Below are 64,676 nucleotides of genomic sequence, written 5' to 3'. Positions count from 1 at the left end.
AGGAAGGAAGGAAGGAAGGAAGGAAGGAAGGAAGGAAGGAAGGAAGGGGAAGGAAAGGAAGGGAGGGAAGGAGGGAAGGAGGGAAGAAAGGAAAGAAGGAAAGAAGGAAGGAAAGAAAGAAGGAAGGGGAACTTGGAGTCACTCTTTTTGCCATTAATAAAAATTAACTCAAGATGGATCATAGACCTTAATGTAAGAGCTAAAGCTATACAACTCTTAGAAGAAAACGTAGGAGTAAATATTCATGACCTTGTGTTGGTGATTGGTTTCTTAGATACAACACCAAAAGCATAGTCCATAAAAGAATAAGTGGATAAATTGGAACTTCATCAAAATTTAAAACTTTTGCTCTTCAAAATGCACTATTAAGAATATAAAAAAGACAAGCCACAGCTGAAAGAATACATTTGCAAAGTGTATGTCTGATAAAGGACTTCTGTCCAGAATACAGAAAGAATTCTTAAACTCAACAATAAGAAAAAAAAGAACCCAATTTTAAAGGGGGACAGGGACAAAATATTTGAACAGACACTTTGCCAAGAAGATGTAAGGTTGGCAAATAGGCACATGAAAAGATGCCCAACAGCATGAACCACTAGGGAAATTCAAATTAAAACCATAATGAGATACTACTACATATCATTTAGAATGGCTGAAATTAAGACTTACTATACCAAGCACTGGTGATTAGGCAGAGACAGTGATACTCTCATATGTTGTCGGTGAGAATGTAAAATAGTACAACCAGTTCAGAAAGCAGTTTGGCAGTTTCTTTAAACGTTGACATATGCCTTCCGTATTAACCAGTCATTTCTTTCCTGGGTGACTATTCAAGATAAAAGGAACTATATATCCATACAAATACTTGAACATGAATGTTCCTAGGAGCTTTATTTGTAATAGTAATGATTCTGGAAAAAAAGCCAAATGTCCATTAAAAGAGAAATGAGTAAGCAAATTGTGCTACATCCATGCAATGCCATACTACCTAGCAATAGAAAGCAGTGAACTATTGATACACACGACATGGATGACTCATCAAGGGAATTATGCTAAGTGAAAAAAAAAAGACAAAAAAAAGAGCCTACTGAATGATTCCACTTATATAAATGTTTCAATAAGGTAAACTAATCTATAAGAACAGAAAGATGATCAGCAATTGCCCGGGGATGGGGTAGGGGAGAGGGGTGGAAGGGAAGGACTGAAATGCTGAAATTAACAAACTGTTATATGTAGTTTATTATATGTCCATAACAGTAAATAAGACTTGTTGTGTTTTTTGTTTGTTTTTTGGGTTTTCTTTGTTTGTTTGTTTGTTTGAGACGGAGTTTCACTCTTGTTGCCCAGGCTGCAGTGCAATGGCATGATCTCAGCTCACTGCAAGCTCCGCCTCCTGGGTTCAAGCGATTCTCTCGCCTCAGCCTCCCGAGTAGCTGGGATTACAGGCATGTGGTACCATACCCGGCTAATCTCTACAGACGGGGTTTCGCCATGTTGGCCAGGCTGGTTTCAAACTCCTGACCTCAAGTGATCTGCCCGCCTGGGCCTCTCAAAGTGCTGTGATTACAGGCATGAGCCACCGTGCCCGGCCAAGACTGTTTTTTGTTTTGTTTTGTTTTTTGGAGACAAGTCTCGCTCTGTCGCCCAGGCTGGAGTGCAGTGTGGCACAATCTTAGCTCACTGCAAGCTCCACCTCCCGGGTTCACACCATTATCCTGCCTCAGCCTCCCTTGTAGCTGGGACTACAGGTGCCCGCCACCTCGCCTGGCTAATTTTTTTATTTTTAGTAGAGACGGGGTTTCACCGTGTTAGCCAGGATGGTCTCGATCTCCTAACCTCATGATCCGGCAACATTTTTAAAATACCCAAGAGTACACAAGGGGTCAGCGGGGAAGCCAGGGTCCTTACCAGATCTCCAGAGCTCAGGAGCACAAGCTCAGGTCACGGTCGTGGGCTGCCCCCCAGATGGCCAAAGTCTGTTGGCAGGGGCTGTGTGTGAAAACTATGGGTGGAATAGCTGGAATTCTTTACACAAATGCCAGGAAATCCAGGGGCTTCTGGGTACCATATGAAAATATAAGAAAGAATAAGAGGCTCATTTTGTGAGAAAAATGAAGGATACTTTACGGGGTCATGGAGCCATGGAAACGTCCCTGCCAGCCCTTCTTCTTGGTGCTTGTTGGGGCTGGGTGGGTGTTGGGAAGAGCAAACCCCAGTTGCCTGCCCTTTCCAGCCAGGGTCTCACACAGAAGCAATCCATGGTGCCCATTGAGGCTGGCAGGAGGGCAGCAGGGGAGAGGGGCCATCCATGGGCATCCAGGGAGGTGAGGCTCAGGCTGTGCAGAGGTGCAGCACAGCAGAAGCCCCAAGCTCAGAGACCTGGGACATTACACTGTTGAGCAGAGTCAGAGCAAGAGCACAGATGTACCCCTGAAGGAGGCTGGTGTCACTGCAGCTTTCCCTAGTGCCCCAGCTGAGGTGAGGGTGTTCCTCACAAGAGCAAGCTATTCTTGGCAGGTAAAGACACACTCATACCTTACACAGCTACCCTGGCTGTGGGCATGGTAACAAACTGACTGCTGGTTCTCCTAGCCAGTTCAAACTCTGTCAGCAGAGCTTGTTACTTTGAAACCAGGCCTGGACCATATTATCTATTCCTTCTTCCATTCAATGGATATTTATTGTGCCAGGCACTCTTGTAGTCTCAGGAAATCCTGGCACCTGGATCTTACATTCCAGCCAAGAGAACAGACCATATGCAAGACAAATAAGTGAACATACAATGTCTCAGGTGTTGGTAAAGTGTGGTGGAGAAAAATAGAGTTGGGACAGGAGACAAAGAGACAGGAAGTGGTATGGACAGAGCTGGGAGGGACAGGGAAGGAAGTTGCACAGAAGTTCTAGTGTGACCCTGCTCTTATTTTGTCTCCTATGATGGTTTTCCCCAATCTTGTAGGCAACAACAAAGAATCAGGGTGCACTTTGTTGTTCCCCTGGCAGCGGTATCCAAGCGCCCAGAGATGAGCTAATATCACCAGAACTGAGTACTTTCCTCATCTCTCTTCCAAAAGCCAGTCCTGCTAATCCTACCTCTTAACCTTAGAAAGGTCCTATCCAGAAGTCTGTCATTATTCTACCTTCTGTGTATTCAGGTCTGCTTCTCCACACATGATCACGCTTCAGAAATTCCCATGGCCCTGCCTCTTCTGCTGTGTTCCTCACTTATCATGCCCACCTCCTCTTCAAACACTTCATACTCAAAGGTGAAACTCTAACCCATCCATTTCCAGAATCCCTCCTTGCCCACATCAGCCCTGTGGACCTCTCTTCCTGATCTTTGATAGCACAGTATGTCTGAGCCCCATGATTGAGGCAGTGGTCTCCTGACTGTTGATTTTGTCCCTCCAGCCGTCCTGGTTGTGCTTTCTGTGTTTTTATCTCTTCTGTGTCCCTGAAATGCAAGTTTATGTGAGCATACAAAAGGTACACCACAGATATAGCTCATTTATCCCTTAGAAACAAGGCTTTGCTTTGTCTAAATGTTCTCCTCTCCATCTGAGAAATGGAAAACGTTTGGAAAATTCCAGCATGGGAGTGTTCAGCCTTATTTGAGTTGTGCAAGTGGGAAAAAATGTGCTTTTCCCAAAATTAAAAAAATTTCCCCAGCTTTTCCTCTGAAAGCAATTCACAAACCTCTGAGCCCAGTATGTAAGCTTGCCAGTTTCTTCACCTCTCTGAGGAATGAATTGTCCTCCCATTTTTATGTCATGAGCACGCATGCATTTGTGGGCAAAAGAGGAGGATGGAGTCAGAGTGGAAGTTAACCAATCTTGAAAATGAAGCATGTGACAAGTGGAAAAGGCAAGCTCTTTGATGCCCAAGTCCCCTGGCTTTGCAGTGTATGAAAGAACCCATTGCTCAACAGCAGTGACCCCTTCCTGCTTTTATTCTTCCTCTCCATCTATCCCAATGTTTCTTCCTTCTGATGAAGGTAGCTGCCATGTTGCAAGTTGCCCTATGGAGAAGCCCATGTGTCAAGAAACTGAGGGTGGGCTGGGCATGATGACTCACACCTATAATCCCAGCATTTTGAGAGACCATGGCAGGTGGATCACTTGAGGTGAGGAGTCCAAAACCAGCCAGGCCAACATGATAAAACCCTGTCTCTACTCAAAAAATACAAAAATTAGCTGGGTATGGTGGCGCATGCCTGTAATCCCAGCTACTCAGGAGGCTGAGGCATGAAAATCACTTGAACCTGGGTGACGGAGGTTGCAGTGAGCCAAGATTACACCACTGCACTCCAGTCTGGGTGACAGAGTGAGAATCCATCTGAAAAGAAAAGAAAAGGAAGAAAAGAAAAGAAAAGAAAGGAAAAGAAAAGAAAAGAAAAGGAAACAGAGGGTGACTTCTGGCCATTCAGGGAGGACGTGAGGCCCTCAGACTTCAGATCCATGGTAACTGTAAGTTAGTAAACATTGTTGTTATAAGCCACTAAGGTTTGGGATAATTTGTTATGAAGCAATAAATAACTCATATGCCAACTCTGTGCCAGGCACTATTCTTGGCTCTGGGGACAGAGCAGAGGACAAAACATACAGCGTCCAGTACTCATGTAGCCAATGTCTAATGAGTGAAGGCAGATGATAAAGCATGTTGACCACGTTAGTGTCCCCCAGAATTCACGTATTGGAAACTTAGTCTCCAATACAACAGTACAGGGAGTTGGGGGCTAATGGGAGGTGTGTAGTTCATGAGGGCTCCATACTCTTGAAAGAATTAATGCAGCTGCTGGTTTTTTTTTGTTTGTTTTTTGTTTTTAAAGGCTTGCAGGTCAGGCACAGGGGCTCATGCCAGTAATCCCAGCACTTTGGGAGGCTGAGGAGAGGGATCACGAGGTCAGGAGATGGAGACCGGAGACCATCCTGGCTAACATGGTGAAACCCCGTCTCTACTAAAAATACAAAACAATAGCCAGGCGTGGTGGTGGGCGCTTGTAGTCCCAGTTACTTGGGAGGCTGAGGCAAGAGAATTGCTTGAACCCAGGAGGCGGAGATTGCAGTGAGCAGAGATTGCGCCATTGTACTCCAGCCTGGATGACAGAATGAGACTTCGTCTCAAAAAAAAAAAAAAAAAAAAAAAAAGGCTTGCAGACATGGATTCACTCTCTCTTGCCCTTCTACCTTCCACCATATGAAGACACAGTAAGAAGGCCCACACCAGAAGCCAGAGCCTTGATCTTGGACATCCCAGACACCAGAACTGTGAGATAATAAATTTATGTTCTTTATAAATTACCTAGTCTAAGGTATTCTGTTACAGCCGCACAAATGGAGTAAGATAGCGACAGAGAAAAATAAAGCAGTGGAGGGACCTGGGGAATTGCCAGGGTTTAAGGGTGAATGGTGAGGTGGGGATGATAGTGGTTGTAGCTTTAAATAGGGTGAAGAGGAAAGACCTCTCCGAGAAGGCAGCATTGAGCAGAGACCTGCAAGTGAAGGAGTGAGCCATGAGCTATCTAGGGAAAGAGTGTTACAGACAGAAGGAACGGTCTAGAATGAGTTTTTGTTTTACTTAGCAAAACAAAATTTAGAGAAGGAAAGGCTCTTGCCTCCTCTGTTTAGCCTGTAGAAAAAAATAGCTAAGCACTAGCAGCTCACCAAAACTGCATTCTAACTTCGCTCCTGCCCACAGAGAGAGTCAGAGGTCAGAGAGAGACAAGTTGTGCTTCCGTTTTCTTTCTTTCCCACATCCTCAATATAGGCAGTTACACACCTTGGCAGGCGGGACCTCTGTGATTTTGAGGTGGGGAAACAAGCAGTCTAATGCCTTCTTGTCCTACCGTTTACCTTGGTGTGGTTTTCCCACTTGAGTTGGAGTAGAGAATGTAGGGATTGGGGAACTGGGGCCACAAGCTACAGGAATACCAGCTGGAGAAGCCTTGAATGGCCCAGCTCACTCTGGGATCCTTGGGTCCACCCGTCCACATTGGGCCAGACCCCGTTGGGGTCTAAGAAATCCAGCCAGGACCGCTGTAGCTGCCCAGAGATGGTCAGAGCCAGGGACACTGACGACCATTCACTTCTATCCAAACAGGCCTGAGGCTTATCTGAGGAATACAAGGAGAGAGCAGTTTCCAAATGAGTTGCGCTTTGAAAAACATAGGCCTTGGAAAGTTATTCTATTGTGTAGGTGAGAAGGCAGAGTTTGGGTTGGCCCGCTGATCCTCCTTCTCCACACCACCATGCTCAGAGTGAGGCTGGACAGTGAGATTCTGACACCACAGCTGCCTAGGGGAAAATCTGATTTGTAAGAGGAACAGCCAAGAGCAGCTCCCCTTTGGAAATTGGACCAGAGCCAGATCTGACTTTTTGGTCCAAGTCAGAATCAAATAGCTGCCTGTGACTTCGGCCAAACACTGGCTTGACTTGATGCCTCTCATGCCCAGGAAAAAAGGAATGTGAACTTTCCATCCAGTGCACATCCTCCAGCTCTTCACAGTGTCCTACCTTGGAACCCATGGTACTCTGGTTCTTTGCAAACAGCAGAGAAGGTTGCAATAAAGACCTTTTCCAGCCAACAAAAATGGGAAGCTTTTGTTACCATCTAGATATAGGAAACACTCACAGAGCAAAAGGGAAATGACCCCAAATGGAAGCACAGAGATGTAGGAAGGAATAGAAAGCAATAAAACGGGTCAATAGATGAGTAATTCCAAATGATTTACTCATTACAATATGTAAAAGAGTAGTAATAATATTTTGTGAGGTTTCAAATCTATATATAACTAGGCTGGGCACTGTGGCTTACACCTGTTATCCCAGCACTTTGGGAGACTAAGGCTGGCGGATCACTTGAGGTCAGGATTTCAAGGCCAGCCTGGCCAACATAGCGAAACTGCATCTCCACTAAAAATACAAAAATTAGCCAGGCATGGCAGCACACTTGTAATCCCAGCTACTTGGGAGGCTGAGGCAGAAGAATCGCTTGAACCTGGGAGGCAGAGCTTGCAGTGAGCCAAGATCATACCAGTGAAGTCCAGCCTGGGTAACATAGAGCAAAACTCGGTCTCAAAATAAAATAAAATATATATGGAATTAAAATACATGCCAAGAACAGAAAAGATGGGAGGGGAGTGAGTTAAAGTATTCTCAAGTCTTTACATTGCCCTGGAAGTGGCAAAATTATTAATTTATATTAGACTTTTTGTTACTGTTGAGACATGCTCTCTCTCTGCTGACCCAGCTGGAGTGAAGTGGTGCAGTCATGGCTCGCTGCAGCCTCCAAGTCCAGAGCTCAAGCAATCCTCCCATTTAGCCTCCTGGGTAAATGGGACTATAGGCATGCACCACCACACCCGGCTCATTTTTTAATTTTTTGTAGAGACGAGGTCTCCCTGTATTGCCCAAACTGGTCTCAAACTCCTGGGCTCAAGTAATCCTCCCTCTGTGGCCACTCAAAGTGCTGGGATTATAGGCTAAGACTTTCATAAGTCAACACTACATGTTATAATCATTAGAGTGACCATGGAAAAAAAATAGGAAAACTATAACTAATAATCTAAATGGGTAGGAATAATAAAAATACTTCATCCACAAGAAAGCAAGAAAGAAGGAAAACAAAATATGTAAAATCAATAAAAGACAAATGGTAAGATAGTGGATTTGAACCCTAATATATTAACAATTTCACTAAATATAAATGGGCTAAATGTCCCAATTAAAATCAAAGATTGCCAGACTGGGTCTTTTTTAAAGGAGACTAACTCAGGGCACCCTTTTGCCTGCTCTGCTTAATCTTGGCCCTCTTACTGCTTGAAGGCTGACTTGATAGCTGGAAGTGCAGTGGTTATCTTAACAACCATCAGGCTAAGTCTAGAAGCTGTGGGCAAAGAAAGGAGGAACAGAAAGATAAAAAGAGCCTGGGACACTAAAGATGCCGTGGAGCTGCCACACCAGTCCCAGAACCCACCTGCAGACTTCATGCATTATGGAAGAAAAATGAATCCCTAACTGAAGTTTAAGCCACTCTTAGCGTGGTGTCCAATACTCATGGCCAAACATGATTCCTAATATACAAGGCTCAGGACATTACATCTGCAAAACCCACTGATTGTTTGATACTAACCTCACCCCAGTTAAATCCACTGCGTTGCATTCCACCTGCAACTGCTAATAATCACAGTGTGACCATACTGCAAGATATGAGACCACTGGACCAATCAGACCACAGAAGAGTTTAGCAGACCGGGACCAGCCACATGCATATCCTGTGAGTGCCCACTTCTCAGACTCAGAGGGATATTGCTAGGGTACTAGCAATATAAGCACCTTAAATGAGTTGGGGGGGGGGGGGAAGTGGCTTCCTGTAGGCAGCCACCAAACAAAATGTTATATGGATCATCCCATGACAAAAACAAATGTCCAAGAGTTCATTTCACTCCTTCAGCAAATTTTTATAGAGCACTTACTATGTGTCAAACATTGTTCTAGCCATCGGGGACACAGACACAAACAAAACAGGCAAAACTCCCTGACTTTGTGCTGTTTACATTACAGTAGGGAAGACAAACAATAAAACAATAAATAAGTGAGATGAATAATAGGTAGAATGGTAGTAAGTCAGTGGAAGAAAAAAATGGGGAAAAAGGACAGTACTACAGTGTGTTATTATTTAAATAAGGTGATCAGGGAAGGTTGTGCTAAAGGATGATGTTGATGAAAGACCCAAGGGAGTGAATAATAGACAAAGACAGGGACAGAAAGCTTCAACCTTCTCATCCTAAAGCAAGAGAAGATATTCCCAGAGAACACGACTCATCCTCATGAACAGCTTTGGCAGAGAGTGCTGCTGGCTCAGAACTGCCGTTGAGTCTTAGTGAGGGAAACCTGGCACATGGGAGGTCCCACAGTGGTGAAGAGAGGTGAGAATTTAAAGAACTGCTCCATGAGAAGGTAATTATTGAGGATGTGCTGGAAACCATTAGATATACAACAATCTTATCTACGAGCTAAGTTCTGTTATGATGCTTATTTTGCACAAGATGAGAGTGAGGCTCATCTTTTTGTTCCAGGTGGAAAAGCCAGTAAGAGAGGAGAGAAGCTTTCCTGAGTTGTTCTCAGCACCTTACAATCCCCCACCCTAGACCCATCCCACCATTTCCAGTGACTGCTTATCAGACTAACATGCAGGCAATAGTAGGAATAGAAGAGAGTACCTTCAGCTCAGAAGTAAAAAGAAAGCACCCCTAAGAAGAGTTGGTTCCTCTTGGGAGCCCTGGGCTGAGCATTCCTCCTCCTCTGACTATGTCATTGAGAGGGGCTTTGGCGGCCCGGGGGTGGGTAGCAGCTGCAAGTGTAGGGGGAAATGAGCCAGCCAGGTCTCCAGCATTAAAGTCTTTGCAGTTGCAGGCACCAAGGGCTCTCTCCCCTTCCCCCATCCCATTCTACCCCCCCAACTCACTCTCCATCCCCGGACCTTCCTTCCTTAGCCATTGTTCCTCATGGAAATGAGGCAGCAGGGAAGATGCTGTCTTGGCAAGGCCTCCCAAAGGAGCAGGTCTGGAATGTGCCGGGGACATTAGATCTCCCAGGGAACCCCAGCTGGTGTCTGACTGCTCAGCCACTGCAGTCTGCTGGCTATAAACAGGATAGCCACCAGTAGAGGGTGGAGACTGGACCCCAGCATGTGTCAGGACATGAAGACATAGGACTAGGGCCGACCCTGGGTTTCAGATGCTCCCTAGGGCTTCAGTCCCCTGAAAGGCGGGGAGGGAGTGAGAGCAAACAAATGCCCCAGTAAGTGTGCAGGGAAGAGACTGTGTTCTCTCTCTCTTTCTCTTTCCCCACTAATCATGTGCTTTTTTAGTGCCAGGCACCAGGATAGTATTTACATATGTTATGTTGTTTCATCTTCATAACAGCCCTGTGAGGGAAAATCCATCTCATAAAGGAGGGGCTGAGGCACAGAGACTTGAGTGATCACACGCTCGAGATGACACACCACCAGGGCTGACTGGGGCAATGACCCTGGCTCTTAACCACTGTGGCAGTTAAGAGCCTCTCCCTCTATTTGCCCCTTCCTGATCTGTTATGCTTCCCTCCATCTTCTTCTTTTCTTCCCTTTCTTCTCTTCCTGCCTCCCTTTCTTCTTTGTATTCGTTGATCCAATAAATATTTATGTCAATGTTACATGCCTGGCACTGTGCCTGGCACTGGGAATAAAGCAAAGTCCCTCCTAATCAAGTTGACATTCAGTTGAGGGTAGATTGACCATAAAGAAACAATCCCTCACATAAATAATTAGTTACTGATGAAATGACTTGCTTCCATGCACACAACAGGAAGAGTGGTGTGCCAGAGAGTGCCCGAGGCTGGGGGTGTTTTAAGCTGGGTGGTCATGGGGGCCTCTCTGAAGAGGCGATGTGTGAGATCAGACAGGAAGGAAGAGAAGGCACCAACCATGAGAAGATGTGGAGCCAGAGTCCTAACGCTGGGAACTGCAGGTGCAAAAACCCTGGAGTGGGCAGGATCTTGGCAGGTTTGGGTCCAAAAGGCCAGTGTGACTGGAGCCCAGTGACCAGGCAAGAGAACTGTAGGAGAGGTGCAGAAAAGGGTGGATTCTGGATGTGATTCCAAGAGCCTTGGGAAGTTTTTAAGAAGAGGAGCAGTATAATCCAAGTCATGTTTCTGAAAGAGCACTCCAGCTACAATGCAAAGAACAGGCTGAAGTGTGGCAACAGTGGAAGCAAGGAAATGAGTGAGGACACTATTGCAGTGACCAGGAAGGAGAAAGTGGTGGCTTGGACCAGAGTGGGGACCGTAGGGGTGGAGAAAAATGAGTCTTTACTGACAGCTACTAAGTGCTGGGTGCCAAGAGATGAGAAAGGCCCAACCCCCTGTCTTTGCAAGACACGTAGTAAGAAGTTGGTCAAGGAAACAAGATCACTGAAGTCCTGTCCTGGGTGTGAAGACAGAGGTCTGCAAGGGCACAGGCGACCCAGTTGTGAAGGGTCAACTCCATTTCAGGAGGGAAGGGAGATTGTGGAGAGACCTTGGTCTCTTCTGAGCCTCCACCTACTGCAGATGCAGATGACATTCCTGCAGCTAGCTTCAGGGCCATGCTGGTGGATCATACCCATGAGACCAGCAGGGTCCTACAGAATGAAAGTTATTAGTTTGTGCCAAGGGCTCTGACATTTCCTAAGTCAACCTGAAAGCTGGCATTGAAGCTATTTAGGAACTCAGCAAATGGAATTACTCCCAATAGGCAGCTGGCTTTTCCAAAAGTTCAGTAGACTTCCTCCCAGTGAACACCAAGCTGAGACTTTAAGGATACACTGAGCTTCCCAGGCAAAGAAAGGGGCAACTCAGGGCATTCCCAAAAGATGCATGTTCAAAGAGGAGAAAGGACTAGGGCTTCAAGTCAACAGCCAGCAGCGCCAACTTGCTAGCAATGAGTAAGACACCTAGGAAGTGGGTCCTCTAACCTCAATGAATACTTCCGATAACTGCAGCTCCAACCAACACCTCAACTGCAACCCCCTGAAAGACCCCACGGCAGAACCCCCACCAGCCAAGCCACTCTCAAATTCCTGATCCAGAGAGTCTGCGAGCTATAACTGTTTATTGTTGTTTTAGCCACTAAGTTTTGGGATAGTTTGTTACACAGCAGTAGATAACTAATACAGAAAGAAAGTGAGTGTTGAGACAGTATAGAAGAGAAGTTAGAGAGGAAACCAAACCAAGAGCAAGTTACTAAGGGTATCCTTACCACTTTTGCAGGCTGTATGCCCAGGGGTCTCCCCTCTGTCCGTGGCCCCTGATCAGTCCAGGGGCACATTCTTTCCACCCACAGCCATCCCCATATGGCTGCTTCTTATGGCTGCTTACACACATAAGGACACTTGTAAAACTAGTTTATTAACATACAGAACCTGCTACATGCCAGCTCTAAGCTAAGGGCTCTCGCATGTAAGTTTTTGTTAAATTCTCACAACAAAACTTGGAGGTGAACATTATCATCCCCAGTGCCCAGGACAATATCTAGCACAGAGTAAATGCATGTATTAGCATGGAATAAGACCAGTAATAAACAGACCCCAAAATTTCAGGGCCTTAAAGACAAGAAATGTATTCCTTTTTCACCAAAATCCTAGGAGAATGTTGCCTGTAATGTGAAAACACAGTTAATATAAGCTTGGCCACTGTATTAATCAGGGTTCTCTGGAGAAAGAAAACCAATAAAATGAGGAGAGAGAGAGATTTCAAGGAACTGGCTCATGCAGTCGTCGAGATTGACTGGTCTGAAATCTGTAGGGCAGGCTGGCAATTATATATATGTATATATACACATATATATTTCATTTATTTATTGTTTGGACGAACGGAGGCAGGATGGTGCACTTCCGGGTTCTTCTTCACCACCAACTCTTCCCGTGTGTGCGAGAATGCAGCTGACGCCTGGGAAGGTGCAGATGAATCAGGCATGCACCAGGTGATGTCAATCCGAGGAGACCAAGATTTACCTGGTGGCACCTGCGGAGCACCCCCCCCTCCCCCGACATGCCCGTGCCCCGCCTATTGCCCTTCCATTCCTAGAAAAGTCGCTCCCAGCAGATGCGCCCAGGGCGGGCTTTCTCAGCCCCCACTCTTGTCGGGACTGTATTAGAAACTCCCCCCCCCCCCCCCAGCTCCGGTCCCTGAAGCTAGAATGGGTAAAATTTAAAAGGCTGACAATACCAAGTGTTGACAGATGAAGAGCAACTAAAACTCTCACACGTTATTGATGGGAATGTATAATAGCACAGCACTTTGGAAAATCATGTGGTATCTTACAAAGTTAAGCATACACTTTCCACATACCCAGCAATTCCATTCCAAACTATTCACAAAAATAAATGAAAATATAATCTGGGCCAGGCACAGTAGCTCATGCCTGTAATCCCACCACTTTGGGAGGCCGAGGTGGGCGGATTACTTGAGGTCAGGAGTTCGAGACCAGCCTGGTCAACATGGTGAAACCCTGTCTCTACTAAAAATACAAAAATTAGCTAGGCGCGGTGGTGGGCACCTGTAGTCTCAGCTACTCAGGAGGCTGAGGCAGGAGAATCGCTTGAACCTGGGAGGTAGGGCTGGAGGTCAAGGCAGGAGCTTGCCTGCAAGCGTAACAAGGAAACTTTTAAATAGATGGAGAAGCTGGGCGTGGTGGCTTACGCCTGTAATCCCAGCACCGTGGGAAATGGAGGCAGGTGGATCACTTGAGGTTAGGAGTTCAAGACCAGCTTGGCCAACATCGTGAAACCCCGTCTCTATTAAAAACACAAAAAAATCAGCCAGGTATGGTGATGCGCACCTGTAATCCCAGCTACTTGGGAGGCTGAGACAAGTGAATTGCTTGAACTTGGGAGATGGAGGTTGCAGCAGTGAGCCGAGATCACATCACTGCACTCCAGCCTGGGTGACAGAGTGAGACCGTGTCTCAAAAAATAAAAATAAATAAATAAATAGATGGAAATGATCTAAATCTTTATTATGGTTGTGGTTATACAATTGCATATAATTACCAAAATTTCTCAAACTATACACCCAAATGGTTGAATTTTATTATATCCTTTTATATTGTCATAGCTTACTAAAAATGCAGGTACAACACCATCTAAAAATATTAATAATTGTTGCCAGGTGCAGTGACTCTCGCCTGTAATCCCAGCACTTTGGGAGGCCAAGGCTGGTAGATCACGAGGTTAGGAGTTTGAGACCAGTTTGACCAACATGGTGAAACCCCATCTCTACTAAAAATACAAAAATTAACTGGGCATGGTGGCATGTGCCTGTAGCCCCAGCTACTCAGGAGGCTGAGGCAGGAGAATTGCTTGAATCCAGGAGGCAAAGGTTGCAGTGAGCCAAGATTGCGCCACTGCACTCCAGCCTGGGTGACAGAGTGAGACTCAGTCTCGAAAAGAAAAAAAAACACTCATAATTGCTCTGACTCCATGGTCCCTGTCTTTCCCATCTTCCTGTGCTCTCATCCCTGCCTAGCCTACGTATCTCTGATACTTCTCTCTGATTCCTAGCAAAAAACTCTCTGTGCCTCTCCAGGGCCAACCCCTTTGTACAAGTGCTGGATTCCATTTCTCCTCCTGTGCCAGTCACTTTGGATTTGTGCTGGGGTGAGCAAGATGTGTCCTGCCAAAAAGGTCTGAGAAAGCAAGCTGAGGAACCAGGAAACACCAGACCCCCAAAAGAGTTTAGCCAATGACTCTTAACTAAGACTGCACTATTCGTGGTCTTCAACACTGGAGCCATCTTATTCTCCACTAGGATGTTAGGCTCCATACTCCAGTTTGTCTCTTGCTTGATATCCTTTAAGATCATCTAATTTCTTTCAATCTGTCTTCACTTATGTGGGTGCCTTAAACAAAATATGTGGTTTCTTTCCTGCAGGAATTTTCAGCCTCTTCATAGAGATCGATGCCATTGTGAATCTCTAAGGAAGAACACTGATTATGGAATCTCCCTGGTATTTTAAACCAGTGCCCACACAACACACGATGAGGGGTTCTGCACAAAATAAGCAGACATTATCATATCTCCTAAGAGACACTCCAGCCCCAACCCTGCCAGGTCAAAGAGCAGAACTTTCCCAAAGGGGCTGAAGTGTAGCTGTGCCCTCAGAAGGCAGCAAAAGATGGGCATGGAGTAGGCAGAGCTCTCTCCCACCGCCTTCTCCTATGAATACGAAGAGGAACGGTTACCCAATTACACCCAAAGACAGCTCTGGGTCAGCCTTTTCCTGGATAAGCAGGTTTGGTGAAGACAAGGTGGTGTCTGAAGGGAACACCATGCTCCCCCTGGGGTCGTAGGATTAGCCCTGGGCCTCTGCAACCCAGGACCTCAAGTTTTTCTTTGGAAGGTCTTGGCTTTGGCCCTGGGGTGCTGAAGCACAGAGTCCTCGCACCATCCAGAGTACTGTCTTCACAGAAGCATCCCCACCCCTGGGTTTATCCTTGGCGGATGTATGGGAGCCCAGCCCGCAGCATGGAAAGCAAGCCCTGAAGTGGCAGAACCAGATGAACAGCCCTGAGCCTGCCAGCTTCCTGGCCCAAGTGCCCACACCAGTCCTGACAAGGCCTGGAATGAGCCACCTCAGTGGGAAAAAGAAAGAGGAAGCTAACCCGAGGAGTGAATATCTTCACCCCGGCTCCACCCCAAACTCCGCCTGCTGGAAGGCAAGAGATGAAAGAAAAAGCCAAATCCTTCGGCGAAAGAAGGCAGGAGAGGAGAAGCAGGAGAGGGATGTCAACAAAATTCTGAAAAGGGGAAAGCAGAAAAACGAGATTCTTTCCTTTCTCCCTGCTGAACATTTAGGGAAGAATCTCCAACAAGCTTAGGAGGCACCAGACACCTCTGTGAAGTGGGCCAGGGTGAGATCCAAAACAGGGCTGTGAGTAAGAAACTGAAGAAGTGGAGCACGCTGCAAGATCCTCTCCCTCACTTCATGAAGGGAAGATCAACCCCTCACTCCGTATCCCTCCTCGCTGCCAAATTGGAGAGTTATCATCTGGAAAGCCTAAAGGCAGGGATGGCAGTGGTGGGGTCCTGGTCACGCTTATTCCTTCCAACCCCCTTCATCGGCCCCTCCTCACTCTGCTTCATCTGCCAGCCTCCAGGCAGGAGGCTCGCAGAATTCTTCACTGGAAATCTTGCTGGCCCAAGGGAAATGACCTACATATTCTGCTACTTTGGGGTCCCCAATATTAGGGCCAGAAGCCTATCCCACCCTTTTTCTGTGAAACCCTCCAAGAATCCAGCTCTGCTCCCACACAGGGCTTCCATCAGCTGCTAACTGCCTCATTCTTAAATAGGATCAGACAGCCAAGAATCAAAATCATTTGATGAAAGCCTTAACTACATAAAAACAGAAACCAAAACAAACAAACAGAACAAAATGAACTTTAAGGAAACAGAGAAAATGTGAAGCTCGGAATAAGAAAATAATTTTCATTATAATTACTACCCCCAAAGGGATAAGAGAAGATAATTAACTCATGAAACAAGAAGATGATGTTATAAAAAAGAACCCTGGACATGAAACAGCTCTTGAAAATTAAAAATGACAGCAAAAAGATAGAAGGGTTAAAATTAAAAAGGGAAGAAATTTCCCAGAAAAGAAAAGATAATAGGAAAAAATTAAAAGTTGGAGAATCATTTGGGGAGGTCTAATATCCAAATAATTGAAGTTCCAAAAGAGAGAACAGATAAATTGGAGTAAAGTAACAACTAAATCATCTGAGAAAATTTCCCAGAGCTTAGGGACATGAGATGCCAGATTGAAGGGCTCACCAAAGACTCAGAATAATGGATAAAAACATATCAAGGCACATTACTGGGAAACTTCAGAATATCAGGCATGCAGAGAAAATCCTGTGAGCTTCCAGAGAAAGAGAAAACAGTTTATATCCAGAGATCATCAGTCAGAAGTACATTATTTTTCTCAATAGCAACACCAAAAGCAAGAAGACAATGAGGCAACTCTTTCAAAATACAGAGGGAGAATTCTTTGTCACCTAGAATTTTATACCCAGGCAACTATTAACAGTGTATGAGGGTAGAATAAAGCCACTTTGAGACACAAGTGGTTTTTTAAACATTTGCCTCTTGCAGATCCATTCTCAGGAAGCGACTAGACAAGTAAACCCAGAAAGAGGGAGAAAAAGAACCCAGGAAATGTGGGACCACACAGAAGAGAATTGAGAGGAAGGGCCACAGTGAAGATGGAGGGCGATCTGAGGATGAAAGCTGTTTGGTAGGACCAGAGAGTGTATCATCCCAATTCTCCAGGTGGGATGCCACAAGAGATAGGCCTGATACAATACCAGTGGGTCTACGTTCATTGAGGGAAACTTAGAGTTATGTGTGTCGATTTTGGCGCAACTTCATGCTAAATATGTAGAACGCCAAGCAGATGAAAAATGAGGCCAAGTTTAACTTCAATCAAGACAAAACTTGTATAAGAAAGAAAATTTAATCACAGCACAGTATATGATTCTGTTCTTAACAATGTTTACATAGTCACAATAATATAAACATTGGATAGTAATTTAACCAAAAATGCTGTGTAGCCATGTCAAGAGGATGAAGGAAAGATGTGTGTGTGGTGTACAATCCTAATCTTCTATAGTAGGAATGAGGTAGATAGCACCTAAAGCAGAAACGTACTAAGAGAAGAAAAATAAGAATATTCTATAGAAATTCAAATGTAAACATAGAACATCTTAAAAAGTTTAGGCCAGGGCATGGTGTCTCACACCTGTAATCCCAGCTCTTTGGTAGGTCGAGGTGGGCAGATCACCTGACGTCAGGAGTTCGAGACCAGCCTGGCCAACATGGCAAAACCCCCATCTCTACCAAAAATACAAGAATATGCCAGGTGCGGTGGTAGGCACCTGTAATCCCAGCTACTTGGGAGGCTGAGGCAGGAGAATCGCTTGAACCCGGGAGGCAGAGATTGCAGTGAGCTGAGATCGCGCCATTACACTCCAGCTTGGGTAACAGAGCGAGACTCCATCTCAAAAAATAATAATAATAAAAATAAAATTAAAAAAATGTTTAAAGCAATTGTCTCTTTGGAATGGAATTTGGTGGGGGGGGGGAGAATAAAACAGGGGATTGCTTTCTTACATTGAAGAACTATTTGATTTGTTCCCCTTTTTCTTTTGAGGTATACTTAATATATAATAAACTCACCTATTTAAAATGCACAGTTTGGTAAGTTTTGTCATATGTACACCACAGTCAAGAGAGTAAACATATCCAGCACCCTCCACTCAAGTTTCCATGTGCCTTTGTAGTCCTCCTTCCCTCCAGGATTACTCCTAGGGAGGGACATATGGATGACTGGAGATCAATGGCCATCCAAGAATGGTTCAACAGTTCCTGCCACTGTTTTAGTGAACCAGGGGGTCTGTGCTTCTAGTGCATGTTCTCCAGATGCCAGCCTGGGGAAAACACCTCACTGTTCAACTTGGCCTTCAGCACTCAGCTTGAGAAATACCCCCTCCAGGAAGCCCATCATGACTACCTCCCTGTGCCCATGCTCCCTTCCTACAAGGTGTAACTCTCCACTTTGTGGTGTACTTGTTTCTTTTTCCCCTGCACCCAGTGGGCATTCCCAGCCCTGCAAGAATAAAAGCCCCCTTTGACTCATAGGGGCTGGCTCAGAGCAGGTGCGCAGGGAATATTTGTTGATTGAAGGTATAAAATACATGATGGAATAGATATATGGAAGGGTGAACGGGTGAGTGAATGCAAGGTGTTTTCCCACGTCAATGATATGAGGCTGTTTACATTAAAGACGGTATCTCTTTAAAGACCACGTGAAAGCCCAGCAGAGGCTGAAATGGGAGGAAAGTGCCGAAACACAACTGGAGCCATGAGTCCATTCTTGGAGAGGTCTGAGAGACACTTGTCCCAGGATGAAATCCTGTCCCAAACATCCCTTCCCCTCCCCCTACCCTCACCCCCAACCTCAGACCCAAGACCCATCTTAGGGAGCCCTGGGCTGAGCTGACCCCAGCAACTGGAGATGTGACTCACTAGGGGGCACTCTTCCACCACACTGGCCCTGCCCAGCAGGCACAAACCCTGCCCTAGGCCCTTTCCTGCAAACTCAGGGGCCTCTTCACATTCTCTGCTGCCTCTTGCCAAGAGCAGAGGATCTTTCCAGGCAGCAATGGCACATGCACAATATCAGTATTCACTCAGTATAAGGTAGCTTTGCAGAAAAGGCAGGTGTCTGGGGTTACACTGATATTTCAAAATGGTCTTTCTTTATTCACCCGCCAGAATGTGCCCATTCTTAGATTCTCACCCCTTTCCTTCCCAGTCTGATGGCTACCCACACAAAAATAAACTCAAGTGTGTGCTCCTGCATTTCATCCAAGTATTTGCCAATATCCAGACAAGTCTTCCATGCAGGACTGGAAATTGTGAAGGCTCTAGGCAGTTACACACCCTGGAAAAAGGGGAGGAAATGGGAGCATGGTTCAGAGCTCCCTGCCCATTGTGTAACCTCGCCATTCACAGGAATCCTCTTAGCCCTGGGCCGGCAGGGGTACCAGAAAGAAGCGAAGGGCCACAGAGGAAAGCCAGGAGCTCAAGGAATGTGTGCAGTTTGGAGAGGCAGGACTTCTTCTTCCTTTTTTTTTTTGAAATCGAGTCTTGCCTGTCACCCAGGCAGGAGTGCAATGGCGCTATCTGAACTCACTGCAACCTCTGCCTCATGGGTTCAAGCTATTCTCCTGCCTCAGCCTCCCGAGCTGGGATTATAGGCATCCACCACCACGCCTGGCTAATTTTTGTATTTTTAGTAGAAACAGGGTTTTGCCATGTCAGCCAGGCTGGTTTCGAACTCCTGACCTCAGGTGAGCCATCCGCCTTGGCCTCCCAAAGTGCTGTGGTTACAGGCGTGAGCCACTGTGCCTGGCCGCTTCTTCATTTTTTAGGACAACATTCTCTTACCTAAACCATTGTGGGGCCTAAATTCATAAATGCTCCAACTCTGGAGGATTTAACCCCTAAAGACACAGACTCCGTGAGGCCCTTTGTGCTTAATGAAGATTCCAGACCTGAAGTGTGAGAGTGAAAGAGAGAGGGGGCAGCAGTGGAAGGAGAAGACTTGGGGGAGAAAACCTAGAGGGAGTGATGAAGGGAGGGGTGGAGAAGGGAGTGAAGGGGAGACAGGGGTTTGCAGGAGGACAAAGAGAAGAAAGCCTCCCACTTGGGTCTTCTGCTTTTGGAACTGGAGCACTAGAACTTCCATCCTAATGTTCAGATTCTTCCTATGAATTTGCTTCATGCTCCAGTTAGGCTTTGTGCTCCAGTAGGCTTCTTGTTCCCATAACCTGTCAGAGGGAGTGTCCAAAGGAAGCTGGAAAAGTGAATTTCACAACTAACAGTCATCCTTTGATCTTGCCACCTGCACCCTGGAGCTCTCCTCCACTAAGCAACCATTTGGGAAGTAATGGGAACATTTCCTTCCCAGCTGTATGAGAGGAGGCCACTAGGGACTAGGGTCCCACCAAGAGCTCACTTTCATAGTCTGGTTGGGTGCAGTGGGATGCAGCTGCAGGGCCAGACTGAGGCCATAAACCAGGCACAGACCCAGACCCGGGCTAAGGAGAGGCGATGGTGTGGGTGCCTGAATTCCTTGCTAAGCCCTGTACACACCTATGATATAGCCACACCCCAAAGAGCTACACTTCCCAGAGCAAAGGCCTCCAGCCTGGCTTACTCTGAGAATTAGGTCACCTCCGCATCTTTCCTGGGTAGGATTCCTGACCCAGTCAGCCACATTGTCATCTGGGAAGAATCATAACCTGCAGGAGGAAGAGAGGAGGTAAAGGAGAAAGGGACAAAGTAGACTGAGACAAAAGTGGAAGAAGAAAGCACTGGCTCACTAACAGAGCCTCTCTCCCCTCTGCTGTAAGCGAAGATTCGTAGGCAAGCAGGCTGGCCCGCCCAGTGTCCCCTGTGCATACCTGCCTCTGGCACATCTCAACAGTGGTCACCTTCTCAACCAACCACCCTGCAGAGCCGGGATGGCCACCAGCTTAGGCAGGTTCCACGGAGCCTCCCAGCAGCCTGTGCCTGAGAGATCGTGCCCTCCGTTCTTTCTGCAGAGAGAAAGCGAAAGGAAAAATAAAAGTACATGTACATTTCTCATTTAGGTTTTGGGATCCCTCTCCCGCTTCTGTCCCTTTGGGGACAGAAATTAGCAATCATGGGTGCCTGTGTGGCTCCGCAGCAGGCTCGTCGGCTCCAAGGTGTACCTCCTTCACTCTAGCTGCCTTGAACTGATGCCTTTCTGCAATCATCTCAAGAATATTTGTCAAACATTTTGTCAGGCATCCTCCCAAATGCCTGAAAGACAGGACTGTACCATGCCGTCTTTCCCCTGATTTTACAGCCCCAGAGTGCACATGTCCACAACCACTCCCCTGCCTCCACCAGTTATACTGTCCATAACGTAAGGCCACTCAGAGACCTCTTTCCTTTCACTTCTAAAATTCCTACCTACAGTGGTATACTGATCACAGCTTCTCTTTGTAAGGGGATCCTTGGAAAGCCAAATATCCCTTAGCTTGGCACAAATGATCCATTTGCTCAATCATCTCAGATTCAATCACTATTTGAAACACAGTATTTAGCTTCCAAGTAAAACACAAACACGCACACACACACACACTTTTTGTGAGTTTTTTATTAAAAATTAACAATGTCCCTGGCAATTAAGCTTGCAGAGTTTCCTTGTCCTTGGTTCCCTCCAGTGAATTTGGGACTTGCAAACTCCATGTTGAGGGGAGGACCTAGCCAGGGGTAGAAATCAGCCCTGACTCTCCCGGTGGACAGGGGCCCGACTGCCCCCACCTCACCCCAACTGACTTGTAGAGAGGTCTTGTGTGGTGGGGAACGGGGAGAGAGTGTCAGAGAAGGCTTTCTGAAGAAGGGGTTTCCACCCAGCAGAGGAAGTGTCCTGGGGGCAGAGGATTTCACGCAGCAGCCACCAAAGTGGGTACGAGGGAAACCCCCTGGCTGGCAGGGGTGTAGGGGGAGGTAAAAAAGAGACTAAGACAAGGACAGGGCAGGTGAATAGAGGAGGGCTCCCAGCGTCTGCCCTGTCCATCTAGGGAGCCTGGATTCTGATAGCCAGGGAGGGGTTCTGAGAATAAGAAACCAAGCACCCCGTGGCTGATTACCTGGTTCTCGCTGTGTGTGACTCTGGACACGCTGCTTAAGCTCTCTGAGCCCTGGTGCCCTCATTTATAACACAGGAATGATAACAGAACTCCGTTGGAGGGTGCTTGGCAGGGCTGAATCGGATGACTGGGCGAAAAGCCAGCGGTGGCACACCTTGCGCCCTGCGTAAAGGGGCGCCTATTATCACCTTGGGGAAGAATTGGACAGAGCGCCTGACGACGGGTGATTCAGTTGGGTAGGTGGGTCAAATTGACCGGATTTTCCAACCCAGATTCACACTTCCTGTGAATCGTAAAAGAGCTGGCAAAGGTGTTTGTAAACAAAAGTGCAATTCAAAGGTTGCCGCTGGGGGTGAAAGCAGCGGGGGTTAGGGGAAAGAGGCTGGGTGGCTGGAAGCATTCACTTCGCCCGGGGCACTGTCCCAGCCCAGAGGATATGGATGTCTTTGCAGTCCCTCCTCCTTTCCCCCCTCTCCCGGTACACACACACACACACACACACATACACACACACACACACACAGCCGGAGCCCCCTCCCGCAGCAACCTCGGGACACGCGTGGTACAGCCCTTGCTGTCGTCCCGTCGATAGGTTTAGGGATGAAGAGTGAGAGCGGGTCGGCGACTGGGAGTGGAGGCGATAATGAGCAGAGTTGGATTAAATTGTCTCCAGCAACTCCCAAGGCAAAACCGGGGGGCAGGGGCGGACACAGCGCGGCCTGGAGGGCGCTGGGCGAGGAGGAACGGAGCTCAGCGGCCGGCCCGGCGCTCAGCCAGCAGCGCCGCCTCCCCGGAGGAAGGCGGGGGCCGGGAGGAGGGAGCGGGAGGAGGCGGAGGGCGGAGGAGGGCGGCGCGCTGAGAGGTTATTTGTGGTTCGCTTTGATCCCGAGGGGGAACCTGAAACTCTCACATTCCTGGCATAGCAGCCGCCTCCGGCGCGGGCCGACCCTGGGGCTGCGCGCTGGGGCGCGAACAGCCAGAGCGTCGGCGCCACGGCCGAGAACACATCTCCGCCGCCGAGCTGAGCTGGGCCGACCCGGATTTTGTGGTGTCTGACTGCGCCGGGCACCCTCGGGCCGCAGCGGTAAGGAAGGCTGCTCCGCGCTAGGGAGAGCGCGCGAGGCCACAGAAACGTGCCCCAGCCAAAGCTGTAGTCTCGGTGCAACCCGGCCTTTTCCGGGAGTCGGAGCCCCGAAGATCGAGCGTCCTCGGGGCGCAGTGCGCCCTTTCGAGGCAGCCGCAGTGCTGGGCAAGGGCCGTTCCACCCCGGGAGCCCAGCGCCCTGGGCTTTGCGGGGCTCTAGAAGCGCGCGGGTCCCTTGGGGCTGGGGGAGAGGGGAGAGGGCCGACTCCGGAGAGAACAGCGACGGTGTTTCGGGTTGCGGGTCGGCTGGGGTGGGGGTGGCGGGGGACAGGGATGGAGGCGCCGCTTGGAGCTCAAGTTGCAGGGTCCTGCGGGCTGATTCGGTTAGGTGGGGGTTACAGGTGCCTTTGCCCCCAACTAGTCCAAGAATTCCTCTTTGTCTTCCTTGGAAAATCCTCTCTGGAGCCACGAATTGGCTCTCACTTAGAAAGAATGCAGCTTGCTGTCCAGCCCGGTGACGTCAGCGTTAGAGTATTTGGAAAACAAAGAGGGCTCGAGAGGGAGGGAGGCGGACCCGCGATGCTTAAAGACCTCTCCGGGCCTCGGGCTACCCTCACTGGCTCGCCCCAGGCGTACCAGCGACCATCGGTGCTCCAGGTCCGCCCGGGGTCGTGGTGGGGCGGGAGCCCTGGCTGGGGTGCGAGAGTCTCCTAGCTTGGAGACTGTCACTTTGGTTCCTTAGGCGAGCGGGATCCCAGGCCAAGGCTGGAGACGCGCGCTGGCTTAGAAAGGCGGCCTTCAGAGAGTGCCGCGGGCGAGCGCAGCAGAGGGGCGCGGCCAGGGGTGCGGAAGAAGGTTTTAGCAAAGGCTCAGGCGTTTGGTGTCTGAAAGGACGTGAATATGAGGGGCTTGGCCGGGGCAAATTCACGATGAGAGGCCTTGGAGGTGTTCCTTGCTCCCAGTCCGGGCACACTATGGAGCGCCTGGAATCTGTCGGGAAGGCTCCGCATTCCTTCCTGCCGCTCCCCTGCCTCTGTGGGAGTCGGCCCAGAGAGTGATTATCTTAGGAAATGCCCGCAGATAAAACTCCAGGGCGAACTGAATCCCATGCGAATTGAATCCCATTTGCTTGCTTTGCCTCAGGTAGCTCCGGAGTCTTGCACATCTACCCCTCGTTGTGTGTGGGGGCGGGAGGGGGGGCGGTGCATGACTGGGTGCCCTCCAGACTCATCCCCCACTCCCCACCCCCGGGCAGCTGTAGTCCTGGGGTGGGGAGAAGGGAAGGATTGGGAATGACTGCTCTGCTAACATGCCATAGCCCAAACTGAAGCAGGACACTAGGGCTAGTTTAGTGGCAGAGGAGGGGCCACATTCCTCCCACCCACCCCCCAATCGCTGCCCATACACACAGGACCTGTGGCAGTGTGGATTCTGTTTAGTTTTCCCTGGAACCCAGTTTGGAGATTTGTGTTGGAGGAGGCGGTGGAAAGGAAGCTGGGTGAGAGAGGCAGGCAGCTTTCCAGTCCATGAGCCACTGGGAGCCCAGACTTAGAAGGGAAATCCTTTCTCTGATATTTTCTCCGAGCACTTTAGGCTCACAATCCCCTCTCCTCTGCCCCAGGTCTCTCAACCAACAATCTCCCCTTACTTCTCCAGTTGGCCCAAGTCAAGATGGGCTTCCTTGACACTGATGTCAAGAAAGATGCTGAGTGTCTGTCCCCTATGTGCTTAGAGGACCAGTGGGGGCTTCTCCAATAGCAAGTGTGTGTGTGTGTGTGTGTGTGTGTGTGTGTGTGTGTGTGTTGGGGAGGATAATATAAAATCAAAGACATCATGCCATCCTTTCTTTTTCCTGGAGCTCTCTTGCAGTTACTGTCAGCACAAAGACTGACCCACTAACCTTAATGGGTGGCACCCTTTTGCCTCATCTCACAATACCATTGTCCTCTTGGAGCATTTTTATTCATCCCTTATTCACCAATTCAGGTGCAATTCCTCCTTCCTCCTGTTAACCTTGCGGAGTGACTGCCAAGGTCATCCCATGACAGGGAGCCCCAGATTCATTCTGTCAGCAGCCCTTGATGAAGCAGAGCCCAGGCCCACCCTCCAGGAGCTCTCTGATTCAGGGAGAGTAAAAAAAGTGGGCAGGGGTTCAGCGGGCTAGAGGGTGGTAGGTTGACTGTGCCAAGGCTGGGCTCTGGCATGCCTCAGTGTAGAGGGTCCTGGGGGCCTTTTGCCTAGGGCTTCTATTGGACTGCATGCATTCTTTATCACCTGCCAATAAACTGGGGCCCCATCCACCCCTAGAGTGAGTAGCTAAGTGGTTAGATCTGAACTAGGCCTGCCTTGGAATTGCCCATCAGGCTGTTTGATGTGTAGCTGGCTGTACGGGCGGTGGTTCCTGGTGGGTTATCTTCTGGTTTCCTGTTGTCTCTCTCCAGGAATAGTAAGTCACCATGAATGTTATCATAGTCATTGTTTACCAGGATTTTCACTGTACCAGGAGCTCACAGGCCACTGCCTGTTTTTATTCTCATCTCCATGAGTCAAGCAGAATTCTTTGCATTTTTCTGGTGGAGAAACTGAGGCTCAGAGGTTAGATAACTCATCTTAATCAGTAGATAGCAGCACTGGTACTTGAATCCAAGCTTATGTGACCCACCCCACCCCTGCTCTTCACTTTTATGCTTTCCACCAGAGTAATAATGGAAATCCTGGAAAACCTTATCCTTTCCCATGGACTCCCACTGATTGCTTTTCTCTCTGTCTGTCTCTCTCTCTCCCCCCCCTCCTCTAGGTGCTCTGGGGCCAGGTGCCACCGGCCATTGTCCAGGCAGCTGTGTGCAAGCCAAAGAAGCATGAGGACACTGGAAGACTCCTCGGGGACAGTCCTGCACCGCCTCATCCAGGAGCAGCTGCGCTATGGCAACCTGACTGAGACACGCACGCTGCTAGCCATCCAGCAGCAGGCCCTGAGGGGTGGGGCTGGAACTGGGGGCACAGGGAGCCCCCAGGCCTCCCTGGAGATCCTGGCACCAGAGGACAGTCAGGTGCTGCAGCAAGCCACCAGGCAGGAGCCCCAGGGCCAGGAGCACCAGGGCGGTGAGAACCACCTGGCAGAGAACACCCTCTACCGGCTGTGCCCACAGCCCAGCAAGGGAGAGGAGCTGCCCACCTATGAGGAGGCCAAAGCCCACTCGCAGTACTATGCGGCCCAGCAGGTGGGGCCCCGGCCACATGCGGGGGACCGAGATCCCCGTGGGGCCCCCGGAGGCAGTCAGAGGCAGGATGAGGCCCTGCGGGAGCTGAGGCACGGGCACGTGCGCTCGCTGAGCGAACGGCTCCTGCAGTTGTCCCTGGAGAGGAACGGCGCCCGGGCCCCCAGCCACATGAGCTCCTCCCACAGCTTCCCACAGCTGGCCCGCAGCCAGCAGGGTCCCCCAATGAGGGGCCCCCCTGCTGAGGGCCCAGAGTCCCGAGGACCCCCACCTCAGTACCCTCACGTTGTACTAGCTCATGAGACCACCACCGCTGTCACTGACCCTCGGTACCGTGCCCGCGGCAGCCCGCACTTCCAGCACGCTGAAGTCAGGTAACTCTCCCCACCCCGGGCTTTCCCATTCCTGGGTTTCCTCCAGCACAGGCTCTCAGGGAGGAGAGCCTCAAGATCACAGCTTGTGTCAGAGCTGGCCAGATCCCCACCCCACCTCCAACCTTCCTGAGAAGGGACAGCTATTGCCTGGCAGAGAAGAGAGACGTAACTGAGGTCCCCTAAGAAGTTAGTGGCGTCCCTTGCCTTAGTTCAGAGATAGGCACCATTGTCTGCTGAGCTTTAGCATTCCAGTAACTACCGTCCCCAGAGGACACAAATCGCAACAGGCGGTTAAAGGTTAGATTTCAGAAATAACTTCCTAAAGGCAAGGTTGGGAATCATTGCCAAACTGTTTCCAAGTTAAGTAGGAAGAAGATGGGACCTCCTTCTCTGGAGGTTTTTTAAGAAAATGTGAGCAACTTGCCTTCTATGATTATTGGGAGGCATTCCTAAATAGAGGCTGGAAAGGCCCGGTGGCCTCATTAGAGATGTCTCTGCATCTTACACCAGGGCAGGAGCTTCCCTGTCTCTCCTCTCCATTTCCTGCCATATGCTCCCTGCATCTGCAGCCTGCAGTGGGACAGGATTCTGGGTCCAGGTGGGCCTCTTTCTGGGGAGGCTCAGAAGAGGCTGCTGGGTCAGGGCAGGGACTTAGAGTTTGAGACTGAGTATGCTGGGAGGCCCTTGGGGGATGTGATTTGGTTTTCCTTTTCTAAGTGCTCTTTCTGGCTACCATGCAGAGCATGGTTTGTGAGGGGCCAAAATGGAAGCAGGAAGACTTGGAGGCAAGAAGTCTAGAGAGTTTGGAGAAATGAGTGTTCCCAGAAACAAGGCCCCACCTCAGTCTTCTCATCTGGCCCAGCATCTTTTCAGAGAAGCAGACAGAGCCATCACTGCTGCATCTCCCGCTGTGGGAGTCCAAGAAACCCCACCAAGGGACCCCAGGGATTTCAGACTCGTCCTCTGGTGGCCCGAGATCAAAGTCTGGTTCTCTTCATGCCTGCTGAGTTTTCCTTTAGTCACCCACTTTCCCACTGTCCGGCCTTTCCTTGCTCTCGAGAAATGTGTGACATGATGGGGTTGGTATGGCGGAACCAGAGGATGGAGCCTCTTGGTTTTTCTCCAGCCTCCACCCCCTCCAGACTCGCACCTTATCGCCCTTCTCAGGGCTCGGTCAGGAAGAGTTTCGGAAGCTGAGTGGTGGTTTCTTCTTTTGGACCAGCCTTATTGAACTGTGTCAGGAAAAGATAGTAATCGTGGCAAGGAAGTAGACTGTTTGCAGGAGAACAAAAAGCGGGGGAGGGAGAGGACGAGGAGAAAGGAAAGCAAGTGTGAAGGGAAAGGAGTTGCTATTCTTTCTCAGAGCTAAGTCATCCCCAAAGAATGCCAGTTGTGTCTGCCTGGCCCAGTGCAGGGGGGAGCAAGTTCTTGAAGCAACCTTGAGAATGGCCATTTTAGCAATGGAGAGTTTGAGCACTCCAGTGGGGACCAGCTCTTACTGGAAGCCCCACCTTAGGTAGTAAGAGAAATACATCTGCCCAATAGCCCCTTTCGGATGATCCGATGAAGACTATTTTTTAGGAACTTGGGGCTAGACTCCTAGCCTAGGGTCCTGAGAAGAGCAGGGGGGCCATAGGCTGTATGGAGGCAGGAGGCAGGGGCAGGCTGGGTGTGCATGAGTGCTGACATGATGCACCCAGAAGAGGAATTTGGGTTTTGCGGGGCTTCTGGGACTTGGAAGAATCTTTGTGAAACTGAGGCAGTTGTGACACTGGCAATCACAAGGTCCCAGAAAGGCTCTTGGACTCCCCATGCCTCTTGGCCTTTGCTGCTTCCCTCAATACAGAGCCCTAGGGCTGTTACACTGTTACACCAGTGTCAGAGGCCAATACAACACTGTCCCCTGAACTCAGCAACTGCAGTAGTCTAGCGGCAGCCCTTGCTCCCAAGGAAACCCAGAGTTTGGGCCACATTTATTCTCTAAACTGAGGGTAAACCGAGGTTCCTACTAGAAGAGATGGAGGATGGGCCACCACTACAGGAGCGCCTGCCACCCACCCAGCACCGGCCCCGCACTCTGCCAGGCCTTACATAGCATCATCCTCACAAACCCTGACGAGGCTGGAGACCCTCATGATGCAACAGAGCAATGCCCAGTCTGTGGGGCTGAGGCACTTGCCCAAGGTTAAACAGCTGGAGCAGGGATTTAAACCCCTATTTGTCAGACTCTAGAACTCAGACTCTTACCCTGACATCTGTCTCACTGTTCTAACCTTAACTGGAGTCTTCTAAAAATGATTCTGGGTGGGTGGGGGCTGCGGGGTGGCAGGACTTGAAATAGAAAGGAGAAAATGAGTGCTGCTTTGGCAGTCTTGAAACTGGCCACTCGTGTAATAGACATAAGGTTGCTGCTGGGGCCCAGCCACCAAGTTGTCCTGGGGCCTGGAAGGTTATATGCTCAGTCACGATTGACATGGCCTCCAGCCCCAAAAAGAACCTTCCATTGACTAGAAGTGTCAGGGTGCATTTTTCAAGATGACATTTTTAAGCATTAGTTGCTTAGGAGGCCCAGGAGTGCTCAGGCTGATCCCCAAGGCCCCAGCCACTGTGAGGCGGGTATGAAACAAGCATCCTGACATTAATCCCCTCTAGCTCTGCTGTCTGACTCTTGAGAGCCTCAGGCAGAAACATTTGGAAAAGGCCTTCCCCACTGGTCCCTGCCTACCACTGGAGGGTTGAATAATTGCAGCAATTTTAATAATATATTAGTTATGAATAATAACCATCTTCCCTGTATGCCTAGGAATGGGGCAACTCCGGGCTGCTCTGGGTGGGAGCCATAAGGGTCTGCGCTGTCTCTGAGCACCGTCTCTTCTGTTCCCCAGGATCCTGCAGGCCCAGGTGCCGCCTGTGTTCCTGCAACAGCAGCAACAGTACCAGTACCTGCAGCAACCCCAGGAGCACCCCCCTCCCCCACATCCAGCTGCTCTTGGCCATGGCCCCCTGAGCTCCCTCAACCCACCTGCTGTGGAGGGGCCAGTGAGTGCCCAGGCCTCCTCAGCCACCTCGGGCAGTGCCCACCTGGCCCAGATGGAGGCCATGCTGAGGGAGAATGCCAGGCTGCAGAGGGACAATGAGCGGCTGCAGAGGGAGCTGGAGAGCTCTGCAGAGAAGGCCGGCCGTATTGAGAAGGTAAGCCCTGCCGGGGCTTCAGAAGGGCAGACCAGAAAGAGACCCCAAGGGGCTACCTGGGGAGAGTCCAAGGAGAGGCAGAGGAGCCTGAAAACTGTTTGGCTTGATTTCCCCCATCCCTCTGTTCTCCACCTCCCTCACCCCTCATGCACCCTCCTGAGCTGACTCCAGACAGCTGGGGAACAGCCGAGAGGCCGGCAGAGCAGGCCTGGAGCATGAGCAGTTGCTGGCCAGTGGTGATTAGAAAGAGCCCATTCACCAGCTCCTTGCACACTCGCACCCTTGCCCTGCACACACCCCCTCTCATGGACACCTCCCACAGAGAGCCCTTTGTGTCCCCCACACAACAGCAAGTCTGTTCCAGGCCAGCCCTGGCGAAAAAGAAAACTTCTCCTCTTGGAAAGACTTGTTGGAATCACAGGCCAGCTAAGAGCACGTGCAGAACCTGCCAGCAGCCAAGTGGGAGGAGCAGCCGGGGCCCAGCTGGCCCTCTGGGTGGACGGTGATGCCTGGGGGACCAGGCAGAGGTGGCTCAGGCTTAGACCTGGTGCCTGCCTCTTTAGTGAAGGGTTACCAATTTTCTGCTGAGGCTCAGTTTTAGCAGATGGCCTCAGGCCTCCCTTGACTGTCCTGTGGTGTCCAAGTTAGGTCAAACCACCCCAACATGGCTGGAGTCTTTTGGTGCCCACTTCTGGCCAACCATACTCAGTTTCTTCGTGGAAGTCAGCCAAAAGTAGAATGTTTCTTTCTGGACATTGGGCACAGGGAAGCTGTGTTTAGTCACCCTGCAGGCAGCTACTTCCAAAGTACCTGGCCCTAGGTTCACTCAGCATCTGGTCCTTGGGGCAGCTGATGGACCGTTGCTTGCTGGTCCCAGCAGTCCAGTCTACTTTTGGAGGCTACAAGCTTCTGATCATCCCACCATAGTCATCCCACCAAAACCTGGAGGGTTTGCTCCTGCTTGGTGTCCTCTCGTCTGTCACCTTTTCTGATGGAGAGTAGTGGGTCAGCCTGGAATCACTCCCTAGGAGCCCTCACCTTCCTTCAGCTCTGCTGTCTGCCTCTTGCAGCTGGAAAGCGAAATCCAGCGGCTCTCTGAGGCCCATGAGAGCCTGACCAGAGCCTCCTCCAAGCGTGAGGCCCTGGAGAAGACCATGAGGAACAAGATGGACAGTGAAATGAGGAGGCTGCAAGACTTCAACCGGGATCTTAGAGGTGAGAGCCAGTCACACAGGTGGAGGTTGGAGAGCCTCTGCAGAGGGCTTACTTCCTCTGTTCTAGAGAAAAATCAGGAATCTATTACCTGCTAAAAGTGCAGATGAACTCAGAGAGCCAGGCTGAGACTCCCCGGGAGCCGCCCTGTTAGAGAGACGCTTGTCTCTACGTACTGCGTCTCGGATCCCCTCAGGGAGCTCCCATCGTGTGGCCCAGATGATGGCTTCTGACAGAGGAGGCTGCCTCCCATCGGGCCCTGAGCTGAGCCGGGGTTTCCTTATGGCCCATCCCCAATGTGGAGGATGCAGCCCTGTCTTGATAGGATGTCAGGAAAAATCCCAAGCTGGCAGCTTCACCTGACACTAAAACATCTTTCCTTCCCTTGAAACAGAGAGATTGGAATCTGCAAACCGCCGCCTGGCAAGCAAGACACAAGAGGCCCAGGCCGGCAGTCAGGACATGGTGGCCAAGCTGCTTGCTCAGAGTGAGTAGGGGCCTCACTAAGAATCCTGGCCTGTGTGCAGGCAATGGGACTGCTGCACACCCTCTGCACCAGGAAGATTGGCCTTCCCCCTTGCAAAGCAGTACTTTAGGAGCAGGTTTACTGCCTACTGTGTGCCCAACACTAGACTGGATCTGGGGACAGTGGGGAGAAGTGGCTTCCAAAGAAGAATAGGATCTAGATGTGTATCTATTAAAAAGATCAGTTGACACTAGAGGGAAAGCCAGGGAGCAGTGATTTGCTGAGCTTCGGTGCTGACCATCAGTGCAGTGCATCGGGCAGTGCGGGAGGCAAGGTAACGCTGAACACAGGTGAGGTGAAGGAGAAGGAAAGGTCGTCTGAGAGCTTCCCAGGGAGTTCCAGGCAACAGAAAGGTCAGGAGTGTGCAACGGGAATGTGAGAGGCAGGGGGCATGATGGAACTGGGCCATAGCAAGCCAAGTGGAGGCACTTGAGACAGCCAAAAATGGGATCCTAGTCCTTAACCAACAGATGCATTCTAAAAGGGGCGGTCTAAGCATCTTTGAAGAATGGGCAAGTTCATTCACTAGTCCATTCATTAATTAGCAGATGTGTTTTGAGCATCTGGCAGATGTTCAGGAGAGAATGGGAGCAGGCCCAGGAAGGTACCATGCATGGCAGGGAGGTCAGGAGAGAAGTGGTGAGCTTAAGAAAGAAGCAGGTTCCCACAGATTCAAAAGAACAAGGGGGGTGGTCCTAGAAACTGGTGATTAGGAGCCCCAGTGGCCTGAGAGAGAGGCCCCGTGGGGATGGCAGGGGTGGAGAGCCAGCCAGAGGTGAAGGAGTTATTGGCGGTTCAAGAGATACATGGGGTGGGTGGCAAAGGGAGCCCTGAGCTCAGCAGCAGGAGGCTCTAGCAATCAGAAGAGACTAACAACAGTTATTTATTGAGCTCCTGCTAGGACCTTTACTGCCCTTCAGGGTGTTTGCAGAGAAGTGGAATGGGAGTGGTTGGTAGCTGGGTAAACGTGGCTTTGAGGCTTCACAGGAACTCTACTGTGAATGGCAAAAACAGTAGTGTGGGGTGCAGAAATGGAGGAGCAGCTTGAGGACTTAGCTCTGGCTGGCAGCACCCCTATCTTCCTTCAAAGAGGGTTCAAAGACTAGGGCAGGGAATGGGGGAACACAGCACTGAAGGAATTGACAGGGTGGGGCAGGAGGTAGGCTGGTCTCTACTGGCTGGGTGGGGTGAGGTGGCAGCGGCTTAAGGTCTCTGGGAAGGAGTCAAAGGGAATGAGGGAGAAAGGGGATGGGGCAGCCCTGGGGTTTCCCTGAGGAGTCTGGGGAGGAGAAGCTGCAAGGGCAAGGCAGATTAGGGTGCCTGCGGAGGAAGGCGGACTTTTGGGGCCTGGCTCTGCCAAAGAAAGGAAGCCATGGGGCGGGTTTCTGGGAGCTTGCTAGGGGGTGAGAAGAGGGGGGCCGGCCGGGAGGCGTTTCCGCTCCCCGGGGAGCGAGTGAGCGCCGGGGCTGTTCTTGGCTCCTCGCTGGAGCCATTAATCTCGCAGCCGCGGGTGACCTGGATGCCTGGCATTCCAGAGCCGCGAGCTGTTCCGCTCCCGGCCCGCCCCCCGCCGCTCCCTCCCGTGCGCGCTGCCTGGCGCCCTTCGCCCGGCTTTGGGAGGAGGGAGGGTGAGCACAAAGGGAGCCTGGAACGTGGAGGTGGGGGCTCGCTCGCTGCCCAAGGCGCATCCCGGTCCCCTCGGCGCCTCGCCTGCCTTCCTGCCCGCCTCCGCTGGCCTCCGGGCGTCCTCTTCCCACCGGCACCCGGGCCACTTATTTCTTACTGAGGGGCTCACCTTCCCGAGATCCCGCAGGCCCAGGGCTTTATCAGGGTCCTGTTGGCAGGGGATGGCCAGAGCCCAAAGCCTCCCAGCCCCCACCAGGGCCTTAGAGGTTGGACAAAGCTGCAGGAAGCCTCTGGAAGCAGAAGGCTGGGTCCGCTGGCCCCTCCTCCCCTAGGGTTGAGGAAACCCAAGCAGCTCTTCCTTGCTCCGTAGTAGCTATTGCAAAGGCAGAAAAGATGTGTCTGATTGACCTCTCTTTTATCTGGGGTCAGTCAACACTAGGAAAGTGTGGCCATTGTCATCAATGTCATCTGCATTTCCTCCTAGGCAAGACACGCAGTCCCCCAGCACTGCCTTTCTGGCCCCTCTAGGGCAGTCGTTCCCCCTGTGGATCTGGCCTTGAGGCCTGAAGCCGGCCTGTTAGCTCCACCCCCTTGAGAATGTTTCTCCTCTCCCTGCGCCTCAGATTCTCCAGCTGTAAGATGAGACAGAGTCCTTCCCCATAGAGTCATGCTAAGGCTGAAATGAGCTGCAGGCCCTGGGCAAATTGTGAATGCACAGGTGGAGTAGGGGAGGGTCCTCCCTGCCTGAGTCCAACCCTGGCTGCTTCTCCACCCCACTCAATGGATGTCAAGCCAGCGAAGTATGAACATATACGTTTCAATATTATTGGACTTCCCCTTATTTTCCTCCATGCCACAGAATGATACCGTCCTGGGCTCAGCCTTCAAAAATCCAAAATGAGCCAAGCGCTAACCTGAGTTGCCTCTGTGTCCTCCTTGCCCTGCCCCAGGGCCCTGAGTAAATGAATCCTCCCTTCCACATGCCAAGGTCTCAAGCCTTCACTCTTCTGTTCCAGAACTTGTACTGTACTATATGATAGGTACTTAGCTACATGTGGCCCAAGAATTGAAGTTAATGAAAATAAATAAAATTTAAAATTCCGTTCTTCCATCTTACTGGCCACACTTGCAGTCCTCAGTAGCACGTGTGTCTAGTAGCCACTGCACTGGAGGGTGCAGTATAGAACAGTTCCACTCTGGCAGAAAATTCCACTGAATCAGAATGCTGTTCTAGAGACAGTGCCTTTAGGTTCATTAGCAGGGGCCCACAGCCCTGCCTGCCTCCTGCTCTCCAGCAAGGAAGGCAGCTGATCCACTCCTCAGGGGGCAGCCTGGGACTCTCAAGGGGCAGGTGCCTGGGAGGTGGATTTAAGGCTGGAGCATGAGATGGAGGGCTCTGTGGTCTGGTTTGGGCCTTTCCTAGCCATGCTGAGAGGGCCTCTGAGCAGAGTTTCTTTGGGTAATTAACAAAATGATACAAAAGTCAGGATAGCTGGACCTTTACACACTAATCTTTGGGCCATAATCATTTTCATTGTGCTGCAGACTTTGCATTTCTTCCTGAGCCTGGTTGCTCACATCTCAGTGGTCTTTTCAGACCATGGAGGGAAATGTAGCCCTCAACGGACCTCTCAGCCTGGGTCTGCAGAAGGAGCCCCAGAGCTCTGGGTGGCCTATAAGTACAAACGCCTCACCACGTAGCCAGAGGCAGCCTGGGCCTTTGTAGTGTGGCCAGCTGGGGTTTCCATTTGGCAGCACCATTCACCTCCTATGTTCCTCCCCTGTAAGTTGGGGATCCCAAATCCTACCTGGAGGGGCTGGAGGATTCATGGAATAAGATGTGTAAGTGCCTGGTGTGTGGACAGCAGATGGTGGTTCTGTTCCCTCTTCCTTCATTCTCCCACTTGAAGGAGGACCATGTCACCTGAGCCACTGTTTTCTCATCTGTACATAGGCATCACAGTTCCTCCCTCAGCAGTCTCTAGCCGTCACAAGGTTCAAGGAATATTGTGGATGTGTTTTAGACATGGTGGCCCCTGGCACAAGTGGATGGTGTTTGAGGCTGTCCCATGGCAGTATGTCCCAGTAGAAAGGCAGGGTAGCCCAGTTGTTTACTTCTGACTTAAACCTGAGCCTCGGTTTCTTCTTCCATGAAACAGGCTTAATAGTGGTACCTTATTCGTGTTACTGTTGAGAGAATGAGAAGCAACTGTGCTCATCCAGTGGTCAGCACAGAGCCCAGGAGGCAATGGGGCCAGCCAGTGTGGTCACTGTCACTGATCAAGCCTCTCTCTCCCTACAGGCTACGAGCAGCAGCAGGAGCAAGAGAAGCTGGAGCGAGAGATGGCACTGCTGCGCGGTGCCATCGAGGACCAGCGGCGGCGTGCCGAGCTGCTGGAGCAGGCTCTGGGCAACGCGCAGGGCCGGGCGGCTCGAGCCGAAGAGGAACTGCGCAAGAAGCAGGCCTATGTGGAGAAAGTGGAGCGGCTGCAGCAGGCACTCGGGCAGCTGCAGGCAGCCTGTGAGAAGCGGGAGCAGCTGGAGCTGCGTCTGAGGACTCGTCTGGAGCAGGAACTCAAGGCCCTGCGTGCACAGCAGGTGAGCTGAGAAAACCTGTGCAGGTGTCCAGGCTAGGGCAGCATCTGAGGATGTCAGCTTCCCTTCCTCCTCGGGGACTGTAGGTTTGGAGGCCAGGGTCGAGGCCCCAGGAGCCCCTCTTAGATCTAGGCTGCAGGCCCCTTGCAGGGCGGCAAGGATGATTGCTCTCTGCTCCACCTTTGCTGTGTGCTCCCTTCCACTCGTCGTCTTAGCAGAGGCCCTGCCACCTGGCCCACATCCAGCCTCAGGGGACTCCTGTCCTCAGCAGCAGCAGGGTATATTGTCCTTGACCTCTAGAGAAAGTAAGTTAGGAACCTGGATACAGAAGGCCCTCAAGGTTTTTTTTTTTTTTTTTTTTTTTTTTTTTTGAGATGGAGTCTCACTCTGTTGCCCAGGCTGGAGTGCAGTGGCACAATCTCCGCTCACTGCAACCTCCGCCTCCCAGGTTCAAGCGATTCTTCTGCCTCAGCCTCCTGAGTAGCTGGGACTGCAGGCACGTGCCACCAAGCCCAGCTAATTTTTGTATTTTTAGTAGAAATGGGGTTTCACCATTATTGGCCAGACTGGTCTCAAACCCCTGACCTCATATCATCCACCAGCCTTGGCCTCCCAAAGTGCTGGGATTACAGGCATGAGCCACTGCGCCCAGCCACAGCCAGCTTTTATATGCCTCCCCGAGACTGGGAGGAAAGATGGTTGCCCTGATCCACAGTGCTCAACCTCACTTTGGATTTCTGTGTAAACAACTCTTGGTGTTTACAAACCAAATAGTTATTTCTCTACTCCCAAACCTACCCTTGCGACAGAGTTAGCATGACTGAACCCCCAGTTTGCCCAGTTCTGTTCTAATTTACACCAATTTTCCCAGTATAACTATTGATAGCACCCCCTTTGCCAGTTTGGAGGATTATTTGTTTGGTCTCTATGCCCTTGGCCATAGGATTCAGGGCAGGGGTATGGGGACCTGTGCTGTACCCCCACTTCAGTAGAGGGAGGAAGGGGAAATGTATGCTGTGTATGGCTGAACACACATATGTACGAGTGACAGTCCTTGTGTGGTGGCGAAGACCAGTGGCTGCCGCACCCCAACCTCCACCCTTGACCACGGTCTCCACTCCTTGCTCTGCAGAGACAGGCAGGCGCCCCAGGTGGTGGCAGTGGCAGTGGTGGGTCCCCAGAGCTCAGCGCCCTGCGGCTATCAGAACAACTGCGAGAGAAGGAGGAGCAGATCCTGGCACTGGAGGCCGACATGACCAAGTGGGAACAGAAGTATTTGGAGGAACGTGCCATGAGGCAGTTTGCCATGGATGCGGCTGCCACGGCTGCTGCCCAACGTGACACCACTCTCATCCGACACTCCCCGCAGCCCTCGCCCAGCAGCAGCTTCAATGAGGGTCTGCTCACTGGTGGCCACAGGCACCAGGAGATGGAAAGCAGGTTCGGCATTGCAGGCCAGGCACCTGAGGTTTGGGAGGCGGGTGGCAATGTCCAGTCACTGCCCTGCCCTTGATCCCTGATAAACAAGCCGCTTTCCCCACACAGCTCAGCAGTCCCTCCTGCTTCTGAGCTGAACCTGCATGCTTGGCACACCAGGCACTGTAAACTTGCATTTGCCTAGAAATACCGAGTCCTTGGTCTACCCAGGAGACTCTTACTGTGGAGGTGTTGGGTGCCGTTTAGGGCTTGGGCCCTGCCTCGCCTCTCAGGAGTGCTGCCCTCCAGGATGAGGGCTGTGCCGCCGCTATCATCTGATGACTCTGGAACCCACCCTTGATGGCCTGCCTTTCCTGGTGTGGGAAAACCACCAGTGGTTTTCAGAGCCTGGGCTCTAAGAGCATCAAATGCCAGAGTTGTGGTACTATTTTCAAGCCCCCTCTAGGTCCCTGCTACAAGCACAGAAGGATCCAGCCTAGCAGGGTTAGGGGAGTGGGGGTGCTTTTCCTCTAACTCCTGTGAGGCGGGAAGGGTGGAGGCTGCTGGATCTATGGGTCTGACAGTGTGGGCATGGCCTCTCACCCCTCAGGTTAAAGGTGCTCCATGCCCAGATCCTAGAGAAGGATGCAGTGATCAAGGTCCTTCAGCAGCGCTCCAGGAGAGACCCTGGCAAGGCCACCCAGGGCTCCCTACGGCCTGCCAAGTCGGTGCCGTCTGTCTTCGTGGCTGCGGCAGCAGGAACCCAGGGCTGGCAAGGGCTCTCTTCTAATGAGCGACAAGCAGCAGACGCCCCTGCTCGGCTGACTACAGGTAAGAGGAGGCTGCTGCTGGGATAGATCGAGAGGTAGTTTCTCCCGGGCCTGAACACAGATTGCCAGACCTTTCCTCCCAGAACTGAGGCTCACAGGAGCCAGGGCTTCCTGATTGTCTCCCAGGGGAGCTGGCTTATTCTCTGCGTCTAGTGACTCTACAGCCCATGGCTCTCCTGCCAGTGTGAAGAGGGGTACTTAGTCCCCATCGCCATAAATTCTATCATGCTTCAGCCCCAGCCACTGAACTGAGAAAAACAGAGCTTCCTGTGCAGATGCACCTTCTATGCAAGCCCCCTCCACTCTTCCTTCTAAGCAGATGCCACAGAAACTCTAGAAGATGTAATCTACAAAGAAAGGTCCCACCACCCGAAACATTTGGAAGCCAATCCAATCTGGTAGTTATTCCCATTTCAAAATAGGAGCATTTTTAGTCTTAAAGTTCTTGCAGATCAAGAGCAGCTCACTCCACCTTGAATCCCCAGCACAGACAGTTAACTTACAGTGTCCTTCACCAGGGCCACATCTTACAGGCATGGCAATAACCATCCACCTACCTTCCCAGCAGACAGGGCACCCACAGAGGAGCCAGTGGTCACAACTCCCCCTGCTGCCCATGCCAAACACGGGAGCAGAGATGGGAGCACCCAGACTGACGGCCCCCCAGACAGCACCTCCACCTGCCTGCCACCGGAGCCTGACAGCCTTCTGGGGTGCAGCAGTAGCCAGAGAGCAGCCTCTCTGGGTAAGTCCTCCTGACCCCACTTCTGTGCTAGGCAGGGCCAGGGGAGCACTGGGGTGTGAACTGGAACACCAAAGCCTTATCTTCCCAGCCCCCTCCGGGTCATTGCTTGCACTCCATGGGGAGCCCTGCATAGCCAGAGGTGAGCAGCGTGCCTGGCCCACCTCACTGTGAACATGAGGGGTGGCTGGTTGCATGAATAGGGAAATTGGAAACCCTGATTAGAGGCAGATCTAGAATTCAGAAAGAAAGCAACCAGATGGGAGGCACTTTAGCTCCTCTTTCATGGTCTTCCCTACATAGTTAATTTCCAATGTGATTATCCAAGAGAATGAAGCTTGCAAGTCATGCCGATGGCACTCTGGAAGCCTATTGAGAGTCCGGGAAAGAGAAATCTGAGAAGATGCCATTTCTTTTTCCACTCCCCTTTCACATTGGCCTTTGCATATTTGCCTGTGCCTCATGATCTCAGAAAACCACAGGCATGAAAAGAATGCTGCAGCCTCCCTCCCTCAGGGCTCTCCATTGCTCTAAGCCCTCCAGCCAGTTCAAAGTTAGAAACAAATGCATCTTACACATCGGAGGTTGGTGGGCTGGGCTGAGCACTGAGAGGGTGCAGAGCAATGTGCTTGTTTGGCCAAGTTCTGGGAACCTGGGCAGCAGAGGTGGGAAAAGTTGGTGAAGAAAGAGCATTGTATTTAAAATGTGCCAGGATTTTAAAAGCAATCTAGTAACACTCATTGGCATGTGGCCGTGTTCTTGTCTCTCTCCAGACTCTGTAGCTACATCCAGAGTCCAGGACTTGTCAGACATGGTGGAGATACTGATCTGAAGGAGGTGGTGCTTCAGGACTCTGAGCCATTCTCTCCCCTCCTCTGCCCTGTGCCACTCTCAGCCATTTCAGCAGCCTGTCAGCAGCTGCTCTGCCCCTTTCCCCAGCCAGACGCTCACTCCCATTGACCGTCTGGTCCCAGGAGCTCAGGAGGAGGACCCCAGGGGAGAGGAGAGCTGTGAGAGCACCAGCGCCCGCAGAAGACTCTGCTTCTTAGCCCACATTCCTCCCGGCCTTATGGAGAATGAGGATTCAGCCTTGACTTGTTGCCCAAGGCCTGCTACTGGGGTAGCAACTGACAGCTCAGAAAGGAGCTGAGCTCCCTCTGCCCTGCCAGTTGTCAGTCAGGCAGGGAGGGTGGGGCTGTGTTGGTTTGGGGGACTAATTTCCAAGGACGGCTGCCCGTGGACACCAGGCGGACTGGTTCACTAATCAAGTCAGCCATATTGTTCTCTGGCTAAGTTTGGTTCCAGCCAACCTCATCTGCTCTTCAGTTCCTCACTGCCTTCCTGGGATACTAAGACTTGAATCTTTTGGGGACTATTAAGGGTGTTAGTCTTGGAGAAGCCACAGCCTCACCTTCTCACTTGCTGTGGGTTAGGGACCATTAAGTGGACTGGGAGACAGTGTGCAGTTTGTATATAATTCCCTTTCTTATGGAACAGAAGACTGAGGCCTGCAGGTTCTGATGTGTCTCCATGGGCTGTGCTCCCCTCTTCCTACTGTCACAGTTCCTGAAACTTCTGACTGGCCTCCCAGTTATGCCTCCTCCTCAAGTTCCTGGCCCGTGGATGTTAAAGCTGCTTGATTCCCAGGATCTCGGCTGCCTTTTCCTCCATCTTGAGCCCTATAAATGCCCACGGGACCCCCACCACCAGCCTCTTGAAGTGGCTCCACAGCTCCTGTCCCTGGGACACCCTGTCAGTTTGGTCATAAACCCTGAGCCAGATGAAATGAGCCACCTTGAACAGACATCTGCCATGCCCCCAGGTGGGCTTCAGTGGCCCTCCCCAGTACCAGTTCTCTCTGAGAAACTGGAGATGTTGTCTTGTTCGCATAAGTGTCTTTGTTCCCACCTGGAGGGTTTGGAAGAGGAGCAAAGCGGTTGAAAACTAGTTAATGAGCTACCAGAATCAAATAGTCATCTGAATGGAGCCCCTATCACAAAACAGTGCCCAGGAGGCTGGCTCCTCAAGCTACCCATGCCCAGTGCCCTGAAGCAGGACCAGATGCTTTGGAATTGGGGTGCAACACCCACATGGCAGCCTGCTGGCAGCAGTGACTCCGATTTCTGGTCCTAGAGAGTCCCTCACTTCAGCCCCAGGAGCTATTGGTGGGTTTTAGCAGTTTTGTCTTTACCGTTTTTAGTTCTCCTTGATTCTTTGTGTTCTTCCTTTATCGTTTTTAGGTTTGGTATGTGTTGTTTTATTTCCATGGTTCCTCAAGTTTCCTTTTTAAACATTTGCATTTGCTGGACAATTGCATATTTTTTTAAAATTCCCCTACCCCCGTTTAAAGCTGAAAAATACATTTGGTTCATGTGCATTGTTTACAAAGCAAAAAGAAAAAAGAGAAAAAAAGGCAAAAAATATCGTGAAAGAAAAAAAAAAGACTTAATATATTTTGGATTAATATTTGGTATTTCTTTTAAAGTATTTTTTGTGCTGTGAACGTTTTCTGCCAAAGACCATGATGTGTGTCTGTATGTTTAAGTTATCGTAAATATTTAAAATGTAAACATGGCTGTTTTGTTATGCCACCCTGTACCAGGATTGCTGCCGCATTCCACTGGGTATAACAGTATTTTAATTAAAAAAAATAATTAAAAGTGATGTCTTTGCACAGGTGAGACTTTGCACTGAGGGAAGGGAAAGGGTGAGGATTTTGGGGGGCCACCCAAGTCATAGTCCAGTCTCTTCAAGGACCCAAAATAGAATCTAGGAATTTTGTGAAGCTGCATTAAGGACACAGTTGGAATGAGGATGTGGTTGGCATTTTTCCCCTTTCATAGGTAACATTTCTTGAAGACTGGGAGGGGAAGGAGGGCCTGGCAGATGGCAGCCTCCCCAAGTAGCTCTGTTCTAATCAGCTTTGTTTGGCCACATGCTGTGGTTATCCACAGTGGGAGTGGGTGTCCAAAGATGGCTTTATCCTTCCCCCACTCCTTTTCCCACTCCCACTTAGCATATAAAGTCTTGTCCGAAACCGTCCAGAAGGCCGGGCATCATGCAGAGGACATTCAAGGACGTGGCTTGTTCTTAGCCACTGCCTCCCTCCTTTGCTGTGACATCACCACTCTTTCCTGATGCTCAGGAAAGCATATTGTTCCAATTCAAAAAAAGAGAAAACCATTCTCAGTCTTGCTTGTTCTTGTATCAGAAACAAAATACCTGCCTTGTGCTTCCAGAAGTGTGGCAGGACACTGAGGTTCCCCGTCAGCATGTGGCCGTTAGTCAGCTGGCCATGAGGCAGCAGCAGGCTACCAGACAGCCTGCATGTCGAACGGTTCCCCACCATGGCCGTGAACGAAGTGTCTTCAGGGCCAGTGTGGGAACTCAGGAGCCATGTTGATGAGTAACTAAGTTGAGATCCTAGAGAAGGTGTCTTCCCGAGCCAGCTTACCAGCCACAAGTATGGAGACAAGCAGGTGGAAGAATTGGAAACATCCAAAAACTTTTCCAGCAACTTTGCAGATGGTGATAGGCCCCACTGGATGAGGAGCTCTCCATGCAGAGGCATCCAACCCACCCCATGGCCACACCTCCACCCAACCCTCCAGCCTGCCTCCTGCCACTGAGGCAGTATCTATGCCGGCCTTCCTCCCATTGAGCCCTGAACTGGAGTCAGGTTACTCATGCAGGCCTGGTCCGTGGAGGCAGCCTGAACAATAGGGCTCCTCACCCTCCCACCACTGCCCCTCCCTGGGCCACACCAGCCCATGGCTACATCTTCTGAGACTTGCTGTCCAAAATGAAATGTCAGTGCCTGTGGCACGGAGCTCCAAAGGACAGCTTGGTAACTCAGACCTGTGAACAATAAGCCCTGACAACAGTGCCATCTCACCCCAGTACCTTTGGCCAGGGGCTTCCAAAGCACTGCACCTTCTGTGAGATACAGTCTGTGGAAAGTCACATTAATGTTTCCTTGGCACAGACCAAGGAGAATAGGAAATCAGTCCCAGTTTACCCAGCACGTGTACGTGCATGTGCATTTGTGTGCATGTGTGCACATGCGTGCCTCACCATGTGTCCCAGAGGCAGGTGTGAGGGGCACCGATATCTTCTGGCTAGTGTCCCTGCAGGGCATGGGTGCTCTCCAGCCACATGGTCACCAGTGCATTTGAGTGACATTTCCTCTCAGGAAAGGGGATGAGTGAGCTGCTCGGTGCCCTGTGAAATGCAGTCTAATGAAGTTCCGGAACTAGTGAAGCTGCAGGCTGTGGCAGGGATGGTGAGGCCCTGTGGAGGGAGGTGTTTGCCCTCTGTGTCTAACACCTGTGAAGGGGTGGAGCCTGGGCCAGAAACCAGGTGGCTCAGCGGGGCCCTTTGGAGCCCAAGTTCCTCTTTGAGGGGCAGCCCTAACCTGCCTGCCCCACCTCCACCCAGTGCCTCCACCAATAGGGCTGGGGATGTGGCTCGGGGGCAGCCCATGGCTCCAAGGGTAGGAGGGCAGCCTATGAGTAGCTGCCCCAGCCTCTCTCACTTCTCTCACCTCCTGGTTAATTGTTAACTCTTTCCCTGGCATAAGTATGTGCCAGGCTCAGCAAGCTTGGTGAAAATATGCCACGACAAGGGCAGAAAAATGGGGCCGTCACCCAGAGATAGCCAAAGCCACTTTACAGCCCCCGAAGAATTCCAGCTAGACAGGAAAGTTTGCAGTACCACTCTGCCATCTCCTGGCACAAGTAAGGGGCTGGCCAGGATGAAGTCGTCCCTGAGCAGGCCTTGCTGGGAGTGCCTGACCCTTCTGGAGGTGGTCCGGAAACCCCCGCAACCAGCCGTGCATTCCTGGATCTAACACGTGGGAGAAGTGCCACAGCAATTGAACGCTCAGCATCTTTTTTTTTTTTCCGAACAAGATAGATTTCACATACCATAAAATTCACCCTTTTGAAGTGCACCATTCAGTGGTGTTTTGTATCACAGCATCTACTTTAAGCCAGTGGTCAACCACAGGTCATCACCAAATGCGCCACCAGTGGGCCATATGGACACAATTAGAAGTGTTATTGGATCTGCTGCCTTCACACTTGTCGGCTCCTCTTTCCTAGGCTGACACTTTGAACTTTCTATTGCAGACAGTCCCCTTTCACCCATCCCGGGCCCAGCAACCCCAGAGCACCTCTGCTGGACTGCAGCCAGGACACTATCTGCTCTGAGCTGGAGCCTCCCACATCTCATTCCCTAGGCTGCCAGGGTGGAGGTCCTGAGGTTTGGAAAGGAGGCCCGTCAGCCCTGAGGCGCCCATGTCTGCTAAGGTTTTCCGGAGTCAAGGAGCATTGGCAGGGGTGGGTCCAATTTTGTGAGGTCTGAAGCTTATATAATTTGGAGGACCTTCTTTAAGAAAAAGAATGCAAAGTGGTGAATACAAAATTAGGTCTAGAGTTTTCGCAGGGGCCTGTTCAAGTGAGCACCCGAGTTACAAGTTTCATTAGCTTCACAGTAAATCTTTGCCTGCCTGGGCATTGGGCATTGTGTTTCCCTGATGGGAATGGAGCTCTGGGAAGTGCCCAGGACTTCGGTTCATCCTTGTCTCTCCCAGGTGAGGCTTGGATCTGGAAGTCAATGAAGTTGGTTTTTCTTCTGCAGATGAAGTGGCTGGTTCTGGATATCCACTAAAAACAGCCCGTTCTGTAGGGCGGAGGTACCCATAAAGGGAGCCTGGGGTCCAGGCGCATGGTGGGGGTATCACCGCAGAGCCTGGACGAAAGGGCTGACCAGTTCGCTGAGGACCAAACTGTAATTGACTCTCATGTGCACCCTGCTGTCACCCACCAGCCAAACCTCCAGCCCCCAGCGGGAGTGGGAGTGGGGCATATCTGACAGTGGGCTCTCGGAGTGCCCTGGAGAGCCATGCCACTTGCACTTGATTGCAACAGGGACGCATTCTACTCTAGTCTGTGGGCCCGTCAGCTTTTGATTCTGAGCCAGCCCGGTGTCATGATCTGTCCTGAGATAAATGCCTCTTGCAAGTCCAAAGGCTCCTACCTGGGGGCACATTCCACTTGTGTTGGGCAATAATTTGGTTATTTCCCTGCACAGGTTTGTCTCTTCTTGCATCAAGTTGGCCTTCTTTTCAAGCTTCAGGAGCCTTGAAAAGAGCCCTGCCCAGTCTCTCTTCCGAAGCCTTTGCTTGCTCAACACAGTGTACTATGGAAATCTTCAGAGCATGTTGCATTATGGCAAAAATACCAAAATATCAACCATAGAGTGACTAACTACAAAAACCACAGCTAGGTTTGCCTTGAAAATTATAACAATCTTTTTTAACTTAAAAAGAAAAACAGGCACCCCTCTCTTTCTTTCTCCACCATCGTAGCGTGTGTGTGGCTCCGCCTCTCGCCATGTCTTCTCACAAGACTTTCAAGATTAAGCAATTCCTGGCCAAGAAACAAAAGCAAAATCGTCCCATTCCCCAGTGGATTCGGATGAAAACAGGTAATAAAATCAGATAAAAACTGGTAATAAAATCTCCAACTCCAAAAGGAGACATTGGAGAAGAACCAAGCTGGGTCTGTAAGGAATTGCACATGAGATGGCACACGTATTTATGCTGTCCGAAGGTCACAATCGCATTATCATGTCAAACTGAAAATGTCACCACTATCTGGACAGTTGGACGTGTTTTTTTGGGAGTATACTTTTTCTCTCTGAATCTGTTAGGAACATGCTGGTTGACTGGGTTCCGTAATAAACACGTGAGACCTTTCATTTCAAAAAAGAAAAATAGGCCTCCTTCCCAGGGGCTCCGGATTTCACCAGCCTTCTGTGCACGCCCAGCCATACAACCCGCACAGGGGTGGCTCCAAGTGCACTGTGGCCTCTTTGAACTGTAGGCCTTTGCACATCACAATCCTTTTCCTCGCATGCCTTTCTCATCTCTTTTCTCCTCCAACTTGAACATCACTTCCTCCTGTCAGTCGCCCCTCTGCAGCTTCCTTTCTGCTCCCACAGGACCATGATGGGGAGGAGAGCTGGGGCGTGCAGGATGGAGGAGCTCTTGCTAGCAGACATTAGTCTGCGGCTCCTCTTGGGTGAGAAGGAGCCACAGGTGAAAAGACATAATCGAGCTTTTCAATGATACAGGCGTTTACTCTTGTCCTTGCGCTGGTGTCACAGGTGGCCCTGCTTGAACAGTAGCCCTGTAGCATATTCTGACCAAAGGTCTCAAGCCCTTCCTCCTTGGCCAGGCACCCGTGCCCCTTCGCCATTCACTGAAAGTGGGAGAGGTGGGAGAAGGTAAAAGGGACTCTGTGGGTGGAGTCTTCAGGTCAGAGAAGGAGAAGCTGAGCCCGAGGGCTTGGGGAGCGGAGTGGATGAGCAGGTGGAGGTGGAGGTGGGTGTGTGAGCCCAGAACTGGCCCTGCCAGATGGCTGGTCCCTGAGTCAGGCCCAGGCGCTGACTGCCACGTGGGCAGTAGCCAGCCCCAGTCATGGGAACGGCAGGCGGAATCAGAACTCTCTCCACCCCTAGGAGGGCCGCACCTGCCTGGAGCTTCTCCTGCCTGGCCCTGACAGCCCTGGGCTCCCTGTAGGAAAGGATAGGGGCGGGGCAGCGGCAAGGGTAGGGTGGGTGGAACACTTGTTATCGGGGCAGCAGTTCCCAGCCATGCCTTGTAGTGTTTGGGTCCCTAGAATAACTCACAAGGGTTGTCGATCAAGGCCACGGAGATCTGAGCCAGGCAAGGTCCAGGGAAAGGCTTTCCCAGAGCCTCCATGCCATCCCCAGGTGCCAACCTCCCTCCCCTTCCTCCCTGGAAGCCAGAGCACCACAATAAAGGGAGGGGGAGAGGTTGGTGATGCCTTCTGGGGAATGGAAGCATTTGTCTCCCAGTCCCTGCCCCTTCTGTTCCCAAGTTCATGGGAAAGGAGGACCTGTCCTGTGCCACAAGAAAGACTCTGGCCCTCACACCTGTCAGTGTACCTCTACTTGGGGCAGCATTTTCAAAGGCCTGTGCTCCAGGCCTGCGCCTCTTTCCTGCAGCCCCCAAGCTGGACCATCAAGGCCTGGTCCTGGGAGCAGTGTGGTCAGTTCAGGGGCCTGTGGTTGAACTTTTGCTGCCATCCCATCCCATGTCCAGTGAAAGATATTCACCTTTCAGACCTTCCCTTGCACATGTACTCACTCAACTAATAGCCATTAAGGACCCAGCATATGCCACATCCATTCTACATACTGGGGGGAGTCAGTGGGGAATAAAGCAGAAAAAATCCCTGTCCCATGGAACTTTATTCTAGTAGGAGTGGGGTGGGGGAAGACAAACAGGAAACTAAGCTTTACAGAGTATGGGAGAACAATAATTCTTAAACTCTCTGTGGTGAAAAACCAGTTGATTTTTTTTTCCATCTGCATTTGAATTTCTGAGCAATGTCAAATTTAGAGATCCTATAGCTAGAGATGATATGGCATAGAAGTTTCCAAATGCATCCCCTCAATTTCTGTATGTGTGTCCTCTTGCAGTGCTGGTCCACACTGTGTGCCAAGGTAATAAGAGCTTTGGGGGAAAACAGGGAAGGATGAGAGGGATGAGAAGTTTGAAGCAAGGTGGTAGGGCTGCAGGAGAGTTGCAGTTTTAAAGAGGAGTTATTAAGAAGGTGACATTTGAGCAAATATTTGAAGGAGGTAAGGGAGCGAGTCATGTGTGTAACTGAGAAAGGCGCATTCCAGATAGAAGTTTTAATAAAAGGAAAGAGAATTTATAAACTTAAACTTTGACTGGTTGAAGCCCTCCGAGGGGTGAGGGGCAGGGGCAGGAAGCAAAAGAGCATTGTAGGAGGGACACGTGTGAAGGAAAGGCCCCCCAAATCACCCCAGGCCCACCAGCATCCTGAGTGGGGCTACAGTTACATTCTACCTGGTCTCCCCTCTCCTTTCAGAACCTTCTTTCTTTACAAACCAGCTCTCAACACCTGATATGTGGGTCACTCACAACACAGGCTGTTCTTTTAATAAAATGACATTGTTTGCTGTGCTCAGCGCATCTACCTCCAGCTTTGAACACGAGAGGTGCTTTAACCCAGGAGCTGGTCTGAGTCCTGCTTCTGCATCTATAGGCACAGGGCCATGACTGTGAAGAAGATTCCATCCATCTGACTTGCTTCTGCATCTGAGCCCAGGTTATATGGCACAGGAGACATGGCAGGATGAAGATTCCTTCCTCCATTGAATGCACTTCCACACCTGCTCATGCACACCACATGCATACAAACACTTTCACACCAAACACACAGGCATGGCATACACTCATGGGCTTGTCCACATGCACACCTGCCACAAAAACTCAGCATAAGCCTCCAGGTACACAATATGGGCATGAGCACTTATACACACACGTGCACACACATACACATTTTTGGAGGCTTGAATGCACACCCATGCCCAACACACACCCCTCAGGCAGGCACTCATGTGTTGCCTGAACATGGACTCACTCTTCCTACAGGAGAGTTTCTATTCTGAGCAAACACCCAGCATCTGCAGTCAATGGCAAACAGGTGAATGGGACAAAATTCACTCATGTGTCCCGGTGACCCCACCAATACAGCCCTGAAGGAACAGGCAGCAGGCTTGTTCCCTCACCACCAGGCCCATCAGAAGTGCAAGACCAGGGTGGGGATCAGGTCTGGGTAGGAGTATATTCAGAACTTCTGGGTACTGACACAAGGTCAGGAGCCAACAGCCTTGTGCGTTCCTGACAAGTAGGTCACCATGACGAGGAGCCCTGGCTCACATGCTGGGACCTAAGGTTGACTGGAAAAGACTTGGGAAAATCCAGCTGTTGTGAGACAGCCAGTGTTAGTAGGTGTTGCTTTCCCATGCCAGTGAGTTAGGTTGGATCTGTGCAGCACCAGAGCTATGGAGTGTGTGTCAGTGGCAAGGGCTCTTGCTCAGCACAGCAAAGACTAGAAGAGGGCAGTGGCTTAGGAGGGATTGTAGCGCTGGGAAGGATGGGTGAGGCAGGGGACACATGAACAGTGTTATTTTTTTAGCACACCGGTGTGTTAGGCACTGTGCTAGGTGTTTTTCATGTATTATCTTGCAAGATACAGCCCTGCAAGTTAGATTTTATTGCCTCCATTTTACAGATGAGGAGACTGAGACTCAGAGGGCTTAAATAAATTACTCTAGGTCCTCAGCTAATAAGGGCAGAGCTGGGATATGAGTCAGGGCTTGTCTGACTGCAGATCTCAGACTTTCTCAACACCATCATGTTGAAGCTAAAACTTGCATTTTAAACTGTCAAAAGCAAGAAAGACCTAAGGAGACATGGCAAGTAAAGGTACAGTGGTATCCTAGATGTCATCCTGGAACAGAAAAAAAAAAAAACAACATGAACTTTAGTTAATGACAATTAGCTGTGATACATGTACAATTAATTGTGTTACAAGTACTTTACTAATGTAAAAGTGTTAATAATAGAGGAAACTGGGTGCAGGGTATACAGAAACTATTTATACTATCTTAATAATGATTCTGCAAATCTAAAACTGTCCTAAAATAAAAGACTTATTTTTTATTTTTTTATTTTTTTTATTTTTTTTTTTTTTGAGACGGAGTCTCGCTCTGTCGCCCAGGCTGGAGTGCAGTGGCCGGATCTCAGCTCACTGCAAGCTCCGCCTCCTGGGTTCACGCCATTCTCCTGCCTCAGCCTCCCGAGTAGCTGGGACTACAGGCGCCCGCTAACACGCCCGGCTAATTTTTTGTATTTTAGTAGAGACGGGGTTTCACCGTGTTAGCCAGGATGGTCTCGATCTCCTGACCTTGTGATCCGCCCGTCTCGGCCTCCCAAAGTGCTGGGATTACAGGCTTGAGCCACCGCGCCCGGCCAAGACTTATTTTTTAAACCTTGCATTTTTGCCAGCAACAGGAAGTAGTAGATAACCAACATTCCAAGGTGCAGCCTGTATATAAGGCCTGAAGAGGCCACGATCCCTGGAAAGTTTCTCAAAATAAGAGACCATTCTGGACTTTGTACCACTGAGTTCCCATCACCTAATAACCTAAAATAGAGACATTAATTGCAGGGCTGTGATCACAGCCAAGGCCACCTTCCTAAATGGGGCAAAAGGGCACTGAAGTCAGGCAGAGCAGCTGCAAACTGGCATGAATTCCCAAGGCTGTGGCAGAGAATTCTTGCTGGGTGTGCCTGTACCTCCCTGACAATGTGGCCTGGCCAGGCTGATGTCCCTCCATTTTCTCAACTGTTGCCACTAGAATGTAGTGGGAAAAATGTATAAGTCTTACACTTCTTTCGTTAATTTATTCTTAAATATCTTATTCTTAGTAATACTACTATAAATGTAATTGTTTTCTTGATTTCATTTTCTCATATTTTATTTCTAGTACATGAAATAAAATTCATTTTTGCATATTGATCTCATGTTTTGTCACCTTGCTGAACTTGCTTAGTCTTAGTAGTTTTTTAGTGGATTCCTTAGGATTTTCTATATACTGCAAGATTATGGCATCTACAAATAGAGATACTTTAAGTTCTTTCTTTCTAATCTTGATGCTTTTTATTTCATTTTCTTGCCTAAGTACTCTAGCCACAAGTTTCAGTACAATGTTGAATAGAATTGGTGGGAACAAATATCCTTGCCTTGTTCCTGATCTTAGGGGTAAAGCATTCAATTTTTCACCATTAAATACAACGTTAAGCTGTGGTATTTTTAAAACAAAAAGAAAATAGTTGCCCTTTATCAGACTGAGGAAATTCCTTTCTATTCCTGGTTTGTTGAATGTTTCCATCCTGAAAGAGTGTTAAATGTTTTTAAATGCTTTTTTGGCATCTATTGAAATTATCATGTGGTTTAGTCATTAATTCTATTAATACAATACATTACATTGATGTCCAGATGTTAAACCAACCTTGCATTCCTGGGATAAATCTCATTGAGTCATAGGGTATACTCTTTCATATATGTTACTATTTCATTGAGTATTTTTCCCACAAGAATGTGATCCAGGAAAGCAGGGCCACATCTGCCCCTGCTCACCACATTGTCCTCATTCCCTCTAGCAATGCCAGGCACAGAGAGTGCTCAGTGAACCTCAACAAATGAATGAAAAAGTCAGTCTATAAAACACAGGATCTCACGGCCCTCCAAAGAGTTCACACTAGGAATAGTCACATAGTGTGATTATTCATATATATAATAGGAATAGTATGATAATAGTTCACACTAGGACCATCATATTATCACAAATGTCTAAGTATGCATAATCCACATAAACTGTAGAGTCAAGGGAGGTTATAAAAAACCCAAACTTAGAATGAAGTGCTTTCTGAGTGAGGGGGCATTGGGTGGCTTGCTCCACTACAGTCAAGGGTGTCTCACTTTAGCTTCCAGACTGAGAGGCAGAAGCTTATGGGGACTTGGGGCCCTCTCTCCACATGCAGGTCCCCCCAGCCTAAGGAAACATGCCAAGGTCTCAGGTGGTGACATATGATCTAGGATTGCTGTGAGCAAACATAAGACAGATGAGTGGGTATGTTGTGGAAAGCAGGGTCTTGTCTGCTGTGGTCTGGGGATCTGTGGACCCTGTGGCAGTCAAGCTTGTCCCTGTTGACAGGTATGATCCTAATACAACTTCTAAGCAGGTTTCTTAAGCTCATCCTGAGATCACAGCTATTAATCTAAACTCTGGGGGCTGGCATGAGGATTAAATGAGATAATAAATGAAGACCCTTAGAATGATGCCCAACATAGACTAAGTGTTCAGTAAATGGGGACATTTTTGTTTCATGCTAAGTTTTATTATTGTTTTATGCTTTTATTATTTTTACAATTATTTTAGAAGGAAGTCCACTGACAGTCAGACTCTGTTGTAGCTTCATTTTATTCATAACTTCAAAAACCTGGCAGTCTCTTCCAGTAGGTACCACTTGAGTCAATCCAAGACCCAAAGAGCACAAGGTGCTCCCCAGGAGCAACTGGCTGGGCACCACCCTCACCTGCTACCTGGACACAGATGAGGGGTGCTTCAAGACAAAGAGGAAAGAAAGCTTTTCTTTCTCCCTGAATAAAAGCCTTGAGGGCAAGGGAAGTTGCCCTCCCTCTCACCCTCTGTCCCTCTACCACATTTCAGGCTGGCTGTTGATACCCACAGTAAGGACAGTCCAGTCACAACACAAAGGCCATGGCACAAGAGGGCACCATAGGAAGAGAGCTGAGCACAGCCAGAGAGCTGGGTGCCCTGCCTACCAGCTCTAAGAGGATCCCTGGTTCTTCTCTCCTGTATGGTGGGAACTCCTCTCTGGATTCTGGCACCAGACTTCTAGCTCCTCATCTCCTCCATACCTGCCTTATAAGAGCAAGGCAGAATATACCAAGAATGTATTTGCTGGTCTTTTAGCAACCAGTGTGCTTGCTGAGCCAGCCTCAGGCCCTTCCTTTCCAGGAAGCAGAGCAGCAGAGCCAGCCAGGCCAGGGTTTTGGCTTGAAATGCCCCCAAGACCAACCAGCTGTGCTCTCAGCCCAGGTGAACTTCTGTGGGACCACAGCCCAGATCACCTCATAGACCCCTTACTAATGATATGGATTCCATTGCAGCCATAGGTGGAGTTGACTAAGACATTGAAGAAAATTGAAAAGAACAGTTAGAAGGCCGGGCGCAGTGGCTCAAGCCTGTAATCCCAGCACTTTGGGAGGCCAAGACAGGTGGATCACGAGGTCAGGAGATCGAGACCATCCTGGCTAACACGGTGAAACCCCGTCTCTACTAAAAAAAAAAAAATGCAAAGGGCTAGCCGGGCGTGGTGGCGGCTGCCTGTAGTCCCAGCTACTCAGGAGGCTGAGGCAGGAGAATGGCGTGAACCTGGGAGGCGGAGCTTGCAGTGAGATTTGATCTGGCCACTGCACTCCAGCCTGGGCAATAGAGCGAGACTCCGTCTCAGAAAAAAAAAAAAAAAAAAAAAGAACAGTTAGAAAAGTAGAAGGAGAACTGGGGCACCAATGGGATGTGAAGGCCCGTAGGGGAGGAAGGGGGAAGGAGCACGGGGCCTGAAGAGGCCACAGGGTCTGGCAGTTGTGAAGCCACAAGTGGCTATCTGGTGCAAACTTTCATAGTTAGAGAAGGTGTTGAAGCTGTCTGTCCAAGGATGTTCATTACAGAATTGTTTATAACAAGGAACCATTGAAAATAACTTCAAGGTCCAGCCCCAGGAGACAAATAAATAAATTGTGGTTCAGCCATGCAGAGGTAAAAAAAAAAAAATTAGCTCACAGGTTTTGTTTGGCTATGAAGAAGGGGATTGTTTGCGAACATTAAAAAGACTGAGAAGTTTTATGGGAAAAAATCCAGATGTCCAGCTTCGCTTGAACACCAAAAACTCTGGCAACACTAGACCCTCATTTCCACTTGACATGACTCTGGCTGCAGCAAGAAGCAGCTGCGTCCTTCAGATGAGGAAGTCCCTCCAGGTGGCCAAGGTTTCTACCCACCCAGTCTCTCATGCAGTTTCACGTCAGTATCTATCAGCTATGGTTAGAGATCTTGTGCACATTCTTCCCCGAGGCTGGAACATTCTCCTCTTCACCCCCAACCCTGTGCCCTGATAAGTCATTTTGATTCTTCAAAAAATAGCATTAACGTCACCTCTTCAGGGAAAATTTCCCTAACTACCACATAGTGAGTTGGGTCATCCTGTTTCGGGTTCTTCTTGCATCCTTGTAAAACTCTTCACTACTCTCACTAAAGAAGTGTCTGTGACAGCTCTCTGTTACAGAGGAAGTCCACTCAGTGAATACAGAAAGAAATACAAAGTCACCATTAGAATACCAGATGCCCCTGAAGGCAAGATCCACCCATGGATATTAAACTCAGTGCGTGAAAGTTTAAGAAATATGATATTTACACAGTCTCAAAATATTTTCCCCAAAACAAAAGTCATTAATTACAAAGAGGAAAATAGTAACTTGAGAGTGAAGAAACCTAGCAGATTTCACTGTAACCAAGTGACCAAGGTTAACATCACCAGTAATAAGTTGCGTTGACATCCTGCACCCCTTGATAGGATGCACTGAGAAAAGCACGTCACTTCTGTGGTATCCGTCCCAATAAGGCATAACTGCAGTCTAATCATGAGAAAGCATCAGACAAACCCAAACTGAGGGGCATTCGACAAAACAACTGCCCAGTACGCAGAAAAGCCTTAAGGTCATGAAAGACAAGGAAAGACTGAGGAACTGACACAGATTGGAGGAGATTAAGGAAACATGACAACCAAATTCAAAGTGAGACACAGGATCAGATCCCAGGACAGGAAAAAAAAAAGTAGAAAAGAAAGTCTGTACTGAATGGCATTATGCCAATATTAATTTCTTAGTTTTCATAATGGTCGTACTGTATAGTTGTGTAAGATGTTAATCTCTGGGGAAGCTGGGTGAAGGGTATGTGGAAGCTCTCTGTATCATTTTTGCATCTCCTCTGTAAGTCTGAAATGATCTCAAAATTGAAAAAAATCAAAAAGGTATGTGTGTAATTATTTGTTAGATGCCTGTGCCCCCTCCTGGGAGCCTATAAACTTCATGAGGATGTGGACAGGGACTGTGAATGCACTATCTCTATTCATCATTGCATCCTGACATTGTGGAAAGTGCTTTACACATAGTGGGTATTCAATTAATATGCACTGAATAAACAGATTCATAGTTGTTGACACAGAGAAATGTCCTTGGCATATGATTAAGTAAAAAAACTAGGATACAAAACAGCACAGTGGGATCAACAGTTCGATCCCATTTTTTGCTTTGAAAAATCATATACCAATATTTGTATAAATGAAAAGACTATAACGATTTTATTTATTTATTTATTTATTTTGTATTTTTTAGTAGAGATGGGGTTTCACCGTGTTAGCCAGGATGGTCTCGATCTCCTGACCTCGTGATCCGCCCGTCTCGGCCTCCCAAAGTGATGGGATTACAGGCTTGAGCCACCGCGCCCGGCCAACGATTTTAAAATGAAATGTTGACAGTGGTTATCACTGGAAGATAAAGTTATGGGTATTTTTTTCTTCTTTTTACTTTGCTATATATGTATATATCTTGAGACAGAGTCTTGCTCTATTGCCCAGACTGGAGTACAGTGGCGTGATCTCAGCTCACCGCAACCTCCGCCTCCCGGGTTCAAGTGATTCTTGCCTCAGTCTCCCAAGTAGCTGTGATTACAGGTGCCCGCCACAATGCCCAGCTAATTTTTGTACTTTTAGTAGAGATGGGGTTTTGACATGTTGGCCAGGCTGGTCTTGAACTCCTGGCCTCAAGTAATCTACCCGCCTCAGTCTCCCAAAGTGCTGGGATTACAGGCGTGAGCCACCATGCCCGGCCTACTTTGCTGTATTTTCTAAGCTTATTTAGATTTTCACAAACTATTTTTTATGTGGAGAAAAGAAAGTGTGTATATACACATACATAAAGAATGCCCTGAGCACTGTGCCCAGGTTCCTGTGTGTGTGCAGACCTGGAGCCAGACCCCCGAGGGCTGGGCAGAAGATGCAGGTGTCTGAGCCCTGGGAGATGGTGACCCAGCAGCATGGTGACTGAAGTCAATGGAGGGGCGAGGTGCCAAAAGGGCAAGTTAATTATCCTCCACTTCTCAGCTTCTCCATTCAGCCAGCTGGCACTTCCTACCTAAGCAAAATTCTGAACTCGTATTAATTTCCTCGAGCTGCCATAACAAATGGTCACGAACTGGGTGACAACGCAGGAATGTATTCTCACAGTTCTGGAGGCTAGCAGTCTGAAATCAAGGTGTTCACAGGGCCATGCTCCCTCTGAAGATGCTAAGGGGGAATTCTTCCTGGCTTCTGATGGCTCCTGGCAGTCCTTGGTATTCCTTGGCTTATAGCCGAGTCACTTCACTCCCTACCTTTGTCATTATATGGCCTTCTTCCCTGTGTCTCCTCTGTGTCTCTGTATCCAAATCTCCCTCTCCTTTTTCTTATAAAGACATCAGTCATTGGATTTAGGGCCCACCCTAATCCTGTATGGCCTCATCTTAACTTGATTACATCTGCAAAGACCCTATTTCTAAATAAGGTCACATTCACAGGTATCAGGGGTTAGGACTTGGGCATATTTTTTGAGAAGAGACAGTTCAACATACGATAGCCAGGAACTACCCTGTACCCATTTTCTATTACTGTGTAACATACCACTTCAAAACTTAGCTGCTGAAAACAACCATTTTACTTGCTCATAATTCTGTAAGTCAGCAATTAGGGCTGGGCTCAGCTGAGAGATTCTTTTGCTAGTCTCCCCTGGGCTCATTAGTGGGGCTGCAGTCTTCTGGTGGCTTGACTGAGGGGGAAGGTTCAAGATGGCCATATTCATGTCTGACACTTGGTGTTGGCAGTAGTGAGTCAGTCTGGTGAGCCTCAACTGGGATGGTATTTGTCTACTCCACGTGGCTTGTCATGCTCCATCAGGCTAGCCCAGGCATGTTCACATGTAGATTGGCAGATGCTAAGAGGACAAAAGCAAAAGCTGCAAAGCCTCTTGAGGACTAAGCTGCTGCATTCTATTGGTCAAAGCAAGTCACAGGCAAACCCAAATTCAAGGAGTAGGGAAGGAGACTCGACCTTTTCAAGGAAGAAGTAGCAGAGTTATGTTGCAAAGGGGCATGCACATAGGAATGGGAGGGGTTACTGAAGCCATCTTTGCAAACTATCTACCATAGACTTCAAGTTCTGGGAGGATAAGATAAACAGATCCAGGCCTTGACCTTAAGAAGCAAGTCTAGCCCCCTGACTGAGGCACTGCAGCAAGTGCCACATGTTAGAATAAAGGCACAGGAGAAAGCAGTGAATTCCCTGGTGTGTATAGCAGAGAGCTGGTAGGAAGTGAAAACTGAGCTGCCCACTTGCCCTCTAAGTTCCAAGTCAAGGACCTCTCATCCGTTTCTGGTTCTGGATAATGACCTCCATGTCCTGGGCCCTTTAGGGCTCCAGATACAAGCTAAAATGATCATAGTTTAACCCTAAAGCAAGGATGGCATGGTCTCAAATCCCCAAAGAAGCAGTTACGTTCTCATGCTGACTGAGGCAAGAAAAGGTTTCCCAACATGAGAGTTGGTACACAAATGGACTTAGAGCTAACCCTTGACAGAGTCCCTTTTCCCTCCCTCACAGACAAATGCTTGCCCTCTTCTCCAGTGACTGCTCAGGAGAGGTCTATCTGCCTACACTTCTGTGGGAGGAAAAACTCCAAGTACACACATCTAATATGCCATCGGGGGTGGGAATCCTGGCTGCATTTTTTTCACTTGTAACTTTGGCCCGCTCTCCTCATCTGTGAGATGTGGGTTCATGGGGCTACAGTAAGAACCAGTGAGAATTATTTGCAAACACTCCAGAAATTGTGCCATTGTCTGTAAGGACATGTGTAGCCCTTGGCTCATTCATTTACTTAATCGTTCCCTCTTGTAATGTTTAACCCCATTTTGTCTGCCCACAGCAGCATCCTCCATCTCCCAGGATCCACTCTTCACTCTTTTCTGACCACGAACTTTGAATGGGAAATGCCATATTCCTGGATACCCTCTTCATAGTGATTGGTCCAAGGTTGAGCAATTGGCTCAAGTTGGGTCAGTCAGCATTCTTCCCTGAAATTTTTCAATGTGAGAATGTAAAGAAGTAGCTTATTTCCCCCTTTGGATTTGTAGTCAGAAAGTGCTGGAGCCATTTATGGTCAAGTCCTTCACCATGGGGAGGAACTGGAGCGAGGGCAGAAGATGTAAGTGAATTCTGGTGCGGTGTCAGTTCTTAGTTCCCGCAGTCTCTGAGGCCCACCTACACCCTTCTTTTCCTGCAGTTATGAGGACTTTCCCAGAGAAACTTCTTTTTGCCTAAGCTTGTAACCAAAGGAATCTTGACCAAGACAGATACTTTGTTGAATGTTTACTGAGCAATTCCATCTGCCAAGCCCTGGAGATACAACAGAAAAGATATGGATCCTTTCCTCTGAAATGTCGTAGTGGCAGAGAAGACAACAGGCAGGTGATGGGGGCTGCCACAGTCGTAGTGCAGAGCAGGCAAGCTCCGTGTTGCTTAGGGGAGTCCACAAACATCTCACAGGAGGAGGAGGCGCCTACCCATAGCCTTAGGTAAGACTCCCTAGTGGTGGGGCGGGGGTGGATGGGTAAGTGCAGGGCTGTGGGGAGTTGCAGGAGACTGTTGGGTTGTGAGGGTAACAGTGTGTATAAAGGCACAGGATACGGATTGACACAACACTACTGGGGAACAGAGCATTTCCTGGGGGCTGGGACTCAGGTGGAGAATGAGACAGCATCAGATCAGAAGGGCCTTGTGGACCAGGCTTGAGAGCATGACAGTAGTGGACAGTTGCTGAGGAGCTGGGTGCAACCAGGGTCATCATACTTGTAGGAAGAGGTGTACCAAGTGAGACACAGGCACTGGGAGGGCTGCTTACATCATGCTAAGGCAGTTACCTAGTTTCTACCTACAGCCTTCACCCTGCACCTTGGGACACTCACCTAAAGGGGGTCAGCAGGTGCGAATGGAGCTCCCTCATGCAGACTAGCTCAGCCTCCTTCCGAAGCTGGTCCTGTCATTAGGACCATGGGATCAGGCCAGCCCCTCTGCACATCCTGCCTGCCCCACTCAGCAGCAGGCAGAGGCCAGCAGTCCCATGGTGGACTGGCTTTGCTGTAGGCACCATGCCCTCTGCTCCTGTGAGATCCTGGAGCAAGCTGCCCTGGCAAAAAATATATCTTCTCACAATTTTAAAAGCAGCAGCAACAAGAAGTGAGCCCTCTGGTTCATACAGGAGGAAAACAGAGCATTTAGAGGAGGAGGATCTCTGTGGAGCCCCTCTCAGCTGCGCAGGACCAGAGGTGGCCTCCTTCTAGGGATCAGAGCCCTTCTTTCCTACAGCAGTCCTTGAGTGACAGGCACCTTCTCAGGGGCTTGGTACACCAAGCAGAAGGGCCCCCAATCCAGGGGCAGCCAAGAGATCAGGCCATGTGGAGCCTATGAGCTGGACACAAGAGCAGGTGGTCAGCTCAAGGCAAAGGGATTTCTTGGACACTTGTACCTAAAGCCGTGGTCAGGGATCAGTGAGCACCACAGAGGCTATCAAGAGGTGGTGTGAGCAGGTAAGCAGCTGAGGTCAAATAGCTGGAGAGTTTCCCAAGACTCAAATACATATTCCCAGATGCTCTGCCAGACAGAATCCCATCTACCCACCATCCTCCACAGCACCTTGCTCTGCCTCCTGCAGTGACAGGTAACAAGATTCTGTGAATTCTTTGCCCACCATACTGTGAGGCTCTGAAGACAGGACCTGGCTTGTTCCCACCGCAGCCCCAGCTCCAGCCTAGGCCTGGTGTAGGGCAGAGGCTGCAAATAGGAGTTGGTAGTGAATAAATGACCACTTGAGGAGCTTTCAGCAGCACTCTGGGGCAGCAGTGCATGTTGGGGTGAGAACAGCCCCAGAGACTGGAGGGGAGGATCTCGGAAAAGGGCTGCAGGACAAGCAGCAAACTCAGATCCAGAAAGCCGGATCTGAGACAAGCTCAGGGAGACGGGAGGAACAATCTGGGCAGGCGGCCTCACCAGGAGTGTCCCAGCAGAGGAAGCCAAGAGCAGGGAGGACAGGGATGCAGGGAGGTGATGGACCTGAGATGAGAAGAACCCACAGGTGAGGGGACTCAGGACAGAGAATAAGGACTCAGGGTCCCTCATAATCTTAGCAACAGGAAAGATCTCAGCACTGGCCTGGATATCGCCATAATGCCCACAGTAACCAAGGTCCCACACCTAGGCTCAGCAGACCCTCAGTACTGGGGCGGCCAGGATTCATACTTAGGAAGGCTGGATGAGCTGGCCGCTGGCAGAACAGAGTGAACCCTGTGACCAGACCGGTGAGTGTGAGGACCCTGCAGGCTGAAAAGGAAATTGCTGGGCAGAGGCTGTTACTGTGATAGCCTCAGTGGCTTATCAGGAGTGTTGCATCTGGGCTACTCAGTGGTACACTGGGTTGGCAGGGGAGAGGTGGGAGCTGTGGGGCTGCAGGCAGGAAGTGAATTCTAGTCCGGATGGGAGTCAGAGCCACTTCATTGCTAGAACAGCAAGTGGAGGGTAAGCAGGACTTAGCTGGGTCCTGGGGTGGCCTTTGAGTACCGGGGTCCAAGCCCTCAGGCACCCGGGACAGAGGGAAATGGAAAGTGACCCACCAGGTGGAGAAGAGGGAAGGATGAGGTTGGAGAGGGAATTGAGACCATCCCAGAGGGCTGTGTAGGCCAAGGCCAGAGTTGAATGCTGTCCTGAATGCCTGCAGGGTGCCAGGGAAGGGTTGCAAGCAAGGTGTGGCAAGGTGAGATTAGCATTTTTGGAAGAATTGTAGACTCACCCTGTCTTCCCCACCATCCTCCACTCCAAGGCCTACAGTGCTGTGCCCTGTGGTATTTCTTTGGCAGCTATGACCTTGAGCTCTCAACAGTGACCTACAAGAGGTCTGGGAGAGACAGATAGGGGTGGGAGCAGGCAAGTTGCCCATGGGCAGCTCCACCCTGGGGCCTCACTCCAGGAGATTCCTTGCTGGGCAGTGACCATGGCAGGGATCAGGCTCAGGCTTGCTTAGACTCAGAATCCCCGGGCATAGGAGGAAGTGTGGCCACTATGTCTTGGGCCTCACCCAGAATGAAGTACTCTTTAGAAGCCCATTGGCTTCTCAAGGTACTGGGCCTGGCCTGCAAGCCTTCCCCACCTGCCTGGCCCTCCCAGCCCTGGCTTCTCGTTGGGCTGGTCTGGCCAAGCTGGAAGGCCCCAGGGCCACATTTTGGGCCCTGCCCTCACCTGTACCTGCGTCAGTGCTGCTGCCAGCCTCCTACCTCGGGCTTAGGAGAGGGCCCACCCTGGGCCCTGGCTCCTCACCAGCTATCCGGGACTCTCCCGTCCCCATTGCTTGTCAGACAGCCTGGGTTGGGCTGTGCTTCTGAGCCCCATCCTCCCCCATCCCCACCACTGCCCAGCTCAGCATCTTCCAGGAATACTCAGGTTCCCAGGCCCTGCCTCAGGTGAGGGCCACATTGCCACTCCTTTGCACAGCTCCAGATGGCAGAAACCAAAAGTGTGCACAGGATAGGGGCTGGGATCCCTAACCCTTCCCTGCTTGTACAGGCACCCTGCCACCCCACACTTGCTCCCTATGACCACACCAAGCCATAATCTATGGCACTTCCCCTGCACTCCTGGGAGATTTTTTTTACCACGTGGGGACTTGGCGAGAAGTGATTCATTACTTTCAACAACAGAAGGATGATGCAATCTACAGCTCCCCACAGGAGAAGGGAGGGAGGGGGGACACCAGGAGCAGGTCCAGGGGACAAGAGGGAACAGAGAATCATATGTGCAAGCATTGTTTCTAGCCCCTCCTATAATATTGTGCTGGGCACAGATGGCGCAGCAGCTCTGCCTTGGAGGAGCTCAAGCTGGCTGGAGATAGATGATAGGAAGTTGATAATATGTGGAGCAGGTGTTTGTGAAGCAGGAAGCAGAGGTTCCAGGAACAGAGACCTGTGATCTAGGGGCAGTCAGAAAATCTCAGAGGAAGACCATCCCAGCTGAGGCCTACAGGTTGAGTTGGCCAGTTAAAGAAGGACAGTGAGGCTAGAAGGAGGATGAGCCAGGGTGACATAAGGGAAAGGAAGGTACAGGGAGGACAGCAGACCTTTTTTTTTTTGAGACAGAGTTTCGCTCTGTCACCAGGCTGGATTGCAGTGGCACGTTCTCGGCTCACCGCAACCTCCAACTCCCTGGTTCAAATGATTCTCCTGCCTCAGCCTCCCAAGTAGCTAGGATTACAGGCATGCACCACCATGCCTAGCTAATTTTTGTATTTTTAGTAGAGACGGGGTTTCATCATGTTGGCCAGGATGGTCTCGATCTTCCGACCTCATGATCCGCCTGCCTCGGCCTCCCAAAGTGCTGGGATTACAGGTGTGAGCCACTGCACTGGGCCAAAAGTAGACATTCTACATGGCTAGAGAGTGGAGGGCCAAGTGGTACAAGACGGGCCTAGAGAGAGAGTGACCAGGATAGCATGGGCTCCAGGAAATATCTACTGCCAGGCAGGGCGCTTCTTGGTGATATGTCCCTTTACTGGATAGAGGGATGCGGCTCCTGCCAGCGTCCTGTGTATACAACCCAGAATAATGCCCTCCAAACGGCTCGCTCCTGCTTCTGTCCCGTGAGCCTGGGACCATACTACACAGTTAGAACCACAAGAGTTTCCTGTATGAGCTATCCTGTCCTCCCAGGACCCCAGCCAAGCCAGTGCTTTGCTTTCACTGACCACATAATAACTTATTTTGCAAATAGGCATCTGAGATTCAGAGCAGCCAAGGAACTTGACGGAAGTCATGGGGCACACCAGAGGAGAAGGGGGTTCAAGGCTGTCCAATGCCAAAGCTTTGGGCAATGTTAATGGGTGTCGCACGCTACACAAACAGGCACTTTTCTGCAGGACTTTTCAGAACCTTTAATGTAACAGCAGATGAAAGGCGTATATAACACGGAGAGACGCATTTTCTCCTTTTGTCCCTAATGGACACCTTTCATCCCCAGTGGATCCGCCGTCTCCAAGGAGCCTATTCTGGGGCCTGCTGTCTGAACTGTAGGGTCAGAGACAGGATTTTGGAGGCCTCCCTGCTCTATGCTCTCTGTATGTTGACTTTAGCACTGTCTTTTTTTGATTTTCCAATTGCATTTGGGAAAATTGGCTTTTAATTGGAGGTTTACATGAGCATGGGTGAAGGAGAATGGGGAAGTTAAGCTCCCTTGACCTCCAGCCTTCACAGAAGACTTCTTCATTCCATGCACATTACCTGAGGCCTTGGATCACCTATGTTGATGTGTCTGTGGCTCAAGAAGGGACACTCCCAGAGGAAAGAGCTGCTCTGGGTCAGCAAGCGTGCCAGCATGTTTTGGGAAGGCTTCCAGGAAGTGGTCGTGTTTTATTGTGAAGGAAAGGTGGGAAAAGAACAGAAGACAAGGGCAAAGGCATAAAGGAAGGAGTCACGGTTACAGGAAGTGCAGGGATCATAGGTCCTGAGGCTTGGAAGAAGTCAAGAAAGGAAATCAGTACTGGTGGTAAAGGCCTTGTAGGCAATGAGGAATTTGGACTGGGATCTGGGGGTGTCAGAACCATAGAAGCTACCTGAGACAGGGATGACTAAATCAAATTCACAAACAATTCTAGCCTGGATTCACTGCCCGCAGAAGGGATTCCAGGCATTTCTTCCTCCCTGTGAGCTCGACTCACTCTTGCTGCAATGTGCCAGCTCTGACACAGCCCATGCCACCTCCTGCCTTGGCCTCCTTTCCCGCAGCCTCCTTGGCCTGGCATCTCTGTCATCTCTGCTCCCCTGCAAACTCCTACGGACAGCCTCACATTGTCCTCACTGAGAACCTTGCACCAGGCACTGTGCTCACTGCAGGCTCCTCAGCTAAGCCATCTGCGGACCCATCTTTCTGCTCACCAGGGACTATCCCCAGTGCCTTTAAAGAAGGGTGGTGCCCCTGGGGCACAAAGCAGTGACTGGGGCATCAGGAAAATGCTGGCAGGTGCCCCCCTACTCCAGAGAACACAGGATAGCACTCTTTCCTTAGCGCAGTCTGCTCTCCATCCCAGCTTTCCTGGAGCCCATCCCTGGTTTTGGGGAAAGAGAAACGTTCAACCAAACCAGAGACTAACCCTCAGGGTTACCCTGACCAGGATACTGGATGCTCATTTCACTCCCAATAGGCAGATGCCAAAAACTGCCTGGAGGAGAGTGTGGAGACAGAAGAAAGGGGCCTGACTGGCAGCATTAGACCACAATAATCTCCCGCCCCTGCCCCATCCCATCCTTGGGAGTGTGAGGGATCCGGATGGCTGGGCTAAGGCTGCTGTTCTCTCTGCCCTCTGGGCCGGGCTGGGACAGGACTGGCTTCCTTCAGGGCTCTAACTGACACATCTTTTCTTTGATGGGCTAATTCTTTGATGTGGTTGTCCTTGGCCTCAGAGTGGTGACTTTTCCCATCCCTGCTGGGATCCTGGGGATGGGGTCGCTGTGATCGGCCCATGACAAGCACTGCCCCCTCCAAATACCTAACATGCTGTAACATGCTCTTGGAATTCTCTCTCCCTTGGCTTCCGTGAAGGGTCAGAATCTCGTGAATCTGCTGTTTAACTCCCTGCTGGCATGTTAGGTATTTTTACAATTGTTCTGAAATCCCATTATCTCAGCCTTCTGAACAGGCTCAGTGTCTCGTGCTGACTGAATACGTGACTGGCCACCAATCCTCTCCTGCTGGCCTCACTCACAGGGATGCCAGAGAGTCCTGGGCTGCGGGCTCCCCAAAGTCTGCTCCTCTGACTTCAACACACTCTCTTCTCCTGAGGCCAGGGCCGTGGGAAAAGCACAGTGATCGCAAAAATAGAATGGAATGGTCTTGGCCACACTGGATAATTGTAAACACAGAATGATGTTTCAAAGAAAAACAAAAGTAAAAATTATAGAGTTGATGAGCTGGGAGGAGCTCAGTTAATTTTACTCAGTCTCTGTAGCCAGCACTTCCCACAGGTGTAATTTTACACTTACCTGTGTTATTATTTGCTTAATTCATTCAACAAATATTTATTGAGCACCCACTATTCTAGATGCTTGCGCTGCATCCATTATCAAAGCAAAGACCCTGTCGTTCAGGGGCTTCCATTCCAGAGGATTGGTGGGAGGTAGAGGACAGCAAAAAGTAGACTCATAAATCTCAAAATGACAGAGCATGTTAAAGGTGATAAGTGTGGCCCTGCACGGTGGCTCATGCCTATAATCCCAGCACTTTGGGAGGCCGAGGCAGGTGGATCACCAGGTCAGGAGTTCGAGACCTGCCTGGCCAACGTGGTGAAATCTCTACTAAAAATACAAAAAAAAGGCCGGGCGCGGTGGCTCAAGCCTGTAATCCCAGCACTTTGGGAGGCCGAGACGGGCGGATCACGAGGTCAGGAGATCGAGACCATCCTGGCTAACACGGTGAAACCCCGTCTCTA

General features: G+C 50.0%; 1 protein-coding gene across 3 annotated transcripts; it reads left to right on the top strand.

Moving 5' to 3' along the window:
* Window positions 1-21,880: 21,880 nt before the first annotated feature.
* On the top strand, window positions 21,881-41,245 carry AMOTL2 (angiomotin like 2). Of its 3 annotated transcripts, none has more exons than XM_023187865.2 (10): window positions 21,881-21,993; window positions 25,638-26,432; window positions 29,318-29,624; window positions 30,695-30,839; window positions 31,231-31,323; window positions 35,291-35,586; window positions 36,716-37,023; window positions 37,610-37,830; window positions 38,398-38,574; window positions 39,345-41,245. In XM_023187865.2, exons 1-10 carry the CDS (start codon window positions 21,881-21,883, stop codon window positions 39,401-39,403), a joined length of 2,514 nt encoding a protein of 837 aa, XP_023043633.1. In that variant the 3' UTR covers window positions 39,404-41,245. The 3 variants fall into 3 exon arrangements, with proteins under 3 accessions (XP_023043633.1, XP_023043632.1, XP_023043631.1); XM_023187864.1 differs by lacking the exon at window positions 21,881-21,993 and adding an exon at window positions 22,589-22,841; XM_023187863.1 differs by lacking the exon at window positions 21,881-21,993 and adding an exon at window positions 22,589-22,841 and having other exon boundaries at window positions 38,395-38,574.
* Window positions 41,246-64,676: the final 23,431 nt, after the last annotated feature.

This window comes from Piliocolobus tephrosceles, chromosome 2 (assembly GCF_002776525.5).
Source record: "Piliocolobus tephrosceles isolate RC106 chromosome 2, ASM277652v3, whole genome shotgun sequence".
NCBI lineage: Eukaryota > Metazoa > Chordata > Mammalia > Primates > Cercopithecidae > Piliocolobus > Piliocolobus tephrosceles.
This window is presented reverse-complemented; position numbering and strand designations above follow the sequence as displayed.

What these genes read in the sequence shown, in the direction of transcription:
- AMOTL2 (XM_023187865.2), top strand. Translation starts at nt 21,881, where the DNA reads ATGACTGGGCGAAAAGCCAGCGGTGGCACACCTTGCGCCCTGCGTAAA. An exon ending in AGGCCGGCCGTATTGAGAAG is followed by an intron (nt 29,625 to 30,694) that starts GTAAGCCCTGCC and finishes TGCCTCTTGCAG; the next exon opens with CTGGAAAGCGAAATCCAGCG. An exon ending in CCCTGCTCGGCTGACTACAG is followed by an intron (nt 37,831 to 38,397) that starts GTAAGAGGAGGC and finishes CCTTCCCAGCAG; the next exon opens with ACAGGGCACCCACAGAGGAG.